The sequence below is a fragment of the Lontra canadensis genome, unplaced genomic scaffold, assembly GCF_010015895.1.
Source record: "Lontra canadensis isolate GAN:19392208 unplaced genomic scaffold, GSC_riverotter_1.0 scaffold38, whole genome shotgun sequence".
NCBI classification, from domain to species: Eukaryota; Metazoa; Chordata; class Mammalia; order Carnivora; family Mustelidae; genus Lontra; species Lontra canadensis.
In genome coordinates this window covers 1,296,692-1,368,780 of record NW_022631032.1, presented here as the reverse complement: position 1 = coordinate 1,368,780, position 72,089 = coordinate 1,296,692, and the positions used below count along the sequence as shown (strand labels likewise).

Below are 72,089 nucleotides of genomic sequence, written 5' to 3'. Positions count from 1 at the left end.
AGCAGATACATTAAAGCTGAATGCTAAGTCAGTAGTGGGGAAACTTAAGAAACAAAACAGTCTGGGGATTTTGTGTGGCACTTAGGAGAAGGGGCACCTAATTCTGAAAGTTAGAGCAAGGTAACACTGAAGAGAGGAAGACTGGTTACAAATTGACTTAAAAAGTAAATAGATGTCAAGATCCCTCCCTCACTCCATGCAGCCTGACACCTGTCTATTCTCACCCCTCCTGAAGACTGGAGTTTATCTCTGGAAAGGGTAACACAGAGGATCTGGGCTGGAGATCCCCAGGCCCAGCTGCAGGCAAGGGTGCTGTACTGAAAACAACAGGAGGATGGGAAAGTTTAGGTGGAAGATATAAGTCACTGTAGCCTCTTTCCCTTGCTTGGCTCCCCAAAAATGGCAGCCAGTTGTATACCCTCCAGGCAGAAGGCTAGTGAATCTTCTTCAGGATCTGACCAAGAGAAAAATCCCTAAATATAAAGATAGCAGGAATTTTCCATGAAATGGCTTAGCCAGATCATCTTATAATGAAGCTGACAGCCAGCAAGCCACACACACACCAGTACTTTCGGTCAACATATTCTTGCTTCACCGTTAGCCCTCCAGGATCAAAAGTCAAGGACTCTTTAACCTTCCCACTAAGAAACATGGTCTATTTCACAAGTCATTGAGGGCTCTTTGTAAGGTTTATTTATTTATACTTTATTGATACCTCACACATTAATTATTAAGTTAATTTCTACATTTTGGTCTTATTTTTGTTGTCATATACAAAAAGAAACATCCCTCCATGTATTTCCCAACTGGTTATTGGGTATGTATGTGTGAAAGGTATTGTTTTTTTGTATTTATTTTGTATTCCACTGTTTTATTGAGCTCTTTATGTGTGCTAAAATATTTCAGATGAATCTTTGATTCTGTGTGTTGACAATCACACCATCTGCATGTTATGGTAACTGTGTCTCCTCTTCCTTTTCTATGGCTATACTCCTTATTTCTGAATCATATGCGCTGGCCCCCAATTTTAAAAGAGTCTTAACTAATAGCAATGATAACCAACATTGCTGTCTGTCCTTCACTTTAGAAAGATTGCTTCTAAGTGTCTTGCCATGAGGGATTATGCTTGAAGTTGGTTTAAGAAAGATATTTTTTATCATATAAAGGGAATATTTGTTTTTCAGAAATTGATGTGAATTTTTTGAACGTCTTAACACTTACTGATACATGCATGTAGTTTTTCCTTTGATTTACTATCAATGCTGCATACTTACTATGCTATGCTGAATAAATTAAATTAATAACATTCCTTCAGTAACCGTCTTCTGGAGGGATCAGTTAGATACAGTGGCAGAATCATGAGAGGACACAGGCCTTTTGGATGTCCATCTTCAACAGACACACCCCTTCAGGCTCTCTGTCGCTGACTAATTCTGCCTCCCCCAGTAGTCCCTGGAGACCTCCGCAGGATGGAAAGGTCATTCTAATCTCTTCTATTCAAAATGTGGCCTAGGGACCAGCAGCTTGAGCCTGCTAAATAATTGGAGTTTATTCAAAATGCAGAATCTCAGACCCCATCCCAGACCTACTGAACCAGGATCTGACATTTAACAAGAACCCCCAGAAGATTCATGTTACCATGAAAGTCTTGGAAACATGGTATGCAGTGGTACAATGACTTCTCCCAGTTTTTCTCATTGGCAGTCTTCTAGTCCCATCCAAGAGCTGTTGAAAGAAGTCCTATGGTGTTTGTGTGTGTGTAAGAGAGAGAGACAGATGGGAAGAGAGGCAGAGATATAGAACAGGCCTGGGAATTGCACCCATGAACATAAGCCTTTTCAGCATCCCTGGGCAATTCTTATATGAAATCTGGCACCTGCATGTAAGTCAAGCTCTCAGTGTCCGTGGGCTGGGGAGGGGAGTGCCCTGAGGTAGTATGGGGAGAGCAGAGCAGAGTAAAAGAGAGAGTTTCCTAGGAAGGCCACCTGGTGGTTTGCTTCAACTGACTGCAGATGGTGGCCCCCAGAGGGCCTGAATTGTAAGGGAGGGGATGTTGGCTGGTTAATTATCTCCAGACCTGATGGTTAGCTGCTGCTGGAGGCTGGATTCCCTCTAGTTTTCTTGGGATGCTGAATCTGGTTAAGAAGACTTAGGCATCATGACTGTGTGTGCACACATGGGTCTTCTGTGAAAAGTGTCCCAGCTTTGGGGGGTGGGGGGTAGCAAGGACAAATCAGGAAGCCCTGGAGGAATCTCACTGTGAGCTCTAGAAGAGGAGTTAGTGATGAACCAAAGATGTCCTTAACATGAATCCCAGCTGCAGGACGGTGTCATCATCTTCCCACACACAATTGATTTCCCGTGCTTCTCCAGGGAACTCCAAATGGAACCAGGGAAAATGAAACCAGCAGAGCGGAGTGCACAGCTGTCTTTCCTACTGACACTTAAGGTTTGTCTGAGTAAGAATGATGATGCAGAACATCTTTTTATCTCTGGAATATAGATGGGGTCAACTTCAAAGAAGCTTGCATAGCAAAAGCATTTTGCTATTAAATTTTACAAGCTAGACCAGAACCCATCACTTAAGACAGTGCTAGAGAGAGTGACTTAATGGTATAGCTCTGAAAATACCAGAGGGGGAAAGACCAAAGAGTGTGATTGATCAGTGACATTTTTAGACAGGAGAGGAATGGAGGTACAGGAGAAGCAGTCCTGCTGACAGGTCATGGACCTGGGAAAGAATCTTTGAAGAAGTAAATGAGAATGAGAATAACATTTATTAAACCTCTACCACCGGCCAGCCCCTGTGCCAAGCACTCTATAGCCACATTTCTCTGTCTTTAGTATGCTGGTGAATTAGTTAAGAGACAAGAGTTGTCCTTCAAGTGCAGATCAGCTGGACTCTGGAGGTCACACCCAAATACACCACACTGTCTTGTGATCCCCCATAAAGTAAAGCAAACTTTAATGTGCTTACAATCACTGAGGATCTAATTTAAATGAAGATTCTGATTCAGAACGTCTGGGGTGAGTCCTAAGAAGCCGCATGTCTAACCAGTTCCCAGGTGGTGCTGATACTGCTAGTCCGTGGGCCCCCGTTGCAAAAGCAAGACCTTAGAGATAGTCTGTTCTAGTGATTTGCAACCTCAAAGGCACACAACCTAATCACACAGGTTCCCAGGCCTGTGTGATTTTTAGAAGCTCTCTAGTTTGTTCTGATATTCCAGGATTGAGAATTGCTAACCTGGCTCCTGGGTCTCATTCACAGTGTGGGCATGAAGATGGTGTGTAGGTGGGGAGAGGATATGACTCATAACGGAACCATCTTTGGAGTTGTTTCAAATTGTGGGGTATGTGGATCTGTGGATGTGTACAGTTCCTAAACTATACATGCCCCTCTGTTGTGAGATTCAGTGTGTTTTCTAAACACACACCCTTCTATCTACTTTCTCTTGACATAGAGGGACACCAAAGTCATTAGTAAGGGCCAGTTAGTCTTGGGAGAATCAGACATAATTCAAGAGATCAGTAAAAGTATTTTTTTTGAATTATAATTAGTATCTTCAGAGAGATCAAGAGGACAGCAAGAGTAGATGTGTTTCCCAGATGTGAAAAGTTATCAGAAAATAAGAACAAAGATATTTTAGAAATTCAAAGCAAGACTGATGAAATAACAAAAATCTAGTGGGATAGCTGAATAATGTAACGGACAAGACTGAGGAGCAAATTGGTGATTTGGAACGGAAGTCTCCAGAATATAGAGCAGACATACAAAGAGATAAAATATCAGAGAAAAGTCAAGAGACAGGGGAAACAGATAGGGGTTTTAACAGAAAATGGACTTTAAAAAAAATTAAGGAAGCATTTTCTCAGCTGAAGAAAGCAGGAGTCTTCAGACTACAATAGTCCACAGAATGTCAAGAAGGATTTATAAAGACCAACATTCAGACACATTCTTATGAAATAACAGAACTTTAAGGGTACAGAAAAAAATGTGCAAAACCTTATAGAGCAAGGAATAATTGGTACCTTGAAAAATAACAAGATGCAGACTGACATGAGATTTCTTTCTCATCAGCTATCCTGGATGCTAGAAGCCCATAGTGTAGTGTCCTCAAAGTTCTGAGGGAAAATGGTTTTTAGTATAGAATGTAGAATTTTATACCTTGCCAAACTGTCAACAAGAGGGAGTACACAAAATAATCATTTTCAGGGAGAGAAGCAATTACAAGCTTACTCTACTAGCTTCTTGCAGCAAATTACCACAAACTTGGTGGCTTAAAACCAGAAAAATTTACTCTCACTGTTCTGAATGACAGAATTTTGAAATCAGTTATCATTGTGCTGAACAAGGTGTTGGCAGGGCAGCACCCCATCTGGAAGCTCTAGGGGAGAAGCCATTCTTGCCTCTTCAAGTTTTGGTGGTAATTGGCATCTATTGGTATGTGACTGGAAACTATCTTTGTCTCTCCCGCTCAGTGTCTGTATGCGAACTCTCCATCTACTCTTCTCTTATAAAGACACCTATGATTGCATTTAGGACCCATTTGGATAATCCAGGATAGTCGCCCCATTTCAAAATCCTTAATTACAACCACAAAGACCCCTTTTTGGCCATATAAGGTCACATTCACAGGTTCTAGGGATGGAGATGTGGATCTCTTTTACTAGTTACCAATCATACACAGGAAATGAAAACGACTCTAGCAGAACTAAAAAAGAATCTAAAAAGAGGATGAGGGGCACCTGGGTGGCTCAGTGGGTTAAAGCCTCTGCCTTCAGCTCAGGTCATGGTCTCAGGGTCCTGGGATTGAGCCCCACATCGGGCTCTCTGCTTAACAGGGAACCTGCTTCCCCTTCTCTCTCTGCCTGCCTCTCTGCCTGCTTGTGATCTCTCTCTCTCAAAATAAATAAGTAAAATCTTAAAAAAAAAATAAAAAGAGATGACATGAGAGACCAAAAGCAATTATAAAAAGGAGAAAATAAAGTACATTGGAAATGACCCAGAAGAAGCGAGGAGAGCTGAAACAGAACTCTGAGCCTCTGTTAGATTCTATTCCATGGAAAAGCCTCCTTCAAATGTCAAGGATATCATGGCGAGAATTACTTTTCCTCTTCCGTGTGGATCCAGTCATATTATTTGGATCTGCAGGGAATAGTGTTCATAGTCACAATGCTGTTCATTGGTTTTCAACCTTTAGGATTACATTATGGACAAAATGTGGAACGCTTACAAGTGCAAATGTTATAAACCTTGAAATTGTAAATATGTATATAAGAAAATTGAGAGTTCATGAGAGAGAGGTAGAAAGAAGAGGTTCACTGGTTTCTTCAATGTTCATGGTGGGGAGTTCATGAATGAGACAGCTTTTTAAGGTATATTATTTATAATAATGTAACAGGAACTGCTAAAAGAACTTTAAAAAGTAATATAAGTAACCAGAGTGGGAGGTCAAAGTGTGTGGAGAGGCGAGAGGCAGAGGCAAGGTGCTGTATCCCTAACCCACTGCTCAGGGCCGTAGCCAAATCAAGGTCTAGTGGTGCTTTCAAATTTTGCAGTGGAAACTGCCACAGAAAATAAAATAGGAACTTCTAACAGAAGTGTCCTCTGGGGAGCGACACTGGGTTTGGAAGAAGATAGGTGGGGAGAGATTTTACTTTTTGCTTTAGATGCTCTTTTGCTATTTTGAATATTTTAAACTAGGTTCATGGCTGAAATTTACAGTTTTTTAAAAAAACAAGTTCAATAACACAACTAAATATAACACTTTAAAACAAAGCGGGTGGCCTGAGAGATCCCAAGTCTTTGGCCATGTGGTGTGTTCCAGTCCTTCCAAAGGGCACAGGACAGTAACGTCCAGAGGCAGGAAAGGAGAAGAGTGTGGTATGAATTCACGTCCCTTGGGGGATGGGAGAGGCACGGGAGGCAGGTATGTGCAGAGAAAAGAAGCCCTATGGGGACTGAGAGCCTTCAGCAAAAATATGGAGGCTGCCATGAAGCCAGAGGGCACAGATTTATTTTCTGAGGCCTCAAAGGTTGGAATGAGGACCATGTGGGATCTTTAGGAAGACATCAGCTCTCTGTAAGGAGCATAGAGACCAAATGAATGCCCTCAGGAGGTAGTGAGTTCCCCGTCACTGGAGGTGTTCTAGATCACTATTTGGAAGGTGTGCCTAGAGGGGCAGCACAAAAGACAGAAAGAGCATGAATTTGGCAAGAGAAGGCTGGAAGGCTAGTGCTTGTCATTGTTCTGCAGTGCCGTTGTGACACTGAGCAAGGCAAACACCTTCGCCTCTGAGTCCCGCTTCCCATCTGCAGACAGGATTAATAACCGTGAGCTCGTCGTGTTGTTATAAAGGCTTACGTGAAATAAACACTACATGGGAAAACCACCCGGTGGCGTGCCTGACATTTAGTAAGTGTTGGCTAAATGGCAGATGGCATTACGGAGGGCATGGGATGGCACGTGAGAGAGAATGAGCCAGACCACCTGTATATGATTCCCAGCCTCTGGTAGCCAAGACTGGGCCTGCACACTGAGCTCAGAAGGCACAGTGTGAAATCCAGAGCTCCGAGCCCTGAGCCCCCCATTCCTCCTCTACTGTGGGGACCACCAAGCCAGGTCTGAGATGGCCTCTTTCCCACCTGGCCAACAGGAGTCTGAGGAAATTCTGGATACTCCTGCGAGTAAGGGATTATCTAAAAGAAGGGGCTCCTTTGCCAGGAGGATGACAACATGATCTGGGGTACCCCTTCAAAGAAGGGGTGGGAGAAAGCTCAGAAAGGTACTCTGACTTAAGACCTTGGAAACTCTTGGGCAAGAGCACCCCTGCAGGTGGTGAGCTAGCATGTGGCAGCTGGCCCCTTGTCTGCGTCCCTGGAAGAGGCAGACTTCCATTCCAGCCTGCGTCCCCCTTGCCCTCTACCCCAGCAGGCAGCGTGGAGGGTCCCCAGGGTCATGATGGCACATTCTCAGCCATGGGCATCATGGCACAGCCCTGATGGATTCTCTAGCCCAGACATTCAGGCAGACGCCTTGTTCTCCCAGGGCCATGACCGTGAGCCATTTATAAAGGCAGCTTCCACATAATCATGCCATCATCCCTGCAGGGGCGCGACCTGCCACACAGCCAGAAACCTACCCTGCACACCCTCTGCCCTGCAGCCGACCTCCCACTGGAAGAGGAGATGAGATGTTTTATTTTTCTTCTAAAGGATTTAACTGTGAGTGGTCCTGTTCTGAAGAGCCCCTTTCCTCACACAGGAAGACAATGCTGTCTTTGTCAAGGCAAGGTTCCTGGTTCTAGGACCTGAGGTGTTCAGCCAGGATCCAGCCCATTTGCAGAAGCCTTGGGTTTGGCCATGCCTGCCAAGAGCAGGCCTTGGGCATGTCACCACAAGAGGTTCTGGGGGACCCAAGGAGCATCAGTGTCCTCTAACCCAATCAACTCATGAGCAAAATCTTCTTTAAAAAACATCAGTAGAACCCTGGTGACAGAGAATGTCCCCTCACTTGCTGTCACTCCCTGGGAGCCGGAGGTGGTTCAGCAGATGTTGGATGACCCTGACTGCCTTGAGGGAAGGGAGAGAACGTGCATGCCAAAATTGAAGGAAGCTGGGAGGCTTTCCGTTTGTCCCCTTCTTGTCATTTTCACATATTCATGTGTGTGTTTGAGCTACAAGAACTTGGGGGATTTACATGTAGGGATTTTCCCCGAGGGGCTCCTTCTCATGAAGGACAGGGTGGACAGGGAATTCGCTTTCCGCATCCTGCTGTTTGCCAACACCCTCCCCGCCGGAGTTCAAGTCCGATGGCTCTCCCTAAGGGTTAGTGTGACATATGTGGGTCTCGTGGCTGCTACCAGATGGTGGGGGTGGTGTTCTGGAGGGCAGAGATCTTATCAGTGGGTGCCCTCCCTCCACCCCCGCCAAAAACAATGCAGCAGCTGACATGCAGTTTACCGAATAAGGATTAATAAGTAACAAATGAACATACATCCCATTTTCACCGTCTTGAGACACAGGGACAGGGAATCCCAGAGGCGGCTGTGGGGGCAGGTGAATGGCTGGTGCTCTGAGGCCAAGCCTAAGAGTAGTGGTGAACAGTGCAGGCTCCGGACTAGGCAAGCCTGGGCTTAACTCCTGGTCTACACTCCATAGCCATGTGACTTTGGCCATGATACTGAACCACCCTGAGCCTCCGTGGCCTCATCTGCAAGGTAGGTCGCGTAACAGCCGAGAGATAAAGCAGGAAGTGCAGGTGAAATGCTGAGCATGGCGTGCGACTCCCAGGGAGCGGGGACCAGTGCCGCTGGGGGGTGTGGTGGGATTTGGGCATGCATGGGCATGCACACACCCGCACACACTCGTGGTTTCCAAAATGCTTCAGTAAAGGAGTTAGGAAAAACAATTATTACTAAAAGACTTTTAACTAATTACTTGTTAGTGTCATTCAGGCCACCAAGCCCCTTAAAAGAGGGGGTGAGGTGCTGAGGGGTGAGCAGCTGCACCTGAGAATCAAGTGGGGAAGCTTGAATCAGGGCTGGTGTCTCCCCTCCCCCCACGCTCCTCTCCTCACACACACACACACACACACACACACACACGTATCTGCCCACACCAGAGCTAGGATGACAGTCAGGCTGCTAGTAAGAGAACCGAGGGGCGAGTCCACAGCTACACTGTGCCATGTAGAGCTGACCACAGGAATGAACCGTGCCCCCATAGACCCACTTGAACTTGAGTTGGTGTGGTCTTTGGGGACTACAGAAAGAGGCCTGGGAGTGGCTGATCAGAGCAGGAGTGGCTAACGACAGGGGTGGGTAACGACCGACCAACGGTCTGAGCTAGCCCAGCCTGGGAATCAGCACACGGAGTGTGGTGAAGGGAAAAACTGGGAAAAGTAAGCAACAGATTCTAGTGCTGAGGCTGAAAATCATGGCATGTGGCTATTTTTCCCATGGTGCCTTGCTGACTGCACTGACCACTCTGCCATAGCCTGATTTTAGGCCCTCACCTCCTCCTCCCCCGGATGGACAACACCCTCCTAACTGGTCTCCTTGCCTCCAGACAGGGCCCTCAGCCCACGTGGCAGCACCCCCAGCTAGGAATCCTGTTCTCACAGACCTGGCCTAAGCACTCCCAGATCTTTGGGCCTCAATGGGCCCCATCTCCTTGAAGGGGACTCAGGAAATGGTTTTCCAGTGAATGCGTGAATCGGTTCGTGAACAGGCGATGGGTACCAGTCCAGTGATGCACGCAAAGGTGGGGGTTTGGCCCTCAGATGTCAGGGAGCCAGGAGAGCCTGTAGGCAGGGAAGAATAGAGCCACAGCTGTTTACAACCAGAAGCTGAAGGGAAAGGAGGAGGGCCTGGAGTCAGGAGATCTGGGTTCTGATCCCTTGCCCTGAGATGGGTGTCAGAGGACAGCCTCTGCCTCCTTCTCTGTCCGGCGTGATCTGTTTTATGAGCTCCTTCCCTGTGTAGCTTCTCGGCCCGCACCGAGAATCCCTGGGGACTTTGCTTGTGAGTCTTGTGAGTCATGTGACAATCCAAGACAAATAATCTAAGAAACAGAGGCTGAAGAAACCCCAACCAACCTCTCCCACATACACATATTCCCGCGGAGGTGCAGCAAGCCCACGTGCCCCAGGGTGGCCCCTTTCCTGGCACAGGTCAGGCAGGCCTTTCTCACACGCCTGAGCTCAGCTGAGCCGGGGCCACAAATAACAAGGTTAAAAGGGGAAGAAGCTTCTTCCTCCTTTTCAGCGAATACTACAGGAAAACTTGCTTAGAATCCTCTTCTTTCCCAGGGCTGGGCTGGAGCATGGCAGCCAGACTGTTGCCCAAGCCCAGGGCCGGCCATTTTGCTGGAAGAGGATGAGCAAGAGCAGGAGGTGGGGAACGACTGGGCTTCTCCATCCGGGGCCTCTCGGGCCTCCCCCAGATCTCCCTGTATGGAGACCTGCCGGGGTAATGGGCTTATTTGAGTGCTTACGAAGGACAGAAGCTGGGCTGAGAGCCCCCTGACCCAGACAGACCTCTACTTAGGGTTGCCAGGGATCTATTCCCATATCGTTATATTATGTAAGCATGCTGGTTTGTTCTTCAAGATTTCCAAAGCCCGACACATTCAGAGCATATCAAACACTAGTCTTTCACAGCTCGGTTAATTACATATACAGTTTATATAAAATCAGCACACATGACGTACTGACGTTAAAGTGGTGTGTTTGGAATCATAATTAGGCCAGAAATACAAAACAGCATCACACACATACTAAGCATTTGTTCAATAAATACAAGAACTCGCAAATATTTTTGAAAGGAAAGTGCATAAAGAGGACGCTCCCAGAAGGGAGGCTGCATGGCGTCCAGAGAGATGCCACAGCGACATTAGGCCCTGGGGTAGCAGGACTGTCTGTGATGGGGTCTGAGCAGAGGGAGAGGGACACAGGCAGGAGGGGCCCAAAAGCAGGTGACAGCAGGGCAGCCAACAAGCCCTCCAACAGAAGGCAAGTTAGAGGAAGTGGAGGAAGGAACGTCGAATTCAGCAGGTGAGACTGGTTATCTGAGTGTTCGCTGTACACCAGGCCCTCTGCTGAGTGTTTCCAGGCATTTCCCACTTTCATGCTCAACCACCTCTGAGAGGGGTGATGTCGCTGTCACCGCCCCTTCTATGTGCCAGTGAAGAAACTGGTGCTCAGGGAGCTGAAGTAGCTTCTGAGCTCACAGGAGGCTGGACTGACTCCAAAGTCGCCATGACTGACGGCCGGACGCACGGTCTCCTCCAGGTACGAGGCGTCAGAGCCCTTTCTTTCCTTCTGTCTTGCTCCAAAGCACGTCCTCCATGAAGCGGTTTTTTGGAGAAGAAAGCAAACATTCGTAATGTGTGTTTATTTATATATTTGTGCCAAAATAATAAAGATTTCCATCTATAGAAAGCATACCTGACTGGAATTGATTGAGGAAACTGCCTTTGACCTCTGTAGCTAGAGCCCTGGGGCCACGTCTCAACTCCTGGCCAAGTGCCTAGGAAGGATGGTTCTCCTTTATAGCATCAGCCTTGGAAGCCAAACCAAAAAGTGATAGCAAGCTTCCCTGGCTGTTACAACTCATAATTACCCAGGCATTTTAAAATTTTTAAATTATACTTTGGAGCTTAACCCCTTATCGGATATATCATTTCCAAAAACTTCTCGCATTCGGTAGCTTGCCTTTCTTCTTTTCTTATCTTTTTTTTTTTTTTTTTTTGTCTTGTTGATGGCTTTCTTCACTTTTTATTTTGGTGTAGCCCAGATAGCTTATTTTTGCTTTTGTTTCCCTTGCCTCGGGAGACGTATCTAGAAAAATGTTCCCATGGCTGATGTTGAGGAACTTATTGCCTATGCTTTCTTCTATGAGTTTTATGGTTTCTAGTCTCACATTTAGGTCTTTAATCCATTTTGAGTTTATTTTTCTGTATGGTGTAAGAAAGGTCCACCTTTCCCAGCACCATTCTCAACATCAAAAAAACACAAATAATCTGATTAAAAATGTGTGGAGGCACTCTGGAAAATAGTAGACAAGTCCCTCAAAAAGTTAAGAATAGAACTACCCTATGACCTAGCAATTGCACTACTGGGTATTTATCTAAAGGATACAAAAATAGTGATCTGAAGGGGCACGTGCACCCCAGTGTTTATAGCAGCAATGTCCACAATAGCTAAACTATGCAAAGAGCCCAGATATCCATAGACAGATGAATGGGTCGAGCAGGTGTGGTATATATATACAACTGAATATTACTCAGTCATCAAAAAAAAAAATGAAATCTTGCCATTTGCAACCACATGGGTGGAACTAGAGGGTGTTACGCTGAGCAAAGTAAGTCAGTCAGAGAAAAATACCATATGGTTTCACTCATATGTGGAATTATTTTAAAAGGTTGTATTTATTTATTTGAGAGAGAGATTGAGAATGAGAGAGTTCATGAGAGGGGAGAAGGTCAGAGGGAGAAGCAGACTCTCCATGGAGCTGGGAGCCCGATGTGGAACTTGATCCCAGGATTCCAGGATCATGACCTGAGCTGAAGGCAGTCGCTCAACCAACTAAACCACCCAGGCGCCCCTCATATGTGGAATTTAAGAAACAAAACAGGCATATAGGGGAAGGAAAATAAAACAAGATGAAATCAGAGAGGGAGACAAACCTTGAGGATATTATGCTAAGCAAAATAAGTCAAAGACAAATACTGTATGATCTCAGTTATATGATACATGGACTCTGAACACAGAAACAAACAAGCAAATAAGAAACAAAACAAAACAAAAACCCCAGGTTCATAGATACAGAGAGCACATTGGTGGTTGCCTGAGTCAGGGAGTGGGGGGTGGGCAAAATGTGTGAAGGGAGTCAAAAGGTACAAACTTCCATTTATAAAGTAAACAAACCTGGGGATGTCAGGTACAGCAGGGTGACTATAGTTAATAATACTGTATTTCACATTTGAACGTTGCCAAGAGAGTAAATCTCAAAAGTTCTCATCACAAGAAAAAAAAAGCTCTGTAATCATACATGACAACAGATGTTAACTAGATTTACTATGGTGACCACTTTGCAATGTATACAAATATTAAATCATACTGTATACCTGAAACTAATATAATACTATATGTCAATTATTTAAAAAAATAAGAAGAAAGAAAGAAAGTTAAAATGAAGCTATAGGATGGATCCTAATCCAGCCGGACCAGAGTCCTTATAAGAAGAGGACATTTGGACACAGGGACATGAGGAAAGCACCGTGCACAGAGGAAGTCCATGTGAAGACCCAGCAGAAGGTACCAACTACGAGCCAAGGAGAGAGGCCTCAGACGAAAGCAGGAACCTGCTGACACCTTGATCTTGGACTTCTAGTCTCCAGAACTGTGAGAAAATACATTTCTGTTGCTAAGTCACCCAGTCCATGGTATTTTGTTATGGCATCCCAAACAAGTAAATACAATTTCCAATACTGAGAACCAGTATGGAGAACATGGTATTTTCTGCCCTGGACCATCCACTTCCTCCTCCTACCCGTTCATTCATCCCTTCTCCCAGAGAACATACAGAGTCCCATCCAGTTTGCTTCTAGCTCAAAACTGAGGATCTTCACATGCACTGGAGTAAGCCAAGGTCTTTTATGACCAGGATCCCGGCTTCTTTGACAATATGATCCTCTCAAACACTTAGGAGGCTTCTATTCTGTCAGCTTCTAGTCAATTCTGTGGGCCAGTGATTGTACCCCAATTTCTTTTTCAGGTCACAAGTCTCAGGTACTTTATTTTTATTTGTCTCCTCATCCCGTTATTTCTCTTAATGGTGGCTACCTTGAGGCTGTCAGGCTTTGGTGGGAAGGTCCAGCCTATTTATTGATTTTTGCTGAACCCCTTTGTTTAGCTGAGAAGATTCACTGGGTCTACACTGCTGAAATCTTTTTTAAAATCCTGACATTGGACAGTGTCTGACAATGAAACCTTTAATGGACTAAACCCTGGAGGTTGGTGGACTGTTTGTTATAGCAGCTAACAGACACCCACTAATAGAATGATTAATTTTATCTGAGGAGGTAGAAGGACAGATGCCAAAGGGAAATACGGTTTCCTAGAGGAGAGATTTTTTTATAGCTTTATTGAGGTTCCATTGACAAACAAAACTGTAATATATTTGAAATATACAATGTAATGGCTTGATAGATGTACATGCACATTGAGAAAGGACTTCCCCATCAAGTTAATGCACACATCCATCGTGAAGAGGTGCTTTCCCCCCACTGCTGCAGGGACCTGAATTTCTGACTCTATTTCCTTTCATCTTGCAAACTGACCGCTTCTTTCCTGAGCTCATCTTTTTCTTGTGATATCTTGTGTTATTCAACTAATAACAATGAAGACCCAACATTGATATTCTCATTTCCATCCTCTTTTTCCAAAGCATGTGTTTTTGACTCCCAAGTTATCACAGGTAACAGTTTTTATTAGATTGTGTTGTTTCAACATCACACGGGTCCCCGGTTCCCTAAACTAACATCTCTTTCTTCCTCAGCCACCGTCTCCTATTTTAGTTTTTGGTAAGGGAGTGCCCCACTTCAAGAAACTCGTATTAGTCAAGGTAAGCTAATTGTTGTATAAACAGCTTCCAGATCTGAGTGAACATAATAACAATCGTTACAAAATCAAAGTTCGTTCTTTCTCATGTCCCAATGCAATGTTGAAAGACAGAGGGGTGGAGTGGGAGAAGAGAGAGCTCTGCTCCCTGCTGGCACGTAGGGACCATGTGTGTGGTCAGGTGTGTGGCTCAGGTATGTGTTAGGACACTAGACCACTTCGCTGGATTATGGTATCTTGTTGGCAGGCAAGGGAAGAAAGACCACGAAGAAGTGTGTGGGAAGTTTTTAAGGCAGGCCTGCAGGTGCTTGTCCACTGATGAGAACTAGTCACATGGCCCCACTAGATGGGAGTGCTTTGGAAGTTCAGCCTTCTGGTAGACCAGGAAGAAATGCAAACACAGAAATTGGTACATAGGGGGATTCTCTATCCCCTCTCTCCTTCCCCCATGCTCCAGGTGTGATGGACACAGAGGTACACACACAATTCTCCCTTCGAGGAAGCACGCGTTGTCCTAGCTGCAGGGAGGGCTATCAGCCTCCAACTTTCAGCCTCTGTAGGAATTGCCTCAGCTGGAAAGAACCACCATATCCAAGGTCACGATCTTCCTGAGGTGGCCTGCATTCAGAGACTGACCAAGGCGGGGGGGTATTATGGCCCAGTCATTTTGACGCCAGATGGCACAGCTCTGACATGGGGGACACTAGCTCCAGCGTCCTTGGGTTGGCCAATGCTCTTGGTGGGTCTATTTTGTAGCTGGGCTTCTCCCTTTCTCTAACTGGGCTTTCCCCCACTTTCTGCAGGTAATCGTCCCAAGAGTACTAAACTCCATCTCAGGGTCAGCTTCCTCGGAGAACCCAAGCTGTGACAATGGGTGTACATCGTCAGTACTGCTCGCAGGCTTCCTGCCTATTACTGTACTGTTTTGTTGTTTTCTGCCATGGCCCCAGCATCTGTAACAGTCACTGACACACAGAATGTGCTCCCTAAAATATATTTTTACGTGAACGTCTATCTAAACTATTTGCATATCTGTCACTCTCCTTTGCCAGGCTACTTCCTCTTTGAGGACAAGGCCTAAGTGGTCACTCTTTCTGTGTCACTAACCTTTAGCTAAGTGTCCGACACTTAACCGTTCTTCCAAAATACATTTTATTTTTTTGGTGAATACATAAATATCATGAATAATTGGAGAATGGAGAGAAAGATCCTCCTAGTCCAGGAGCCAATCTGGAATTCCTCTGTGGAAAGCTGCTGACGAGGGGTGTGAATGTCTAGTGATTTGTCTGGAGCTCATACTTGCTAAATGGGTGTTCTTTTTAGTTGGTGTATTTTAGTTGGTATATTTTTATCTAAGGTGAACAGTAGAGATTTTTAGAGGGTCAAGCCTGCTCAGGCCACATTAGGCTGTGCCATCCCTGATGCTGAAGGCATTCCCCTAGGCAGCGAAGTCTGGAAGCCTACAGGGAGGTGAGAGGGGACATGGATCTCTCTATACCTGTTTACTGAGCACCTGCGCCTGGGGCCTGGCAGGAGGGGTCGTGAGGGGAGTGAGCCCCACAGGTGTGGGCCTGCTCCTTAGGACACTTATAGGGAAACTGAGGAACAGACAAATTCATCATGAAAAATTAAACACCCCTGTGTGGGGGAAACCAGGCAATACAATCACATAGGCCACAGGTCACCTTGGAGGCCTAGAAGACACTACAGAAGGCCTCTGCTTTGAATTGAGGCCATGGGTTTCCTGTTCAGTTTTCAGCAAAGACACACAGAGATGAAAGCCTAGAGGAAAAAGGGATAAAGAAAGATTTTAGTTGGAGTTGAAATAAACAGAATAGGTGACTGATGAGAGAAAAACTAGGAAACCAGAAGGCATATGAGAAAATAGAAGAGTGAGGATTTGTGGAAAGGCAGGAAGAGGGGGAGGAGGGAGTGAGAGAGGCGTTCCAGCTGGAGCTCAGGTTGGGACCTCTCCAGCCTTTCGGACAGCACGATTCCTCACACATACTCCCCAGCCTTGTCTGGGGTTCCACAGGGGAACACATGGACCCTGCACCAGTCCTGAGAGCTCCCCTCACCCCTCGGAGCAACAGGCTTGCCCACAGGATTCAGTCCTCCGGAGAGCACAAACCTCCTGCTCTCTGGTCTGAGAGGCTGACAGACGTCTCCCCTTCTGTGTCCCACTTGAGTCTTCATTTCTGCCTTCCTCCGGGCTCTCCTATCCCACCAACACTGCCATCTCGAAACGCTCACAGGGGAATCCAGGAGCCAACTCGTTCCCTGCCTCTATTGTAAATGGTGAGCGATGTCATGTCCAAGATGGAAAACAGGATCTGACAGGCCCAGGTCGTCTTGGGTGAAAATTTAATGGTGGGATGATAGGCAAAAGTGAATAGGAAAGTTAAAGAGGCTCTATAAAGACAATGTAATACTAATTAATGGAGTTGGAATTTTGTCCCTCAATTGCTCTCAAAATAGTAACATACTCCAATGAGAATGACGTTATATAGGTCTGTATTTATTTTTTCAGATAGAATCCAGCACAAAGGCCTATTACAAGCCAACCAGAGGCCGGGTAATGTGAAAATTTTAATTTAATGAGGGTTTGGGTAAGTGCCTTTTCTGGTGGGATGGAAAGAGAACTGGAGCAGATTCAGGAAGCCCCCATCCCACCGATTTACAGTCACCTGAACAGCACGTTCCCTGCTGGTTGTAATTTTGCCACCTTCCGGAAGAAGGCATTGGCCACTACACAGTGTTCAACGTCCTCCTTGGTTGACTGTGCTGGCCCACAACAAAGAAAGGCAGCAGAAAAGGGATTCCGGCCTGATGAGCATCCAAGGATGATCCCCTCAGGTGGGAATCAACAAGGGCGCCCTATGCCAATTCATGAGCCTGATGCTGCTAATCCGTTGGGTGGAGCGAGGCTGTCCCCCAAGCTGAAAGCGGGGGACTTACTGGGCTGTGCAAGCACAAGTGAGCTAGAGATGGAAATGCAGATAGACCAGAGGAAATGTGCAGTTAGGCAGAGAATGTGTGGTTTTCCGCCAAACCCTTTTCTCTGGACTGGAACACAGTTAGGCACATAGGGCAGCCTGTCCTAGTGCTAGGGTTCCCCACAGTCTCCCCCTTGTGATTGTCGGTCTTTTTCATATCAATTTATTGAGACTATCCATACTTACAAAAAGCTACATGGACCTCTAATGCTTTTAAATACATTTGTACTACAGGGCGCCTGGGTGGCTCAGTCATTAAGTGTCTGCCTTCAGCTCACTTCATGATCCCAGGGTCCTGGGATGGAGCCCTGCATTGGGCTCCCTGCTCTGTGGTAAGCCTGCTTCTCCCTCTCCCACTCCCCAGCTTGTGTTCCTCTCTCGCTCGCTCTCTCTGTCAAATAAATAAAACTTAAAAAAAATGAATAAATACATTTGTACTACAATAGCATCTATATTAATTTGAGGAAAAAAACTTAATGCATTTATATCTAAGAAATATTTATTCATGGGGGGCCTGGGGCGCTCAGTCATTAAGTGTCTGTCCTCGGCTCAGGTTATGATCCCAGGGTCCTGGGATCAAACCCCACATCAGACTCCCTGCTCAGCGGAGAGTCTGCTTCTCCCTCTCCCACTCCCCTGCCTGTGTTCCCTCTCTCGCTGTGTGTCTCTCTGTCCAATAAATAAATAAATACTTTTAAAAAAAAAGAAATATTTATTCAGACTTCAAATAAGGTATGTGGATTTAGGAATCCCAAGTTCCCATGATTTCCCTGGTCCCCCAGGACTTGTACGCTAGGGAATGGCAACCAAAGTTCCAGGAAGGGGGTTCTCAGAGCTGGATCCTGGGCCAGCAACATGTTAGAAAAGCACATTAGCAGACCCCACCCTAGTCTACCAAGCACTGCAGCTTCTGGGGTGAGCAGATCCTCTGACTTCTGACAGGCATGTGCCCCCATGCGGGTCAGAGACAGAGCACCGAAGTCCCAGAGATGCTGGAGAAGCTCCAGAATCCATCCAGTCCTGCTTCAGACAAGAGTCCTCCCACTACTAGGCATTTGGATCTGGCAGCTGAGGACATAAGGCCTCCCTACCTACACTTCCCTTCTCTGTGGAAGGAAGGAGCAAGATGGTGCCGGTTCTTCCTACTCTGGGCCCTCTGGGAATGGCCCCCGGCCCAGCTGTCCCTAATGCATACAGGGATCTCGGGCCAGATCTGGGTTCAGCAAGATCCTCTTCATGCTGGAAGGGTGAGGAAAGGTGTTGTGACAGGTTTGGGGAAGGAGTACACCACCGGGGGCTCACGGGAGAATGCCAGGGTCCCACAGGCCTGTTGTCCCCACACCGATATCAGGTGATCTGCCAGGGTCACCTGACCAGGATCCCGCAACCCACTAATAGAGACAAGGGGATAGTACTTGAATTTACTGAGATCCAACAAATGGCCTGCACTCTTGCAGTCCAGGGCAGCCCACCCTTCCAGTCTCCTGCTATTACCTACAGGGGAGCCCGGGGTTTAGACTGGCATCTGGCCTCGGCCACGGACTGAGCACCGTCTATCACAAACTTCCTTCAGGCCCCTACGTCCCAGCCGAGCTGGACCACATCCCTCTTCCTCACACATTCCTGCCCCTTTGCTCATGCAATCTGGAGGTCCTTTCCAGTCTCTCCCAGCACATCCCAATTCTGCCCAGGCCAAATTCCGCTTTCTCCCCAGAACCCTTCTGGGCTCTCTGCAGTTAGAAAGGATGTGTACCTCCGCTCAGTGTCTGCTGGTCTGATCAGCCCAGAGTGGCTGACCTCTGAAAACAGAAAGCCTGTCCCATACCTGTCTCACCTGTCCCTTCCACTTCTCCACCCTATATTGGTGAGCGTCTAGGCCATGCTGAACACCAGTTAACTGGGGATGAGCACTGGGGGTTAATACTGGGAGCCCAGACCGTCCAGGAAGCCAGCCCATCAGCAGTCAGGAAGGCTGCAGATAACAATGACCGAAGTGGCATCCTGTGGTCTTGAAGTCCTTCCAGAGAAGGCAGAGACCTTATTTTCAGGAGAGCAGAGCTGGGATGACACACCATCTCTCCTGGCTGTCGGCTGTCCTCGGTGGTCATTCTTAATCCCCAGAAAAGCTGTGCTTAAGTCATGTTTCAGAGGAAAATGTATAACCCAGACCAAGGCAGGCTCTCGGCAGAATCGGCGGTGGGAGAGGCCAAAGGCATTTGTTGGGAGGGGAAGCGACACAGGAAGTCTGTTCCCTCCTGCTTCTCCCATGGGATGAGCAGCTCTATGCTCCCACCTTCAGCTTCTCTTCCTTTCCTGTTTGCCTGGAAACATCCCCATTCTGGGCCAGCGCTGGACCTCAATCACCCTGCCATAGTCTGTTGTGCACATGGAACAGAATTGGGGGTCGGGGAGCAGACAGGCTGGATGATGGGCAGCCCACGGGATCATGAAGCAGGAGACTGGTCTTGAGCCGCACCTCCCTGGGAGCAGAGCTCTTTGTCCTTTCCACTTATGAGACTACTCTTTTCCCTACTGATCCCCAGGGCATCTGAGTGACACAGGTGCCCGTGACAGTAAGAGCTATTATTCCCCAACACCTACCATGCCCAGGCACTGTTCTAAGATCTGCACATCATCAGCTCCCTTCAGTCCTCCCAGCAGTATGTGAGTTGGTCTCTATTTCCATCCCCATGTCATAATTAGAGAAGCTGAGGCACAGTTTAAGTAATTGGTCTAAGATCGCGCAGTTAATAAGTGGGATTTGAACCCAGGACTATCAATTCCAAAGGCAGCATTGGTTCTGCTATTTCTGCCCAGTATTCAAAATGTCAGCTGGGAAAACGCTTGTGATGTCCTGAACAAGTCACCTCACCCTCCCGGCCTCTTTCTTCATCAGTAGGAGGGAGGTGATATTGGCAAGCAATTGCCCTGAGAATTCATTTAGGGCACTTTGCAAAGTGCTTTGAGGAGGAGTGAGAGCCAGAAAACATCTGTGTAGAAGCGGCCCAGGCAGGGACAGGTACAAAACCCCCTGGGTGCTGAGATGTTCCCCAGTGGAAAGAGGACTTGGCTTCTTTCCACAGATGATGTCCATGGGTCTTCTTCCTTGTCTCCCAGGACTCGGTGCCCAATTTTGTAGGAGAAACTTAATTAAGGAATAAAATAAGGAAGTCCAAATTGCATGAACATTTCCGAGGAAAAGGAGTCATTCTGGTAAATGAAACCCCCAGACCCCCTGTAGCTTGTACCCAGCATCTCACTGTTTCATGCGACATACCAAACTCGGCTGCCAGCTCTTTCCCCATGTCCCAGTCCTAGCCCTGAATTCCATTCTGAATTCCTGAACGAAGTAGTTGGATGCACCAGCGACAGGCAGTGGGTCCTTTGGGAAAACATCTGACCTGGTCGCCATCTTCCTGCCTGTAAGATTCAGATTTGGTTTTGGTTGGTAGAAATGTTTCCTTAGCCTGGATGGATAAATACATACATGCTGACTCATGGCTTTTCCAGGTGACCACGTTTCTAACAGCAAAGCCTGATCCCAGAAGAGTTTAGAGCATGTGACTTTCTATTTTTTGGAATGACAAGAGCTTTGAGTTGGAAGTGACCCCAAACGTCATGTAGTTTGACCCCTGTTGACATTTGAGTCTTGCCTATTCCCAGCAACTGGCTGTCCAGCTTCTCCTTGGGCCATCACTGATGGGGAACTCACTGTATCTCCAGGTCAGCTCAGATGGAGAGGGCAAGCCTTCAGTGTTCTCACAGCCAGACTCTATCTGCTCCAGCAGAAACTCACTACAGTGAAAATCAGAACCAGGGAACTACCACCATCTGCTTAACTAATCCTGCGAGAGGCTCAGCAGTGAACCCTCAAATGTCAGGTCTGAGGGGCTCTTGCTGTTCATCTGGTATGGCTGCTTTACTATATAGAGGCAGAAGCAACTCCCCTAGGAGTGATCACCGGTGGCAGTGTCTTCCTTTAATGACAGCTAACACCGACTGAGCCCTCATGACATTCTAGGAGCTTTGGCGATTGCTTGAAGCTGCATGATTTGATTTAAGTCAAGCCGTTATTATGAGACACTTGCAAGATGGGTATTACTCATTTAACAAAGGAAGGGGCCAAGATTCAAAGAGGTGAAATAATTTGTCCAAAGCCACAGAAGCTAATTCATGGCAGAGGCAGGACTTGAACCCATGCCTGTCTGGTTTCACAACCCATGTTCTCAGCTGTTCTGCTAGACCCTTGGTATTACATCCAGCTTCCTGGAAGTTAAGAGTGTTGGATTTTCTTCTGTGGAAGAAATCGATTGGAACTTATGATAGGGATATAAAGATTCATGTCAGGCTCTGAGTTCATGTACAATGTTGAGCTTGGGTCTATGTAAGTCAGAAAATGAAGGGAAAATGTATCTTTGAATGATAGAAATCTGGTCCAGTTGATAATTTGCTGCTTGTCTACACATCTAGCCAGTTTCTCCCTAGCTGGTGTGTGTATAGTTACAGTTTGAAGACCAGAAACGTACCTGTTATTCTCATCAGGAGACTAATTTCTTTCATTTCCTGACTCATTTGATCTCTAGGTGAGATCATGAGTTGCTGGAGATGCCTAATATTGAGTTTACAAGCATTGAGCTCCCAAAAGATTTTTTGTTTTTTTTTAATTTGGAATGAGAAATGACTGTTTAGCTGGAAAAGAAGTTAACATGATCTTATTTAAAACAATGGAAAGAACTTTTTAGCAATTATTTAAAATTAATTTTCCCTAAGGCTAAAACTTCTGTTAAATCAAAGCTACAGCTTGAGAATTTAGCTGTGGGAATTGATCTATTACAGAGAGACCGCCTTTGTGTACTTGAGTTTTTCAGTGCTGACTTAATTAAGTTTTAAAGCATCCCAAGGCACTTGTCAAAGCTCTCATGTCCTCTCCCATCCCTTCCCAAAAAAGGCAGGAGAGGAAGTTGGCAAAACTTCTGCATTTCCATTTGGTTTCTCAAACAAAATCTGCTGGGTTGGAAGGTGGGATTTCTTATCAGCTGGAGACCATTTGGTTTAATAATTTTTCACTTTGCCCTGAAGTCCTGTCAACCTTTGCTGTGACACGCTGATGAACCGCCTTTCAGAAAAGAGAATCTCCAGCAGGAAGGAGGCAGAATCTCTCTTTGGCCTCCCCCTGCCATCTTGGAGAGAGCTTTTCACCAAAGCTCCATGTCATTTTTCACACTGGGCTGGCACTGCTGGCCTGGGGGCACAGTGGTTCTGACCAAGGGCTGGGGCCTCCTTTTGCGATCTGGAACAGATTGAACAGATTTGTATGTGCGATGAATACCCACAGCATACACATTCATGGAATGTATTTACAGCTATTTCCATGAATCTTTAGACTCCACAGATGTGTATTCATTGGATAACTACATAAGAGTGAAATTGATAAGTCAAATGGCAATTTGTTTTATTAATTGTGATAGACATCAAATTGCTCTCTCCAAAGACTGCATCAGTTCAGACTCCTACTAAGCGTTTTTTACTCTATGGCTTATTTCCCCTGTACCTTTGTCAGCACTGCGTAATATCAGACTTTCTCATCTTTGCCAGTCAGAAAAGTGAGAAGTGGTGTTGGGTTATTTAAGTTTGTATTCCCTTTAGGAGTGAGGTTGAAAATTTTTTCATTTATTTATTTGTCATTTGTTTTGATTTTTCTGTGGACTTCTGCTCGTGTCCTTTGCCCATTTTTGGGTGTGTTTTTATTAACCTGTAGGAATCACTGACCTATGAAGTTGATGTGTTAATATCTAATGTATTGGTATTAATGCTCTCCTCCTGCCTCCTCTCTCCATGACACATGTGATGTCCACCGACCTGAAATTAAAACAGATAGAGAAGTCTTTAGTGTCCCTTAACTGCACACAGCCTTTGAGACTTGACTGTCCACAACCACGAGAATTCAGTGTTCTTGATGATCTCTGGTTCCAAAGGAAATAGACTAACAAGAGATGGAAAGATTTAAAACAAGACTCTGAGGTGCTCTGAAACCAAGCCATCCTGGATCCAATCTGTTACGACAAGAATGCGATCCATATAAAAAAAAAAGACCCTTCCTTTTATCAGTCTGATCCAGCTGGAAGAAATCCATCCTGTTCTTAGCTTCTTGAGATGGCTAGAAAGTGTAGCCTCAGAAGCAACCTTGCTTTATACTGCCTTAACCGTTCCTGGTGTTTAATAGTTAATATCACATATTCTCTTGTATTCTGAACAAATCAGACCATAAATGAGATGTGTGACCTGCAGCTAGCTGAAGATCTTTGTGCTGCTTACTTCAATTTGGATGGCCATCCCATGTGCCCAGTGATACCAGCAGGAGGATTCTTTATTGATTTCTCAACTGAGTATGTTTTCAATGCATTGGGATTGTCTTATCACCCTCTTCACCCTATTTGATCATTTGTGTGTTCAGGAGATTTGAATACCTAATTGCAAACTGAGATATCTGGATTTCCTGCACACACACACACACACATACACCTGATTCTTGCTGTGTGCTATGCTTGTGAATGCATTATTGACTCTATTCTTGTCTTGTCTGTCAACTTCTCTATTGTATGGAAGAGAATATTTAATGAATTTATGATGTGTGTAACGTAAGGAACTGACTGGAAAAAATTCACTGTATTCTTCATCTCTAATCCCTGCTACTGGAAACCAAAGATGAAGAGGAGGTATTGAAGGGAGCAAGAAAAAAAAAAGAGAGAGAGATATTAAATACAGAGGAACAAACGTAAGAATTACAGTTGATCACTCATAGGGAACTGTGTAAGCCAGAAGACAATGGGGTGTTGTGGGGGGAGCATGTTTAAAGTGTTGAAACAAAACAGCACATTTGGCATTCTACACCTAGTGGGGAAAAAAATCTTCCCAAAAATGGAGAAAAAAAAAAAAGATTTTTAAGACAACAAAAGCTGGGAGAATTCATTACCAGTGGACCTGCATTATAAAACCAGATAAAGTTCAGTGTTGGAAGGCTCATATTAGTTCAGCTTGTAGTTCTTGAAGATTTTTGGATGTGTGATTTGATGTATTTCATTATTTTTGGATTTTTTTTTTGGCTCTCTTTTCAAATATTTCTCCTGCTTTATTATTTTTCCCTTCTCCTTCTGAGATTCTAATTACTCATGTAAGAGATCATTTGATATTGGCACCCAGATCTTAGATGCATTTTTCCTTTTTTGTCTTTTTTTTTTTTTTTTTTTTTTTTCTGTTTCAGTCTGGGTAATTTCTATTGACCTATGTTCAGTTCAAGCTCACTGATTCTTCCTTGGCTTTGTCTACTCTGTCGATGAGTAGTCAAAGGCATTCTTCTTCTCCATTACAATGTTGTTTGTTTATAGCATTTCCAATTGATTCTTCCCTAGGTTCCCATCTCTCTGTTGAAATTCCCCATTTTTTCATGCATATGGTACACTTTTTCCATCAGACTCTCTAACTTATCCATCGTAGCTATTTTAAATCCCTTGTCCATTAGGTCCAACCTCTGAGTAATCTTGGAATCTGGTTCTGTTGATTGCTTTGTTTCTTGACAGTTGTTTATTGTTGCTTTTTCTTTTTTTTTTTTTTTTTCCAAGGATTTCATAATCTTTGATTAAATGCTGGACATCCTGTGCAGGACAGTAAATATGAAGGTAGGTAGTATTTATTCCTGGAAATGGGCACGCCTTTTTTTCTGCTAGGCTTTATGTGTAGGGTTTAGAGTTAATCTAGTTAGCCAAACTGGTTTTTGGTCTTATTGTTGCCATGGTTACCTTTAGTGCACTAGTGCCTTCAGTTTCCTCTAGCTTTACTTTTGTGTTTCGGGTAAGGGTTTTTCTCAAAGTTCCCACTTCATCCTCAGGTTTGGGCCTTCCCTGTGCAGCTCCGAGAGTGTCTGTCTTCATGCTCTTATTCCCACTCGCCAGTAGACTGCTGTTGCTAGTGGTTCAGTGCCTCTCAGACTGAATAGCTGGCTGGTGGTAGGGGAAGGGTTTTTTTTTTTGTTGTTGTTGTCCTGATTCAGCCTCAGTCTTAGGTAGGTTCTACACGTCCCTTGATTTGGGCATTGGAGTTTTCTCGGTTGTCTTGCCCCTCCTCCCTGTGGCAGCCAAACTCTGCCATGTATTTCAGGCTGTTCCTGTGCTAAAGAGAGTTTCCTGTTCTCCTCCCATGGGGACAGAACACTTCTAATCATCTGGACCCTAGATGGTTTCCTGTCCCTCCTCAGAAGTATAAGTTTTCATCTTGCGCTTTTTCCTCGGTTACAATGGATTCCCTGGGGTGACAGGATTTGCCCTTCCCCTAGTGTCTTAAGGCTACAGGCAAAAGGTTCTGGACAGGGCTTTGTGTTTTTTTTCCTGTAGCATCAGCTGCTCCTACCTTCATGACTGTACCACAGTGAGGGAACTTTCTCCTGTTGTCCCACCTGCCCCCACCCACCCGCCCCATCTTTCTTGAGAGCACCTGGTGGAGGTTCTTGGAGAAGAGTCTATGAATATGTGTGAACTCCTCTTGTGCCTATGGTTTCGATTACGTCTGCTGTTCCAACGCTAACCCACACTCAAGCTCCTGTGAGTTACTTAAAATACTGTAGCTGAATTTTTCTTACACCTGGTATGTCTTCCTCCCACACTCTGTCACAGAAGGGCAAGTGCCCATATTGTCTCTTCTCTGAAGATCCTGTGTTTTCTTAGATTTCAGGCCACTTTGTTGCCTCAAAACCTCAGCTCTTTGATGGGTTTAGGAAAAGTTATAATTTGGGAGTTTGGTTGGCTTCTTGCTGTTCTTGGGGTAGGAGAAATATTATTTCCAGTTCCTCAGTACGACTCAGTGGTACTCAGCCTCTTTAGAGATTTATGCTTATGCACCCCTCTCATCTGCATGTTCCTTGGGGAGCCATGTCTTCCTTCTTGATGTATCCTCCGTACTTGGCATGAAGAGGGTATCACTAAATGTGGAATGGAATGGGATTTGCAGCTGGTAGTCATGAGGTCAGTGAGGCAGCTAGAATGGCTGGCAAAGGGAGGGTGTTCCAGGAAGGACCAAAAACCATTGCAAAATTGTCGTTGGAAACTTTTGTGCCTCAGATTCTTGTATCTGTGCCCATTTACACTTGCCCTCCCTCAGAGGCCCTTCTCTAAAGTTAGTATATAATTTGAGGCCATATCTGTCAGAGGGGAATGGATGACTCTCCCTTAGAGACTCTATCAAAGTTTGAGGACCCAGAGAATTTTGATTTACCACCAAGTAAAGAATTTTATATCCACCAAGTTTTTATTAAGCTCTATCTTTGTGCCAGGCACTTACAGGTTCTCCTTGATCCTAAGTCCAGTTTGGGGTTCTAGATGAGTCCAGCTGGGTCTCTATGAGTTGGGATAATCTAACTCAATAAACCACCTCAAATTTTCAGTGGCTTAACCCAATCAACATTTATTTCCCATTCATGGCAGAGTCCAATGCAGGCATCTGTGACAGTCTCCCAGACTCTTTTGACGTTGAGCTCTTCCCTCTGCTAGGGCCTCTCCATGCAGCTGGTTGATGATTAAAGAGACCATGGAGAAGACACACCTGCTTCTTAACCATAACAACAAGGAAATGAGACATATTGGTTTTATTATCTTACTGGTGAAAATTAATCACCTAAATCCCCTCCTAGATGAAAGAGAAACTAGGAAACACAGTCCCTTATGGAGATATTGCTTTGTGGCAGCAGCTTTATGCTCTGGAAGGGGAACATCAATCTTTGCTGATGTTTGCTGTCTGTGCCACAGTCTTGGAGAGATTGTATGGGCTGATAAGTGCTGTCGATTGGTTGGTTCTAGCAAAGATTAGGCCTTGAAAAGACTCCATAGTGATGCTCACAACTATCTTGAGCTAGGTGGTATTTGGAGTGTGACCTTGGGAAGCTTCAAGGGTGAGATGGGTGAGATTCAGAGTGTGAGCAGAAGTATAGGTGATGTGTGAGTTGGGGAGATTTGGGAATATGAGTTAACCATTTCCCATGCTTTGGCTAGGCTGTGTGCTAGTTGGCCATACCAAGTGCAAATTCTTCTGTCTGGCACTTAAGATCCTTCTTAATCTGGCCCCAACATACTTCCCTAGGCTTTTCCCCACTACTCTGCTTGTTCCCTCTGCTTGTTACACACCCCACCATCTTCCTTACAGAGCAGATCAATATTCCTTCATTCCATCCATTCATTGATTAAACATGGTGCCACTCCTCAGAGAAGAGCATAAAAACAAATAAGTGAAGTCCCCATCCTCAGGAAGTTACCTTGCTTCTGTGCTCTGACCTTTTCAGAATGAGCCCTTGCTGGGAACTCAAAATGCTGATACCAGAAAACCTTCTATGGGGAAATATCCTTTCATTGCCCTGCCTTTCCCTGAGTCAATACTTACTGTAGATTCTCTGATCTGGTTCTAGCATCAACATAGAGCTCCTTCTACAGCTTTCCAGCAGTAGCCATCTAGTGTTTGTTAGTGATAAGCAAGGTCAGGGGTTTCATTACTTCCTGAGGCACCTGGTAGCTAGAACTAAATCCTGCTTCCTTTTCGGTCCTACCTTTGTCCTTCAGGGCCACACAATATAAATCTGCCCCTTGGTCCACAGGGGAGATCTTCAGAGGTTGACTGGGTCTTCTCTTCAAAAAGGCCTCTCACCGGACAACCCCTTCTTGATCTGAGACCCCACTCATCTCCAGTTGTATTAAGTACACCGTAGGTGTTCTCCAGTTTCCCTGCCCCAAAATAACATGCCCATTGTTATTCTCAGATGCATCTTTTCACAGAGCCCTGTCCCTGAGTGGTAACAAATCACTGTGTTAAAATACAGCCTGACTTGATCTGATAAAGTCAAAATTGAGGAGGAGAGGACTATGAAAGACTTCCTGCAGAAACTTTGCCCTCTTGCTTTTGATAACTTTAAGAAAGCTGGTGCCTACATTTGAGCATATTAAGAAACAGGCTTGCAAAATGTTAAACTGAGTTTTCTAGAAGTTTCATTTGTTTTTCTCCCTCTGCTTTGTCATGGTGAACATTCTCCAAATAACATTCTTGTAGGGAAAAAAAAGTTGGAAACTTCATAAAAGATACTTCTACGCTGTAGTGGGCAACAAAAATATGGCATCTGCTTAATTGATTATAGTTCCCATGGGAAATGTGTGTGAGCAGCATTTTTAAAAGCTCTTTCTTTGCCTTTGGTTTCTCTTTGTGTCCTAATTGAGTAATTTCCTCTCACATCCTTCTGTCCCTGGCCTAGAAGCCTGGTAAATAAGCAAGCCTCAGAGAGATCTAGAGAGCCAGCAACATCCTGGAAATCTGAGGCCACAAGGTTAAGCACAAAAAATGCTCTCTTTCCAGGAAGGAATGACTGAATCAGAGCAATGACCTTGGCTTTCAGTTAGTTTTTGTCCAAACTTTTCCCACTCTTTTCCTCTCTGTCCCCCACCCTCACGTGACCTAGGCTGAGGAGGGGCTGGGACTATTCTTCCCCCCACCCCCCCCACCCCGCTGTCCTGCTTAAGTCCATCCTGCCTTTGGCATGTGCCTCGGGACTTCATGTGTCCACAAAACTGAGTTGAGCCAAGCTTCCCGTCCAGCTCCGAGAAGAATGCCCATCAGGAAGCACAATTATTTCAAGAATGTGAAATACAGTATTTTAATGGAGCCATTTTTCACGTTGCTCTAGAAAAAGGATATAGACTTAGTTGTTGGTCTATCTGCAAATGAGACTTGTTCACACCAGAGCACCTTCCTGATTTCAACACAACAACCTCTTGGTGGTTTTCTCTGCCATAGAGCAATATTGGCTGTGGCCTTCTTCTCCACAGGTGCAGTCCAGTGAGACAGGCTGTTGAAATGGAGGCAGGGTTGTTAGCAAAGGGCCCTGACTTTGGACTTCATCCTGCAGTGACAGTGCCAAGCCAAGCTACAGCGAAACATCAGGCAGGGTGTTAAAATTTATTTCTAGAACCGTGCCTGGTCTTAAAATGAAACCATGATGTTAGCAGCAGGGCAGGAGAATCTCGTGCTCTTGTGCTATTTGGCTTCCACACAAGTGGATAAAGTATTTGATAACATTTTACTTTTGGTTGATATTCTTTCTATGATAAACACCGAGCCCTCCCCAGTCAGTGGCAACAGAGAGCTCCTGGCCATAGAGACAGTTGCCAGGAGTCAAACTCGGTGATTTTCTCTGTGCAGGATGGACCGCTGGATCCGATTCTTTGTTGAAATAGGTTTATATTTATCATGATAATGATAAAGTAAACAATTAAAAAGATAAAATGGAGGGCATAATCCACATCTCCAGGGTACTGAGCTTGGGATACTTCACTACTTTGGAATAAAAAAAAAGAAAAGAAAAAGAAAGAAAGAAAGAAAGAAAGAAAGAAAGAAAGAAAGAAAGAAATACCTCATGCAATAGTCACTGACTTTTCCAGATGAAACTGGACTATACAAACACTCTTTGAGTATGTGCGATTTCACTTAAAACATGTCTCCTGGGTCAGAGACCTAGTGCAAAACCCAGTCGATTCAGTGAAATGAATAATCCTTACTCTTCAATCACTTTGGGAAAGAGAGTTCGGTCTTCTTTGAAGCCAGAAAAGAAATGCTTTTTAGAATCACAGTTTCCTATACTACTTCACTGGGAAGTAAAGGCAGGGGATGGGAATGTGGTAGGGAAAAGCCAAGTGACTGGACCAAAGTTTAAGTTTGCTTGAGACTCACCTTCCTGTCTCTTGCACTGGCTTGATGCCAACACTTCCAGCTGCCTGTCCACATGCAGGGAGGGGAGTGTGGAGGACCACATAGATGGGGAGAAGAGAAAGGGAGAATGTTAGTAATGTTCAAACTAATCACTTCCCCTCACCCCTCCCCCTGCCCCAGGCAAATTCACAGGAAGTCCCATCCCCCTCAGGGCTTCCCTTTTGGTATGGTCTAGGAATTCTCGGGCAATCAGCCTGGAGGGCCCTGGTATGGCTTGAAGAGGGGAGGGAAGAATTACCCTCCAGGGTTCTGCCTGAGGAGCAGGGTTCTACTCCTCAAACTTACAAGCCAGTGGCCATTTGAGGGGATAGATCTACTTGGAGTCCTTTCCTGATCTCAGACTGATCTACTTCAGTGGATCTTCAAAGGAAAGCGTCAAGAGTTGCTTTGGGGACTTTCTCCCCAGGAGGCTCTTTGACTTCTACAAATCCCTTCCGAGAGGAGGGCAGTGGGGTAGAAGAGGGACATGCTCATGCTTGGTTTGGAAAATCTCCAAGTCTGTGACTAATTCTAGGTTTGATCCTTCTCCATTCCCAAGTAGAACTCCATGTCCATGGTAGGAAGGTCTCATAAGACCCAAGGAGAAATGCAATATTTCCCTGTGTCACTTACCAGAGAATTTGAGGCTTGTGGCAAGTGCCGTAATGCTCAAAATATATTCCTAAGAAATTCACCTCCATCTCAGTTATCTGCTCCAATGGGAGGGGACAATTGGTAGTGATAACATTAGTGTTAGGTCTGCTTACCCAGGCTTGTTCTACTAACTCAGAGTGTATATAAGTGTATCTAACCTACTTTTTAATAGTATATATGACTACTTCTGGTTTTAGTGTATATAACCTACTCTGATTGCTACTTTTTCCCCAAAACATTTTATTTTAAAAATTTCAATCCAGGGGCTCCTGGGTGGCTCAGTGGGTTAAAGCCTCTGCCTTCAGCTCAGGTCATGATCTCAGGGTCCTGGGATCAAGCCCCGCATCGGGCTCTCTGCTCAGCAGGGAGCCTGCTTCCTCCTCTCTCTCTGCCTGCCCCTCTGCTTACTTGTGATCTCCGTCTGATAAATAAATAAATAAATAAATAAATAAAATCTTAAAAAAATGTTTTGGGGGGGTTGGGGTTATGGACATTGGGGAGGGTATGTGCTATGGTGAGTGCTGTGAAGTGTGTAAACCTGGCGATTCACAGACTGTACCCCTGGGGATAAAAATATATTATATGTTTATAAAAAATTAAATTAAAAAAAATTTTTTTCAATCCTATAGAAAAGTTTCAAGAGAAGCACAATGCTGTATACTTATACTTTTCCGTAACACTTTAAAAAAAAAGACTAGTACAATGAACATTTATAAATCCTCCAACTAGATTCACCAATTTCATGTTTTACCATATTTTTTGTCTCTTTCTCTGCACACGCACATACCCATTTACCTATATTAAAATGTGTATATATGTGTATATATATATGTACACACACATGCACACACACATATATGCACACACATGTAATTTTGTTTAACTATTTGAGAGTATGTTGCAGACATCATGATTCTTCCACCTTTGCACTGTATGTCTACAAAGAGGACATACTCCTACATGACCATGATCACTTCGAAGAAATTTAACATTGACACAAAACTATTGTTAGATTTGTAATCCATATCCAAGTTTTCCCAGTGGCCATTACAGCTGGATTTTTAAAAAATTAATTAATTTATTTATTTGGCAGAGAGAGAGAGATCACAAGTAGGCAGAGAGGCAGAGAGAGAGAGAGGGAAGCAGGCTCCCCGCTGAGCAGAGAGCCCGATGCGGGGCTCGATCCCAGCACCCTGAGATCATGACCTGCGCCGAAGGCAGCGGCTTAACCCACTGAGCCACCCAGGCGCCCCTACGGCTGGGTTTTTAAAATACCTAGGATCCAGCCAAGGATCATACACTGTATTTCACTATCATGCTCTTCAGTCCCTTCTTATTTGGAACAGTCCCCTTGACATGGTTTTCCATCTGTCGTGACACTGACATTTTTGAGGTGTTCTAGGCAAGTTGTTTTGCAGAGTTTGAATGTGTCTGATTATTTCCACATCATCTGTTGTATGTTGGACACTTCCAACTGGAACAGTGCATGGTTGGTACTGTTCACTTGGCCGGCATCTCATGAGAGGAGCAGCACAAAATGTCTGTCTGTCCCATGATAGGGGACAATGACATGTGACCATTCAGTGTGGTGTTGTCAGCCAGATTTCTCCTCTGTGACTACCATATATTTACTGGAAAGAGTGTATTGAGAGAACATTCTAAGGACTAATAATTTAAAAAATATATATTGTTAGTTACTGGCTCACATAATGGTCCCCTTTATCTCCTCTGTTCCCTTTTGTTTCCTGACAGGATTCCATAGCCATCAAAGCACCGCTCTGGCAGGAATGCACGAGGCATTTTATACAGCTGCCCAGCATTGATAACTGGCCGGTTGCTTGTCCACACTGACTCACATTGGATCGAAAGGTCCTCATTACCCTCACTGGTTTAATGATATTCTCTGATTAAACTTGGCCAGGCTGCCAGCCTAGAGGGAGCCTCTGTGGACTTTTCCTGTCTCTCTCTGGACGGGAACTGACCTGCTGCTCCAGTGATTTCGAAAGAGCCCTGCATATATTTGCTTTCCTCTCTCTTTGGGGCAACAAACAAGTGGATCAAAAGTATAACTCATCTTCCAAACTAATTTCATAAACATGACACAACATTAAACACACACACACACACACACAAGAAGTTTACAATGAGGGAGCTTATGATGTAGAAGACTGGACTGGGGTCAGAAGACCCAGGTTCAAGACTCAGCTCTTGGATTCATAAACCGTATGATTTTGGGCAGCTTCATTTACCTCCCTGAATTTCAGAATTATTATCTCCAGAAATAAAATCCTTTTTATGTCAGTTAGCACATCAAACAAAAGAAACTGGATGAAGTTCCATTAGAATTGGAGGATCACTGCAGTGCATATCAGAACATTTGCTTTGGGGAGTTCTGAAGAGCACCTCAAAAGGATAAATAATTGCATCTGTCTGGTAGTCCGGGTGATTATTTGGTAACAAGTTATTCCCAAACCTCAGAGACTTAATACCACCCAAAATTCTTTCTTATGTTGTATGTTCATGGAAGGATTGGTATGGCTGTGCTTCACCTTGTCTTTACTCCATGACATAGGCTGATAATAAAGCCCCTGTGTGGGACATTACTTATGGAAGAAGGAACAGAGACATGGCAAACCCCATCTTGAACATAAGAGCACTTCATTGGCCAAAAGTAGTCATGTGACCATGACTGCCATTACTGGAGAAGGGAAGTACCATCTCCTGCAGGAGGAGCATTACAGGGAAGGACAGTGATGTGTTTGGCCACCAGCAGCATGACCTATTGCAGAATGCATCCTTGAAAGCAGCTGGAAAAAAAAAGTTCAGGGATAGGTCTTTGGGACCATCTATGTGGAAATATTTTCTCTATATGTTAAGTCATCATAAAACCATAAAAAGTTTAATCAATCAAATATGAGCTCTGACTGATAATCTGTAGTTCACTTATTTCTCAGATGGGCTAAATCTATGCAGTATGTTCCAGACCAGCCGCGAGAGAGAAACACTGACTTAATGATGATTAAAGATTCTCCAGACAATTCTGGGGAGGCCAGCTAGCCTGGTATGTGAGAAGTGAAATCCCAGATCTGCGGATTTCATGGGCTTTCTGTGGGGCTTGGGCATGATGTCATGTGTGATAAGACTGTGGGATATGATGGTGTCATTGTCAACAGGAACTCCTCAGGAGCAGGGAATAGAGTTTACTCATATTTGAATCCCCACCACCTAACCCAAGTAGCACATAGTAGAATCTAAATAAATACTGATAGAATGAGTGATTAAGTGAGGATACACACAAGGAAATTTAGTTAAGGTAAGAAAAAAAATGTCCACATCCATATTAGAAAATGATGGTTAAACTCTTTCTATGAAGTCAGCATAACTTGACCTGACAAAGATGATCAAGGCAGAAAAATTACAAACCAATACTTCTTATAAAAATAAATCTAATAGCCTTAAACAAAGAGTTTTACTTATGGCAGTGGAGTAGCTTGTATTGGAACAACCCTCCTGAGTCAACAATTATACACTCTGAAGAAAACATGTAAAAAAGACACCAGTTGGAGTCACCTAAAAGCAGACAGAAACTGGAGGAGAGGATTCATACTTAGAAGAAAGGTATGGCACAAGGTGAGCTATCGTTTGTTTTTTTTTTAAGTTTTTTATTACCTGAAGAAAAGAAGAGTAATAGAGAAAAAAACCCAATGAGGGTAAAATGAAATTTAAAGTTTTTCTTGTTCTTAAGTGATATAGAAGGTAACCATTTGTTTAAGTAGTAATAATAATGATGCATTGGGTGGATTTAGCTCTGGAGAAGAGAAACAAAACACAGCAGTGTCAGGAGGGGTGGGAGACAAAAATCAGGAACCTCCTGTTATAAGAGACCCATACACACACAGATGTAAAGTGGTATAATGTTATTTAAAGATATACTCAGATTAATTTTTTAAAAAGATTTTATTTATTTGTTTGACAGAGAGAATGAGAGAGAGAGAGAGCGAGAGCGCGAGCATGAGCAGGGGGAGTGGCAGGTAGAGGGCAAAGGAGAAGCAGGCTCCCCACCAAGCAGGGAGCCAGATGTGGGACTCAATCCCAGGACCGTGGGATCATGACCTGAGCCGAAGACAGACGCTTAACCGACTGAGCTGCCCAGATGCCCTACTCAGATAAATTTAAAAATGTATGTTGCAGGGGCGCCTTCTGCTCTGCGCCTTCTGCTCTGCCTTCTGCTCTGGTCATGATCCCAGGGTCCTGGGATCGAACCCCGCATCGGGGCTCTCTGCTCAGCAGGGAGCCTGCTTCCCTTCCTCTCTCTCTGCCTGCCTCTCTGCCTACTTGTGATCTCTGTCTGCCAAATAAATAAATAAAATCTTAAAAAAAATGTATATTGCAAACTCTAGGGCAATCATTATAAAAATGTTATAAAGAAGTGTATTTGATATGTTAAGAGAAGAGATAAAATGAAGTCATATGAAATGTTTATTTACAACCAGAAAAGCCAGACAGAGGGAGGGGGAAAAAATGAAACAAAAAACAAATGTAATAACAGAAAAGAGTTACAAATATGGCAGATATATTCATCTGACTATATCAATAATTGCTTTAAATGTGAAAGGTCTAAATATATTAGTTAAAGGATTGTTTGGCTGAATAAAAAAAAGACTGAAGCATGTTACCTACAAGAAACCCACTTTAAATATAAAGACTCAGATATATTAAGCACAAACAGGTGGGAAAAACATACCATGCTAATGTTAAATGAAAGCAAGCTGGAATGACTATATTAATTTCAGACAAAGCACACTTCAGAATATAGAAAACTATCAAGGATAAAAAGGGTCATTACATAACAATAAAGGGATCAATTCTCCAAGACATAACAATTGAAGTGTGTAGGCATCTAACAACAGAACATCAAAATATGTAAGTCAAAAGCTGACATAATTCAAAGAGAAATAGACAAAATCCACTATTACCATTGGAGACTTCAACACACCTTTTTCAGGAATTGATAAATCAGGCAGACAGAAAATCAGTAAGGATGTAGTTGACCTGAATGACATTATCAATCAACTTGATCTTATTGACATTTCTAAAATACTCCATCCCAAACCAGCAGAATTTACATTCTTCTCAAGCTTACATGGACCATTTGTGACAATAGATCCTGGGCCACAAAACACACCTTAACAAATGTAAGGGAATAGAAATCATATCAAGTGTGTGCTCAAATCACAATGAAATTGAATTAAAAATCAATAATGGAAAGATAGTTAGAAAAGTTTCCAAATATCTATAGCTTAAATAATACACTTCTGAATAACACATGGGTCAATGATGGAGCCTCAAGGGAAATATTTTTAACCAAATGAAAATAAGAATACAACTTATCAAAATGTGTGGGCTGCAGAGGAAGCAGTGCCTACAGAGACATTTATAGCCTTGAATGTATATATTAGAAAAAAAGATTTAAAATCAATAATCTAAGCTTCTACAGTAGGACACTAGAGAAAGAAGACCAATTTAATCCTAGATCAAGCAGAAGAAAAGAAATAAAAATTAAAGCATAAAATAAACAAAATTGAAAACAGGAAATCAATCTAGAAAATCAATGAAATCAAAAGCTAGTGTTTTGAAAAAAATCAATAAACTTGATAAATCTCTAGGGAGACTAACCAGGATAAAACCTCAGTATTAGAAATAAATGAGGACTCATCTACTGATCCCATGGACACTAAAATTTAATAAAGGAGTACTATGAGTATCTCTATGCTCACAGATTTAATAACTTAGAATAAATGAACTAATTCCTTGAAAGTCAGCAACACCAAAACTCACACAGGAGAAACAGATAATCTGAATAGGTCTGCTATTAAGGAAACACAATAAAAAACTAATAACCTTCAAAAAGAACAGCACACAGGGTCCCTGGGTGGCTCAGTTGGTTAAGCATCTGTCTTCAGCTCAGGTCATGATCCCGGAGTCCTGGGATTGAGTCTGGCATTGGATTTTTGGCTTTGCAGGGAGGCTGCTTCTCCCTTTGCTTCTCCCTCTGCCTCTCTCTCTCTCTGTCATTCTCTGTCTCTCATGAATAAATAAAATCTTGAAGAAGAAGGAGGAAGAGGAGGAGGAGAGGAGGAGGAGGAGGAGGAAGAAGAAAAGACATCAGGGCCACATAATTTTACTGGTGAATTCTACCAAACATTTAAGGATGAAATTATACCAATTTTTCCACCATCTCTCCCAGAAAAGACTGATTCATTAATTTAAACAAATATATACTACCAATGAAAGGGCAACTTGGATGTGGGAGATTTTGATAGTGCCTCCCCAAACATAAATCACTTAGATATTTATCTAACAAAATATGTCCAAGACCTTATACACTGAAAATTAAAAATTGATAAGGAAAATTAAAGACTACATAAATGGAAAGCTGTACCACAATTAAGAGTTGGAAGACTTGATATCATTAAGATAGCCGTTCTCCCCAAAATGACCTATACACTGATTTCTCACAATCTCAATCAAAATTCAAGTGGACTTTTAAAAAACACAAATTGGTAAGCTGATTCTAGAATTTATTTGAAAATACAAAAGACCTAGAAAATCCAATTTTTTATTATATTCAGTTAGCCAACATATAGCGCATCATATAGTTTTTGTTGATGTAGTGTTCAATGATTCCTTAGTATATAACACCCAGTGCTCATCACTACGGGTGCCCTCCTTTAATACCCACAAAAAATCCAATTTTTTAAAATTTAAAACAAAATTTTTATTTATTTATTTGACAGAGAGAGAGAGAGATCACAAGGAGGCAGAAAGACAGGCAGAGAGAGGAGGAAGCAGGCTCTCTGCTGAGCAGAGAGCTCGATCCCAGGACCCTGAGATCATGACCTGAGCCTAAGGCAGAGGCTTTAACCCACTGAGCCACCCAGGCGCCCCCAAATTCCAATTTTTTTAAAGACCAAAATTGGAGGACTCTCCAATTTTATTTTATTTTTAAAAGATGCATTTATTTATTTGAGAGAGAGAGAGAGAGCGCACACTTGCATGTGCGCATGTGTATGGGGGAGGGCAGAGGCAAGGGAATCTTAAGCTGACATGTGCAGCCAGATCCAGGGTTCTATGAGCAGCATGATGGGGGGGCTGGATCTCACGACCCTGAGATCAGAACCTGAGCTGAAACCAAGACTCAGACGCCTAACCAACGGTGCCACCCAGGTGCCCCTACACTCTCCAATTTAAAAATTAACTATAAAATCATAGTGATAAAGATGGTACCATTTCAGTGAAAAGACAGACATGGAAACCAATGGAAAAAAAAAAAAACAGAATTCAGAAAGAGCACCACATGTATATGACCATTCTGGATATTCTGCAAAGGAGCCAAGGCAGTTCCTCAGGGGAAAGAAAAGACCTTTCAGCAGTGTTCAGTCAAATGACTATCTCTATGGGGAAAAGTGGCATTCCCCCTTGTATCACACAATACAGAATAATTGACAGGACAGGGATCATAGACCTAAATATATGACTTAACAATGTGAGAGTTCTAGAAGAAAACAGAGGAGAAAATATTTTCAACCTTGGGAGTAGGCAAAGATTTCTTAGAACCAAGAAAGCATATTTTGTAAGAGAAAAAAAAATAATTTGAAGAACTGGACTTTCTCAAAGTTATAAACTTTTGCTCTTTGAAGGGCACATTAAGAATATAACAAGGTAAGCCACAGGCTGGGAGAACTTTCTTTGTGCAAGATTATTCCCTATATCCATAGAAAGTTGTGGTGGGGTGGAGAAGATCTAAGAAGGCAGGGCAGACTAAAAACATAAGAATGTGGCGAAAAGAACTCTCAAAAGTATACAGAGACCAAATATGAAAGGCACAAACGCAGATGTGTTGGCCAAATCCCAGAATAGGCAATGAGGGAAGTCTACTGAAGCAGACACCTAGAGCCAATCATAAGAGCTGCTACTTCCTATAGGGAGGAGGAAATTTCTCGTTTGATACTCTGAGTGGTGGTGGCACTTAAGTCAAGAAAGCTTATATCTATAATATATTAAGGAAATCTGCGAATGCTTGAGTGAACCCTCGCCATTCTAAGGTTGATAGCAATCATGTCTGGTCATCTGTGTGCTGGCGCCTTCTACCTCCTCTCAGCCTTTTACCCTCCCTTTCCCTTCCCACGTGCCTGACCTGTGGTCTAAGCAGAGGTAGCGGAAAGGTTGGCGACGGAATGTTGCTAGCAGGGTCTGAGTTTGATCTGTGTGCCCATCCTTCTACCATGTGACTAGCTCCAGACCACATTCTCTTTGCCAGTGACTAGCCAATGGGCACAGGGACTTTTCCTGACCAGTTCTGGGGGAAAGTGCCTGAATATCATCTCACATCTCTTCCTAGACAGAACAGCTTTGCTATCACTTCATTAACAATTAAGACTTCAAACTGTAGTTGACTCTCGAACAACATGGCGGTCAGGGACATCAACGCCCCCCTCCCACCAGTGGAAAATCTGTGTATAACTTTGACTCCCCAGAGAGCTTAACTACCAATACTCTGGTATGGGTTGGAAGCCTTACCAATAACATAAACAATTGGTCAATATATATTTTTTGTATGTTATATAGATTATATACTGCATTCTTTCAATAAAGTAAGCTAGAGGAAAAAAGTGTTATTAAGAAAATCATCAGAGGAAACACATTTATAGGACCATACTCTATTTCCTGAAAAATATCCACATATAAGTGGACACAGTTCAAATCTGTGTCATTCAAGGATCAAGTGTAACGCTAACTCTTAGTTGGCTTGGAAAAGTCCAGCTAAGAGCCATGTTCCATCCTCAAGCTGCTGCCATCAGGTGGCAACCAGCAGGGGGGCTTCCGTGATTTTGATGGAGTAGGGCAGACTACATGCTCTGCCTTCTGAACACATTGAAAGACAACAGATCAAACTTCTGAACACTTCAGTGAATCCTGTGTCAAGGGACATTTATCTCCCCTGACCGTCTTGCATACCTTTTATGGAATAAGATAAACTCCATTACTGTCTTCTTCCACACACTATTGAGGTTTTCAGTTAGGATTACCTAGTCCCCTACCATTTGTAATTGTTCTGCCCTTACTTCAATATTTTTCTTTTTATCATCATGTCTGAGCTGGAACCGTGCTGTCATTGAGACAGTGATGCGGAGGGCTGTTTGGGGATGGAGCTATGTGAGGAGGAATTAGGGTCACTGTAACTGACCAAGTGGGGTGCAGAACAGGAAATGGGATGGCATGAGGGTGACCATAGCCTGTCTTGAATCTGGGTGTCACGGCAGACTGTCCCCAGATCCTGCCTCTCTAATAGATGCTCTGTTCATGTAACCCAGGAGATGGGGGCGAGGTGGTAGTAAGGGTCTTTAAGGATAAGGGATCGATTTAGAATCAGACCAAAGGATCAGGGGCACTTCCTCCGAAATAATGAGCATTCAGGTCCGAGTAGAAATGTCCCCAAGACCCCATAGCAGAAATGGTAGCACGTCCTTTTGTTTAGGGATCAGTATAATGTGCTGGGTTTGGGACTCATCAACCTTTTTAACCGCTGCTAAATAATCGGTTAATATGGAAATGTGCATACCTGCCCTCCCAGAAAAGCCATCTGTGTACTTCCCTGGTGGCTCTGGGTGGGTCTGATGGGGGTGTGTGTGGAGAGCCCTCCAGGCCTGTCTGACCCCAGGAGAGCAACTGGGCTCCCCAGGGCCTCTGGGGAAGGCCCCTCTCTGGCTTCCAGACAGGAGAGAGGACTGCTCCTTCGAATTGCCAATTCAGGCACAGATGGAAAAGGCAAGCACAAAAATGTAAAGTCCATGCTCTGAAATTATATGCAAGCAGAAAACGCGGCAGCTGGGCAGATGTTCTGACAGCCAGAGACTCAATAGTGGCCACTTGGAGAGAGAAAAAAAAAACAAAAACGAGGAAAGCTACAGAAATTATTACCCTTTTTCATGTAGTCAGCAACTCTTCTCAATCTCCTGTTGCCTCTGGAACCTCATCTGACCCTGACATCTGGACGTGGCATTGATCTGGAAGCCAGCAGATGAGGCTTCACCAAGAGCAGGCTGTGGGGCTCGGACTGGGTTCCCATCTGTAAAGTCTGGGTCACGAGGACACCGCCTTACAAGGCTTATGCAATGACAGATGGCTATCCAGCCAGCAAATTCATGTTCAAGGCCCACTATGTTCCAGCCGGGGCATCTGAAGAAGATCAAGACAGGATTCCTGCCCTCAAGAAATGCAGGCTCTGGAGAAAGCACCTTCCCATTCTTAGTCATTAGCACCTTTTCTCTCTCCACCTCCTTTAGGATCCTCCTTTGTCTTAAGGGTCACTACCTCCAGGAAGCCTTCTCTAACCCACCCCTCTTCAGCAACGAGCTGGCTTAGATCCCCTATTAAATACTCCTGTTGCCCCCTCTAGTCCTCTGTCATAAATATTAGCATACTTATTCCTTGTTCAGTGTATTATTCACTGGACCTTAAGCATCAGGAATGTAAGGACCGTCTTGAGCATTGCTGCCTCCTTTTCACTAAACACAGGCCTGGCCCAGAAGAGGCACCAGAGGAAGAGTTCTTGAACCAAATTAATGAATGTAAAATCCAAATTCTTACCTTTATAGACCAGGAAACTGATGTCCAAAGAGACAAGCTTTACCAAGGCCACCAGCATGCCAAAGAGCTAGACGAGGACGTGGTATCACCCCGACCCAGCCCAGTGCTCTCCTAGGAGAGGTAACTACTTCTGTGTGTCTCCGACAGTCCCTGAGTGGGAACACCTGGTCTGGAAGGCCAGGGAACATGAGAGGATGCTATCTGATGGCCAGGAAGTTTGGGGGGTGTCTCCTTCGTACTCTGGTCCCCTTTAGTCTCCTTTGTACTCTGCCATCGCTTCCTGAGGGTGTCCTCCCTGAAACTACCAGTCTCTTAGCAAACATCAGAAATGTTGAAAAGCTGACACTCTCCCATGCCACCAACCCCAGGCCCTACCCTTGTTGCCTGCGAGGCCTGGGTGTTTGTCAGTGGGCTGCATGAACCATGGACCGTCAAGGTCTTTGGAGAAGGCACAGAACTCAGTGCCCAGGAAACCAGCCACCAAAGGATGAATGGGACTCATCACAGCTGCACGCTAATAAGCCCAGCTGCCACTTTTCATCCGGACCCATTGTTGTTTGCCTTTAAATTTCCCCGACTCTCCCTCTTTGGACAGGCCATGTGAGGGTTGCCCTCCTGTCCTCTTGTCTGGCTTCCTCTCAAATAAGTCCTTTCCTTGCTGCTCACTGGACTGCTCACTGGATGTCTCGACAATGGTCTTTGCTGCAGGCAAACTGAGGCTCCGTGACACACTTGGCGAGCCAGCCGGGAGCTCTCTGCCTGTGGTTCGCCAGCCCCAATGGGAATAGGAGTCCAGTGACAAGTCCGAGCATCTGCCTAGGCTCTTTGTCCCAGGGATTGTCCCCAGGGCCCCATTCTGACTGGGCGCCGCCAACCTTCAGGGCTTAATTTAACATTTGTACAAGGAAGTGGGTTTTGGTTTTAGTTTGGACAGACATCTCTTAGGGCGTACTTCTTGTGCCAAGGCACATGAGCTGATTTCTTCTTCCCATTTGGTTTGGCTCTCTTAGATTTCTTCCATTCAGTAGCCTCCAAATAGAGGGGTTTGGTTCTCTTCGCTTCCTTTTCTTATGTGACTGACAAATTCTGCCTGGGAAGCCATTTGGCTTGGTCATTAAAGCCCCAACTTTTAGGGAGGAACTAGAAACTAGGAAACTGGTTCAGTCTGTGAAGCCCCAACTTTTGAAAAGGAACCAGTGCTCACGGAGGTCCTCTGGCCTTCATTTGGTTCGTTTGTTGTGGAAGCTTTTGGTGTCTTTGAATAAAACCAGCTCTGTTCTAATTGGAAAGTAGGAAATGACCACTGGATCTGTGCACGCAGCTCTCTGGGCTGTCTTCTCCAAAATTAGGTTTGTTTTGTTTTGTTTTGTTTTGCCACCCTGCTTGGCCACAATATTCATTAGACTTTAGAGAACAATGACTGCTTAACAGAGCCATAAATTGTAATATCATCTTGCACTTAGATTTGTTCTGTAAAAGGGAGAGATTTGGAAAGTGGGCCCTTAAATTTTGTTTGTGTCTTGTTTGTGTATTTGTATGTGTGTCCATTTATGTTGTAAATGTGAAATATTTGCTCTGTCTCTGGATGGCATTGCTTCAATTGATGTGTGAGAACGCTCTAGTTGGTTTAAGGGCAACCACTTGTAAGAATGGGGCATTCTAGAACTCAAAGGTACAAACTAACCCAAATGTTTTTCAACTCATAGGATCTTGAAAAATATTCAGTAACTAAAGCTAACTTCAGGTTGTTGGTCATCTCCTTCGAATTATCAGCATTAAATGTAAAACTTATTCTGCCTGTGTTTACCGAAAGTCAGGTAAGTTCATGTTATCTCTGTTGCAAACTTTTCAGAAAAGACAAAAACCCCTTAGAACTTTGTCTAATGTCTAATGAAGTTTTGTGTATAATCTGAGAACAAACAGATGTGAATAATTTTAATAAACATAATTAAGACTACTGGAAATAATAAGGGAAAGAACTCTGCATGCAAGGAGAGTGAGATTGGTTATTTAAAGAAGACAACCTAGGACAAAATCTGAATGTAAAATTGTTTCTGAAACCATCATCAGAAAGATGAAAGGTGGTTCCCAGAGAAACAGTAGATCCAACTCCCCACCAGCTATTGAGAAAACACATTTGTTTTTCTCAACAGTATGTCTATCCAAGGCTATCCACAGAAATGCTCAAACTCTTCAAGATTTTTACCTTGAGCTCCAGAAACAGAGCCAATGGTTAAGGAGCTCACCCATCACTATTACACACCTGGAATCTCTGATTTGTCTAACAGAGGCACAAACAAGGTTGGAACGGAGAGAGAAAGCAACCGAAGAAGATGCTGAGGGTTTCAATTCTATCAACTTGGGCAGACTACCAGAGAGGTAAACATTCAGTTTGCTGATGTAAACGTTGGGAAGAGGGGAACGAGAGGAGTGGAGAAAGGTTTTAACCAATGAAAATAACTCTTCCTTAATTAACTCTATTAAATGCATTGTAGGTGGAAGCATCTTCGAAGCATTTTAAATCTCCTACAATATTACACCAACGACCACTCAACACATCACTATGTCTTATTATCTGAAATTAACAGCCCTTACTGTGACAATTATAGGTTTCATCCTGGCATTAGAACTCAACCACACAGCATAAAACTTAAATTTATCTGGAAGCCTATTTAAATTCTCAGATCTCTTGGGATATTTTCCCACTCTTATATACCACCTACCATCATTTCTGAATCTGTCAGCAAGCCAAAAATCAGCATCACTACTACTAGACCTAATTTGACTAGAAAATGTGCCACAAAAAATCATCTCTTATTTTCAAATAAGAACCTCCACCCTAATTTCTAACCAAAAATGCCTAACTAAATGACTTCTACTCCTTTCCAAATATATTAACCCTAAACTTATTTCTATTTAATTTCCATGCGTCATCTCCATAATAACGAAGACACCAGCCAGTGACAATCACTAACCAGGTCCCATAACTATATAATGCAGTGATTCCCACAGCTTCTTCACTAAAAAATCCCAAATCCCCTATGTCATAAACCACTCAATCCCTTATATCACTGAATTTAAACACAGTCTCTACGTCATCTCCCTTTAAAACATAAAAAGTTACCATTAAGTCTGTTACCATCCCTGAAAGAAATATTCCTAAAATGGTCTTGTTAGATATTCAAATCCCAGGGTACTGTTCAGCAGCTATAGCCATTGTATAACCAAAACCACAAACATTCCCCCTAAATAAATTTCAGAAACTGTTAGATCTAAAAAGGAAGCTTTCAAACACAATATAATACCATAACCAATACCACCACTCAATCCTAATCCACCATAAATCGGAGAAAGATTTGGAGAAAAACTTACAAAACTGAATATAAAATAGTACTTAAAATAAGTACAATAAATATGATTATTCCCACATGAATTTAACCATCACTGATGACATGAAAAATCATTGTATTTCAACTACAAGAAAATGGGGGATGACTGGGTGTCTCGGTCAGCTGGGCATCTGCCTTCAGCTCAGGTCATGATTCCAGCGTCCTGGGGTCGAGCTCCACATCCAGCTTCCACTTGGCGAGGAACCTGCTTCTCCCTTTCCCTCTGCCTGCTGCTCCCCCTGCTATGCTCTCTCTCTGTCAAACAAATAAATTAAAATCTTAAAAAATTTTCAACTATAAGAATATTAACAACCAACATCAGTAAATCCCACCCATTGATCAAAATCATTAACAATTCAGTCATTGACCTTCCAGGCCCATCAGACATAGCGTGATGAACCTTTGGGTTCTCTTTTAGGAGTCTGTTCTGTTCTACAAATTTTAATAGTCTCTTCCTAGCCTTACATCATAGATCAGATACAATAACTGCCTTTTCATCAGTAACTCCTATCTACCCAGATGTAAACTATGGATGAATCATTTGATGTACATGCTAATGGAGCCTCCATATTTATCGGCCTTTTTTTTTTTTTAAAGATTTTTAAAGATACTCTGGGTCCTATACATTCTCAGAAACATGAGACATCAAGAGTTATCCTTATTATTCACAGTAAAAGCCATAGCAGTTATAGGCTACATTCTATCATGGGGACAAATATCTCTCTGAGGAGCAACTGTCATTACAAACCTTTTATCAGTTCTTCCCTAGTAGAATGGACAGAAACAGGATTCTCAGCGGAGAAAGTGATCTAGCCTGATTCTTTGCCTGCACGTTATCCTCCCATTCATTATTTCAGCAGTTACAGTACTCTATTTACAATTTCTCCATGAATCAGAATCTAATGGCTTATTAGGAATATCATCTGAGTCAGACAAATTCCACTCATACTATATAAGTGAAAATATTCTAGGACTCTTCTTCCTTATTCTAATACCACCTGCTCTAGTGCTATTTCCACCTGACTGCATTGGAGACCCAGACAGTAACAACCCAGCCAACCCCCTAAACACTCCACCACATATTAAACCTGAATAATACTTCTTATTTACCTATGCAATCCTTCACTCGAGCCCTAATAAATGAGAAAAATAGCTCTAACCTTCTCTTTCTTAATTCTAGCCATTATTCCTATGCTTCCTATATCAAAACAGCTAAATATCTCAATGCTTCTTCTGATTATCAGTAACAGACCTAGTAACACTAACATGAATCAGAGGACAACTAGCTGAACATCCATTTATCGTGATCGGTCAACTAGCATCAATCTTATATGCTTTTTCATTACCCTGATTCTCACGCCTATTACAAGTATCATTGAAAACAATCTCAGGAAATAAAGAGTCTTGTAAACCAGGAAGGGAGGACAATAATTCTCCCTGAGAGTAAAGGAAGAAGCAACAGCTCCAGCATCACCCAAAGCTGAAATTCTATTTAAACTATTGCCTGATAACTGTCCTTAAATAGATAAGCATGACTTTACTATGCCATGCCAGTATTAAAACCAATAATAAAAAAAAACACACTTAGGTAATTCATGCGTTAGTGCCCTACCACATTACAAATACATATGTCTACACTCATACATACTACATGCCATGTATGATCATATATTAATGATCTGCCCCATGCATATCACATGTACAACAAACCCTCACCCATGATGGGAGTGGCCACAAGAGCCTCCAGTTCACAGCCAAAGTTCACTGGGTGCCAAGTTCACTCATTTCGGGAGTCCAGCCAGCCTCTTCCTGAGGATGTGCTATAGTGACTCATGACCAGCCCTCGCAGGAGAATAACCCAGAATCTACTCGCCAAAATTTAACAATAGCAGCAATTTCATAATCTCCTAGGAGTGACAGACGTCACTGCCTCCAGGGGAAGGGGAGGAGTTCCACACAGCTGTATCCTCCACAAGGCCTCCCTTCCTCTCAGGTGGGTGGCAGGGTTGGCAGGATGGGGCAGAGGTGTGGGTGAAAGGTTGTGTCACTGTTTCATGACCAGAGAGCTTGAAAGGATGTTGTAGTTTGTGGTATCCTCCGAGACTTGGGCCCTTGTGTATAAAATAAGAGTAGGACTGAAGGATCCATAAATGTCCTTGAGGTTCACAAGCTCCACAGCTCTGAACATTCCAGAGTCCCAGTGCTAAACTTGAGGTTTTTCTGCTTCTGAAGCATGAGTTGAACCTAGAAATGAAAGCAATGGAATCTTAAGGAGGGCTGATTCTTCTAGCTTATTTCCCATCAGCTGTAGGGAAAGCTGTCTTTATGTCCTGGTCCCAGCCAGCATGATTTATTTTATTTGCTAATCATTTTTCATGATTAGAAACCCAAACCAGGAATTGGGACTTCTGGGAAAAGGGACACAGCCAAACCTTCATTTCCTGCAGGGGCCGTTACCTCCAGTCTCAGGCTTCTCAGAAGTCAGTTATTGAAGAATTGGAATGCAAGGATGGCTAGAGAAGCCACAGAGACTCAAGGGAGATGCTATACCAATGGCCTGTCCCCTCTTTGAAGACAGCTCCCGGAGCAACATTTCTGATGTCAACCACTGTCCACAGCCCCACCTGGATACTGATGGGTATCTTACACTCAGGAAGCTCAAATCTCACCATACAGACCAGCTCTTCCTCCTGTATCCCCCTCACTTTAATGTGTTCATTGCTGTCTCTCTTTTTTTGGTGAGGGTGGGGCGTTTCCTATCATCTGATCCTTTATCCTATTTTGAGGAAATTTCAATAAATGTGAGTTCAAAGAGAGCCAGACATTCCCACACTTGCTCCCTAGTGACTGGGGCATGGGCACACGACTTAGGCATGGCCATTCAGACCACGCAAAAAAGGATTTTGCTTCCTGAGAGTGACACAAGGCTAGAGATTATTCACAGCAGCAGTAGAAGAGAACAGGTGCAGCAAGTGTCCAAGGACAGGGATATTTTGGCCATGACCTGACCAGGCTGCTCTTGGGGTATGACCTGGGTCCTAGCTTTTCTTGGTTTCTGCCTGTCTTCTGAGTTTGGTTCTCCAACCTTTATACCGATTCAGTGAGCCCTAAAACATGTATATCCAAATACATTCCATTTCTTCTTAGAGAGTCAGAAATAGTTTCTGTTGTTTGCAACTAAGTCCTGGATGATACCTTCATCATTCCCTCAGTCACCAACTGGGAAAGCTGGAAATCCTTTCTAATTGTCCCTAGTCCACTGAGGTCTACTGATCCCACCCCACGATGTCACATCTGTGGCCCCACAGTCACCCAAAGCCAGGCCCACATTACCTTTGCCTATTTCTGTTGTCCTCTGCTTGATGGTTCCTCTGGCTTCCAGGATCTTCGTAACCACGAACACCTGCTTCTGATCAGAACCCAGGATCCTCAGTCTGCCTGTGGTCCTGAGGGAACAGGAGTTTCTCCCTTTCACAGCACTGTTCCTTGTTTTCTAAATTCACATCAATGGAAAGTATTAATTACCCTTAAATGGAAATAAATTAACTTAAGAAGATGTAGTTTTATCTTGCTTTCCTAGTAGCCACGTCCCTTGAGGAAGCATTAATTGATTTTAAATCCAAATCAGACTAATGCACTTGGACACTTTCCTGGGTAATGGAAATGAGTGATGACCCCTATAAAAGGAAGGCTTACTGCCAACTCCTGTTCTTGCACATTTTTATCACTGTGGATGAGGTAAGCCCAGCCATGGGTGGAGAAGGCCCAGTAGTACCAAGCTCTTTATTTATTTAGTAAATATTTATTGAGTACCTGCTTTATGCCAGGGTCTGTGCAAGGCAATGGGGACCCAATGATGAATGAGATAGTCTTGGTCCTGACCTAATTAAGCTTACAGCTGAAGGCATTAAAACGCCTTTCAAGGGTTTCCTACCGTTTCTATGCTCAGCTTCCCCCTACTCCTCTCACTAAAGCTGGCCTTCAGAGGAAGCCAGGCCTGTGAGGAACCTGGTGGAGGAACATCAGAGCCTCATCTGGAAGCACCGGGACACTTGAGAGTGTGAGCCACCTCAGAAGGGAGTCAGCTTGGCTGGACTCATGCCCTCTGTCTGTCTGAGCTGTTCCTCCAGGAAGACATAGTTTTGGGGACAGACTTGGTCCTAGGAAGTCTGTGGAGACTGTCTCCAGTACCTTCTTCTCCCGACACCACCACCTAAGGTTAAATTTTGGAATTAGAAATACAGGGCACTCAGTTCAATTTGAACCTCAGATAAACAATGAATGGTTTTTTAGCATAAGTACATCCCATGCAATATTTAGGATGTCTTTATACATATACGGCACTTAATTGGGTGCCTGTATTTTATCTGCCAATCCTACTAGCCCCACTCCTACCCCAGCAAGTTGCCCTGTGCCTCCATTACCTGTTTTGGAGCAGTGCCTTTCCCAGTACAGGAGCACAGAATCAACCAGCCCCCTTTCAAAATCCACTCATCATGAAGAATATTCAAGATGAATCTGCTCTTAGCTGGCCATCCCCATCAAAGAACTTCAATCCAGACACCTTGACTGCACTGACTCTGAGCAAGGAATGATCCATTCTAAGGAGATGGTAGAGGTGAGTAAGAAAGCACAGTCACTACCCTAAGGAAACTGGAGACTAGCAGGGAAGTGGAATAAGCTATTCAAATGATTGTTATACAAGGTGGAAAATGAAAAATGACTTGGGTGCTGAAGGAATGCTGGTAGGAAGAGTTCACATGTACTTTAGAGGATGGGAATCTTGAGGGTGTATGGAGGAAGTGGCATTTATATTTGAATAGACCGATGACAACTCCATGAAATCATATCACAGCATGCATGGGGTCATTACAAAGCTTCCATCTGTGCCCACAAGTCAATCATTTATGGCTGATGCTGCCAAGAAGAGCCTTCTGGAAAGGACATGCCAGGTGGAGTGATGCTTATAGACCCAAATCATGAGAAAGGACATGTGTGTTTGGAGAAATCTCATGTGGCCAGAGTACAGGGTTCCATGTGTGGTGTGTAACTGGAGAGGTCATCAGAAAGATACATCAAAGACAGCATGATGAAAAGTCAAAAACTGCAGGGAGCTGGCATTTCTATTGGAGGGGGGGGGGCTGCTATCTCTGGAAGTGGGCCTCCATGCCCAAAGGCCTGCATCGGCACCATTCCTAGTCCCAATTCCCAGTGGACACTGGCTGTGCTGAACAAGGGGATACTGATACATTCTTGGCAAATGTTTGGACATCTGAGGTTTTTGAACAGAGAATATTTCAGAGCCTGCATGTCCAGCATCTCATAAGGGAGCAAAAACACTTCTCATTCATTGCTTCCTGGTTCATACGACTGAGCATTGTCCAGACAGGCCAACATTTACAGCAGTGATGGCAGAGTCCAGCCCTGATGCTGCCCTGAAGATGGCCAGAGAAGAAAGCCACACACTCAGAACTGCCTGTTTGTAGAGGAAGTAGCAAAGACAGTGTCCCACAGGGGCTGTGGGCTCTTGGCACTGGAGGGACTCGGTCCATGATCTACCACGGGGAATATTCTGCACGCTCCACACGTTGTGCCCAGGGATCCCAGCACTGAGGTCTCTGGTGACTGAAGAGCTGATGTCTGGTTAATGAATTGTCCCCGAGAAGGCAGACAGACAGACCCCAGCTGTCCCCTAGCTGGTCTGTTAACAGGACTGAGTTCCCTGAGCAGTGCAGAGGGGCTCTGCTGGGGAATGTTATTGAGAGATCAGGGTGACATCACTAAGTGGGTACACATAACAAGAGGGAGCCAATCTCCTTCTCTCACCTCCTTCTGCCCGGCAGCCCCCGCTCTGAGGAAATAATGCATGAGAGCATGTTCGTGTCCCTCCAGAAATTTATTTGTTTGTCTATTTTAAGATTTTATTTATTTATTTGGAAGAGAGAGAGAGAGAGAGAGAGGGAAAGCACAGAGGGAGAATGAGAGGAAGAAGCAGATCCCCAATGAGCAGGGAGCCTGATGTAGGGCTCAATCCTGGGACCCTGTGATTATGACCTGAGCGGAAGGCAGGTGCCTGACTGAGCTATTCAGGTGCCCCCAGAAACTTATTTAAAGCAGGTTGCAAGCTGGAGGCAGATTCAAGCTTGCGGGGGACAGCGTCCTGGGCCCCTCCTGGATCTACCCGCTTCGTGGACTCTTCCCCTCAGACTCCTGGGGACCTGGAAAGAAAGCGGTAGAGACACCACTGGGGGGTGCCAAGGCCAGAGATAAAGGACTCTATCCCAAAGCCTACAGCGGTGCCTTGCCTCCTATTCCTCTCGCCAAACGATCCAGACCTCACTTCCCTCCTTGCAGCCTGCCTGCCCTCAGATCCTGATCTCTTTGTGCTTATTCAACTTCCCTGGGCCTTCGTCATTGGGTTTTGGAGGCTCGGACTCTGACCTGACTCTGTTTCCCTCAAGCATGAGGTCCCTGCTAGAGGGGGCAATGTCTGGCTTCCCCTGGATGGGGCCCAGTGCAGGTATCTTCCCCTCTCCCTTCTCCTCATTCTTCCCTCCTCCTCCCCTCTCCTCCTCTTCCCTTCTCCTTTCTCCCTCCCCTTGCTCCCTTCTCCCTCCCATGGGGCAGCCTGAGCTGGAAACCACAGGAAGGGGTTGGGTTGGCTTGGCTGCTGAGGCTGAGAGCCGGAGGTAAGGAAATCAGGAAACCCAGGCTGGATTCCAGCATGAATTGGAAAGATCTCCATCAGCCAGGACATTAGGTAAATAAGGCATCAAAACCTATGAATGACAAAGGATTTTAAAATTCCATTAAACTTAAAAAATTTTTTGGAGACATAGTCTTACCAAGGAGAAGCAATTATCTTTTTATTAATTCTATAAACATAATACATGCTCATGGAGAAAAATGGAAGTAAGGCAAAACAGGGTAAAGTGAAAAGTAAAGTTCCCCTCATACACCCTGATCCCATATTCCCACTCCCCAGAGACAAACTGCTGGCAGTTTATTGGGGCATATTTATTTATTTATTTATTTAAATTCAATTAGCCAACATATGTCACATCATTAGTTTTTGATATAGTGTTGAACGATTCATTAGTTGCGTACAACACACAGCTCAATTCAGTTTTAAAGAAACAAAATTCAGGATGGAAACTGCTGGAAGCGACTAGACCCTGGGGGGCATCTGGGTTGGGAAGGGGCATGTGTGTGTGTGTGCGCGCGCTTGCACGCTTTTGTGTGTAACCATGAGCCATGCTTTACTAGCACAGGCTCTGCTATCAAGTGTCCGGGAGCAGAGTCTGGCTCCTAGCTGTGTGGTCGGTTGGGCAATTTGCTTACCCTTTTGGTGAGTCAGTCTTATCATTTGTAAGTTGAGAATAATCATAGTCTCTACCTATACAGTGGTGGACATTTGCGTATTTTTCAGCTCATGAAATGATTGTGAACCTGCAAAAGGTGGTGGGACTTCTACTCATACATACCTCTCAGTCCTGCCTTCTTTCAGAACCAACACTACTTACAGGAAGCCCTCCTGTGTGTGTACCTCTGTCTGGTTTACAATCCACATCGTAGACCTCCCTGGAGACAGCCGTGCGAGCCCCTGAAGAGATGAAGAAACCAAGGAGTAGCCCCTTATCTAAGGTCCAGAGCTGCTCTAGAACCCAAACGGCATGCTTTTCCGGTGCCCCCCACAAGGCTTTCTCCAGCCTGTCTGAGCAATGGGCACAGAAGTAGATATCATCTGGGCAGAGGAAGGGCTCTTGTATTTCCCAGGATGTCCCCCTGCCCCCATCCCGGGAGTTCTGGCCTTCTGATTTTGGTGTGACCCCTGGGACAGCAATCCTCTTGCAAAGGGGCTCAACCCGCAGGTCAAGGTTGGGGACAGAAATGTCTTTGATCAACAGTCTTCCTTCTTCCCTCCCTTCCTCCTCATTGAGTTCTTATATATAGTTTTAATCAGACTAATTGCTTATCATTTTGTACTTACATATTTTTTTTCTTAATACAAAAGCGATACCTGTAAAGTATAGAAATACAGACAAGCAAAAAGAAAGTAAAAACAAGTATCATGGTAGAGGTGTTCTCTGTCTTCCTGGAGTGTCTTCTCTGGCCCCACAACTTGACCTGGGGCACTCACCAGTTGCGCAGAATCTTTACCTGGGGACCCCAGTCACGGCTCTCCCAACTTCAGCCAGGGAGCTGATATTCCGTGAAACTTTCCAAGATTCATAGGATTTTATTGATGACAATGATTTGGAGCCGCAAAGGCTACTGTAAGTGGATAACAGCATGACTTGGCAGTTTTTAAAGCCGCTTCTTAATTTAATAATTAAGTTCATGTGAAATTTGATAAAGTCCTTAGAAAAATCAATTTGGTTTATGGACTTGAAAATGCCTCACTGCCTCCATTCTAGCTCTCTCTGATGTGCTATCAGTGGATGGTTTGATCAGGAAAATAAACTTGTAGAGCTTCAACAAGCTATTACCGTGAGTCACAGAACTGGAGACCAGTTGGAAGAGAGAGGCACAGAATGATCAGTTACAATGGTGGCCATTGTGTGTCCCCATAAAGGTGTGTATCCAGGGTTGTGGGGACACCCAGAACCTCGCCTGCAGAGGAAAGAAAGTCTGGTAAAGCTTTCCTGAGGAACTGGGCATCCAGCTGGATCTTGAATGAACATTGAATGGACACCTTGAGCTGGTTAGGCAGAGAAACGATGGCAGGGGAAGAGGGTTGGTAAGAAGACAGGCCTATCCAGCGCATAAGGAGTGGGAAAGGAGGGGAGGGGAGACTTTGAGACAGAGTGGGGAGGGGTCCACACACCACCAAGAGAGGAGGCTGAAGACTGGGTTGGAACCCTGTTATGCAGAGCCTTGTGTGCCATGCTAGAGGGTTTGGTCTGCGTGGGTCTGTGCCTCTGTGCCCTTACCTTAGTTCTATTGAACAATTTCTATGACTGTCACAGGTGGGATGGAGGTAGAAGGGCTCAGCCTTGGAAAAACCCCCAGCGGAATGGAACAGGTTCGGTGGCATTGGGAGGAGAGGGACACTGGGCCCCTCTGGCTGGCACCTTTACCAACCCCTTAGGAGTTTCTCTGGAAAGATCTTGCGTTTCTCTTACCCGTATCTGTTTTCAGCCACGTTGCTTTTTTTTTTTTTTTTTTGAAGATTTTATTTATTTATTTCACAGAGAGAGATCACAAGTAGATAGAGAGGCAGGCAGAGAGAGGGAGGGAAGCAGGCTCCCTGCTGAGCAGAGAGCCCAATGTGGGACTTGATCCCAGGATCCTGAGATCATGACCTGAGCCGAATGCAGCAGCTTAAACCACTGAGCCACCCAGGCACCCTCAGCCACGTTGCTTAAGAGCCCTGAAACACACACACACATACACACACACACACACACACACACACACACACAACAAAGGGGAGCAATTCCTTTACTGGTTTTTCCAAGAATTTTAATCTGGGGACTTGGGATTGTAGGAAAACACTACTAGGGAGAGAGGAGCAGGTAGTAAACAGGCAAAACAAGTAAGTAAAATTGAATCTCCTCAAAGTATTAACTTTGGCTTTTTAGAAGCTTTTCTGCTGCATTCTGACTTGGGTCAACAGAAACCAAGAGGCCCTGTCACTAGTGACTTGGTTTTCCTTGGGTGGATTTTGGCTGTTTGGGTTCTGTGAAGGTGAGGCATTGTTTCAGCTGCTGTGAAAGACCTGCACTTCCACGGGAATAGGGGAGCTGGAAAGAGAAAGTGGAGTTAGGCCTCTTTCTACTCAGCACCTCTCCCTGCCTGTGTCCTCCCCCAACCACCACCACCTCTCACAGCCCTCCAGTCAGGAAGGAACCAGGAAGTCATGGAAACAGGTGGTCCTGGTGGTTGCTACCACCTACTCCACCCCACCCCCACCATCCAGATCTGGGGACCAGCTGATCCAGCTCCCTTGTCCTGGCCCTTAGCATCCACGGATGGACACAGAGCTCCAAGAGTGGCTCAGCTAAGCCTGGCTTCCCTGGGGACATGGTGTGGTGAGGGGTGACAGAAGGGGCAATGGAAGGGCACTGGGATGCCACCTTTCATTGGGGCCAGTGGGATGATTGGTCAAGGACCAGGGCAGGCCCACGTGCCTCTGCTTACTGCTGAGGTGACTGCCAAAATTGGCTTTGTTCTAAAATGTTCAAAAAGAGATACAGATTGGGGGGAGAAAACAGGTCTGATGTGTGACTGCATACCTCCTCGGTCCCAGGCCCTGGGGATTCAACGAAGGACAAGCCCCATGTCTGTAATTGCTCTGTGAACTTCATGAGCCCTTCACGGACCCCCGGGAGGCAGAGGGGAGGCGGCTCAGCACCCCAACATCCGGGCACATCCCATCTCTGCTCTCCCCTAGACAACCTAAACCTGAGAATTTCCCATCTCACTAGAGCCCGGGAATAGGACTGAATTAGGAGCTCCGGACAATGGTCAGATTTTCACACCTTGCTTTCCTACCAAAAATACAGCAACTTTACAGAAAGGTGTAAGATGCAAAACAGTATATTCATGTGTGATCTTTCCATGCCTTCCATAGGCCTTCCTAGGCACCACCTGGATGGTGAGTAGATTTGTCATTTCTATGCTGGTGGGAGCATTTTTCTCTGAATAAGAACCACATGGAGGGGTGCCTGGGTGGCTCAGTGGGTTAAGCCTCTGCCTTCTGCTTGGGTCATGATCTCGGTGTCCTGGGATCGAGTCCTGCATCAGAAGCCCTGCTTCTCCCCGAGCCCCACCCCCGCTGCCTGCCTCTCTGCCTACTAGTGATCTCTGTTGTCAAATAAATGAATAAAATCTTTAAAAAAAAAAAAAAAAGAACCACGTGGAGTTCAGCTCTGGACCGTGGTGCCTATGTACTTTGGTGGAAGGGAATAAATCCTGAGCTTAACATTCTTGGGCCAAGCCTGTTTTTTTACCGCATTTCTGAGGCTAAACCTTGGAAGAACTGTCAGTGTGTTCTGTGTTGTTCCAGGCATTAAAACTCAGGTCTAGGAGGAAGTGATAAGGGTATGGATTTTAGCCTCTGGGGTTTGAATAGATCACTCCTGTGTTCTTTCTCCCTCAAGCCCTGTGATTCTCAGGCTTCACAGCAGCGGGTTGAGGATCCTCTGGTGTTTTCTTGGCTGGAGTGGGGGCTGCCAGGCCGTCTTGACCAATGGTACTTTCTCCCCATGGACCTCCACATTCACCACCTGTGCCTGTGGTTCCCACAGCACTGTGTCCATGGGGGACACCAGTGCCTGGGGCCCTGCATCCAGGTGGAGGAGTTTCAGGGGGTCCAAGAGCATGTTTTGTGTCTGCACCCCGGGTTCCCTGACACAGCCTCAGGGGTAAGATGTAAGTCAGAGGGGAAAGGACACCGGAGGAGAAAGTAAGAGGAGTTGTGGATCCTGGGCCTGGGGCCACCACGACCCATGTTGGGCCCATTGACCCAGCTCATATTCCCCACATGTAACATAGATCTAATGACTCCTGCTCTGCTGCACAGTGACCTGTGACCCCCTAGGGATGGTCAGCCTCTGGAGGAGGAAGTGCTTTATGAAGCACGCTATAGAACCGGGTAGCAATCTCCTCTCGACCACTCCCACTATCATACCAACTGGTCTTCACCCAGAAATATGAGATTCTAGGGAGAGGCGACAACGTGGATGTTCTCAATTTTTTTTTTTAATTTTTTGAGAGAGAAATAGAGAACAAACAAGTGGGGAGGAGAGTCAGAGAGAGGCGGGGAGAAACAGACTCTCTGCTGAGCAGGGAGCCCAATGCGGAGCTTGATCCCAGGACCCTGAGATCACGACCTGAGTCGAAGGCAGATGCTTAACTCACTGAGCCACCCAGGCACCCCAGCCACTGTGGATGTTCAACCAGAGCTAAACCTTCACTTAGTTCCTTCACCTCAAGCTGCTGGGTCTGTAATGACAACGATAGACACTGCCCCGGGGAATTCACAGTGGTCCTTGTGGGTCCAGGGCCCAGAGCTCCCCTTTGGAAGAGAAGTCTGGGGCCTTCCTCTGAAAAGGACAGTGGGACCCTCAAGACAAGATGAACCTGTCCCTAGGGACACTTCTTCTCAGCTGTCCTGTGCACCTGCCGCTTTTAAGGGAAGACCATCCAGATGGTCTTTTGAAACTCGATTGTAGAACAGGGTCTAGTTCTTTCCAGTGCTAAGAATCCAGTGCTTCAGAATCCAGAATCCAGTGATCTTTCCAAGCTAGAGCCCGGCCCAGCTGAGAACCAGGAGGAGAGCTGATCTGCCTGAGACAGGCACCCAGTGAGAGCTTAAGGAGGTTTTCTTCTTGAAACACAGTGCAGGAGCACACCATTCTAGTGTTTCCCTTTGTTGCACGCCCTGGACACTGTGGTTTTGACAGGCTGAAGGCGGCGGCAGCCCTTCGAGGAGCGAGTCTGTTGGCGCCATTTCCCCAACAACATTTGCTCCCTTCATGTCTAGTGTCACATTTTAGTAATTCTCACAATATTTTAGATTTCTTTTTTTAACCATTATTCTATATGTTATGGTGATCTATGAGCAGTGATCACAACTCGCTGAAAGCTCAGATGATGGTTAGTGACTTTTTAACACTAAAATATTTTTAGCAATAAAATAAAATATTTTTAGCAATAAATAAAAATTATTGCTAAAATACTTTAGCAATAAAAAGTTTTTAGCAATAAAAAAATTTCAGCAATAAAATAAAATAGAAATAAAATAAAATAAAATTTTTTAGCAATAAAGTATTTAGCAATAAAAAATATTTAGCAATTAAGGTCTCTACTTTGTTTTTCCAACTTTCATGCTATTACACACTTAACAGACCAGAGTATCACGTAGACAGCTTTTATACACACTGGGAAACTGAAACATTCATTTGACTTGCTTTATTGCGGTGGTCTGGAACCCAACTTGCAGAATCCCTGAGGTCTGCCTATAAAACTGGGCCCCAAATTTTGTTAAATTGAGGGGCTTATTTTCCATAAAGATCTGTCCTCACATACCATATCATTAGAAGTCATTATCCCCAGAATAGTCCCGTCCACGTGACTACTTTTATCCACACCTGTTGAACCAAAGGATGTATCTTAAAGCCCAATGTCTGTAGACATTCTATAATATGGGCTAGGGTTCTTAAGAAATAACAAATAGATACAGAGTTTTTAAAGTCTAAATTTGCTTTCCAGAGGTGCCTGAGCAGCTCAGTCGTTAAAACGTCTGCCTTCGGCTCAGGTCATGATCCCAGGGTCCTAGGATCAAACCCCATATTGGGCTCCCTGCTCAGAGAGGAGCCTGCTTCTCCTTCTCCCCCTGCCTGCTACGCCCCCTGCTTGTGCTCTCTCTCTCTCTCTCTGCCAAATAAATACAATCTTTAAAAAAAATAGATTTGCTTTCTCAACTTGTGACTTTCATTTATCCTGCACACTGTCCAAAAAATAGCCTTCCGGGTTCTCCTCTATACTTCCTGCTCCCACCTTCCTCCCCACTAATAGATTACATCACCTCAAGATCCCTCTTTTTGTTTCCCAGACAGCCATTATTGGGCATAGGCTAATCCTAGACAAAAGTATCAGGTGGCCTCGGACAAGGTAATTCATGTCTCAGAGTCTCAGTTTCACCATCTGTAAACTAGAAATCATAATGGCACCTGCCTTCTAGAGGAGTAAGGAATAAACATGACAATCGGAGGAAAAGATAGTGTCTTGCACATAGTATGTGCTCAGTAAAACACCGACCGAGCTGCTACTGAGATTTATTTCTCTGATTCCAGTTATTTCCCCTACCAGTTCATCAGCAAAACCCATTGGAGGTTCTATCCATGGGGTTACTAAGGAATGAACTCCTTATTAAATTAGAACACACGAATAGTCCCTCTTTGTTTGGTTTATCAATGCTGAACAGAAAACTAAACCATATGAGAAGAGAGCTCAGAGGGACCATTTTCTCATCTGTAAAATGGAGCCTCGCAGGCTGTTTCAAGGAGCCTCGCAGGCTGTTTCAAGGATCAAATGAGATATCAGATGTGGATGGTCAAGGTACCAGGTGGGGCAGACTTGCTGCTTGTTGCCGGGTCCCTTTCTCTGGGAGGGGGGCTGCCTCCCCTGCCTTCTAGCCTAGCTTCCCCTTCATTCTGTACAGCCTCCAGCAGAAGATGTGGGGAGGACTGAAGTTCAGAGTTCATGCCAAGGGCCTGTGGGGCCAGGATTATTGGGGAAAACATTCCCAATTATCTGTTTTTCCTTCACCCAAGAGCAGGCCCAGGCCAGCCACAATTCCCCAAAATGAAAAGGGGACCCCACTTTGGAGTCCTGGTTCTCTCAGGCTTGCCCTGCCCTTTCCCTCCCTTCCTGAAACATCTGCTCAAGCCTTGTCACCTTCCTCTTGGGATCCTGGTTCTTCATATACCCTCTCTATTTCCACTCTCTCCCTACTGCTTATTGTTTGTCAAGCACAGAATGGGGGTGCAGATCGGGGAGCACTGACCTGGATGACAAAAGGCCTGGGTTCTCGCCCCAATGCCCACCCCTTCTTCCCTGACTGACTTCCCGCACTCAGCCAGCCACCTCACAGACACCCACTCTGATAGGTCCTGGGGACAAATGGTATCACAACCAGTCATGGTTCCTACCCCCACACATTTCAGTCATCCCGTGCAAGCTGGGAGACCTTGGGTGAGTCCATAGCCCTGGCTCTATTTCCTTCCTTCCATGCCTTTCTCTGACACCCAGGCATTCTCTGTCCTGCAATGTCCTGTGGTTGAGCTGTTGGCCGAGGCTGGATGCCACAGAGGTGAGAATGAGCAATTTTTGCTGCAGCTAAAATTAACATGGAGGGATCACTCAATGCTAATTCCTCCTAGAACTATAAAATATCACTTCCCCAAGACTCATTTACCCATTTTCTCTGTTTAAAGCCATAACCAAAAGCAAGCCGCAAATATTTGCCTAAGCGCCATGCAACTCACCAGTGAAAGCCCCAAACCACCCACCAGCCAACAATCAAACCAGCTCCTCCCACCATGGAAACCAGCCTTGCAGCGGAGTCTAACCTACTTCCTGTCTCACCCAAGGCTGGGACAGTGGAATGGGATGGCCCATTTTCGCTTGGGGCAGTGTCCTCTGCAGGACCCGTGCTGAAGCTCATCTTGGCAGAGCAAGGCTGTTTTTCCAAAATCATGTTCTCCAGCAGGATAAGGATTTTCCTCTCATCCTGTGCCTCCTGGGGGTCAGGACAACCCAGGGGCCACTCTGGGAGTTGTATCTGGAGTAGCTTAGGGGGGGAGAAGGGGGTCATTCAGGCTTGTCTTGAAGCTACATTTGCATGGCAAGCATTCTGCTTTTATTTATGTTTTACGTCATAAATAAATAAAACATAAAAATGTTTTGTAAGTAAGTGCTCACACTCCCTCCAAAAATGAAGAAACAAACTGTCCTCATGAAAGGTCATTACCTTAACGTTTTGTTGGGTGACCAAGGCCTTGGAGACTTGGTTGGCGGTTCTGAAGACCACCATCCTGGCGGGGCCACCAAGGAAGCAGTGCTGGGAGGGGCCCCCATGTGTGGCAGGGCCCCGGGGATTAATGCCACCTGGGACAAGGCCATTACCACTCTGGGTTTCAATTTCCCTCCTGTTCCCACCCAGTCATGACTCTTAAGAATAAAATCACAAGGGGGCACCTGGGTGGCTCAGTGGGTTAAGCCTCTGCCTTCACCTTTGGCTCAGATCATGATCTCAGGGTCCTGGGATCAAGTCCCACGTCAGACTCTCGCTCAGCGGGGCACCTGCTTCCCTTCCTCTCTCTCCGCCTGCCTCTCTGCCTACGTGTGATCTCTGTCTGTCAAATAAATAAATAAAAATCTTAAAAAAAAGAAAAAGAATAAAATCACAAAAGGTGACAGGTGTAAAAGTCTTTTGTGGGGAAAGAAGATCTGTGTCAATGGAGGGGACTGTCATTGCTTTTTCTGCAACGTGGTCACCGGTCACAGACGGGAATTTGCTTCAGCCACCCGACATGCTGTGGAACAGGTTTCCCACAAATTCCCATTTGATACTCCTTCCCCTGCTCTCCCATCCCTGCTTTCCTGTCGGCCCCTGTGACTGGACTCAGCAGCATGCTTTTACTTCGGTCCTGACCTCAGGTATCCCTTGGAACATGCCATGCCAAATCCAGTTCATTTTGATTCCTCTTCTGACCAGAAAGTGAGTTTGAGTGTGTCCTGTGAGTTAGGTGACCAAAGCAGGCTGGGCAGGACCAGGTTTGCTTGTTCTGATTCTGAGCTGGAACTTGCCCAGAGTTCAAGCCTCACTAAGGGCCAAGTCTGGACCCCCATCATGGGCCCTAACTTCAGAAGTCTTTCCCAATGGTTTGGTGTTCTGGGGGCATCTGCAGTGACAGTCACAGACACCCTCTTACTTGAAGCAACAAGGAAAACACAAGTGTTGGCCTCTTCAGTCCTGTTCCTGCTGCCTGACGTGCACACTTGAGAAGGTTCCAGGAGCATCTAAGGAAACCCAGCGTGTCAGGGCTGGAGGGGTTCCAGAGGGCCTCCAGTGCCCTCCTTTCAGATGAGAATTTGTGATGCCCCAGGAGAAAAGTCACTGCACGTGGATCAGAGATAAGTATGTGGTTGTGAGGATCTGACCTGCCAGGCTATACCAGGTGGAATGGTATCCCCCCAAATTCATGTACAATCAGTATCTGGGAATATGACCTTCTTTGAAAACAGGATCTTTGCAGATGTAGTTAGTTAAGGTGAGGTCGCACTGGATGAGGGCGGGATTTGGATCCAATGGCTGCTGTCCTTACAAGAAGGCCATGTGAAGGACACACAGAGAGGAGGAGATGGCACATGATGTCGGGGGGTGGGGTGTGCAGCTGGGAGCCAGGGAGCAGGGATGCAGCAACCTCGGAAGCTTTGGGAGGCAAGGGTTCTCCCCTAGAGCCTTCGGGGAGGCATGGCCCTGCTGACACCTTGTGTTCAGACTCCTGGTCTCCACGACTGGGAGAGAATATATCTCTGTTGCTTTAAGTAACCTGTTGGGGTGCTTTGTTCGGGCCACGCTGGTACCCCCAACACACAGACCAAGGCTCCTTATACCCTTTTGCTACAGAATAGCAGCGGGGCTCAACCCACTGTCCCTGAGCTCAGGGCCAGGAGTCCAGCTAGATGGTTTGTGGGCCTTTAACCCTCATTGCAAACGCATCAAGAATGCATGTGGAGGCTGGGTGGCTCAGTTGTTGAGTGTCTGCCTTCAGCTCAGGTCATGATCCCTGGGTCCTAGGATGGAACCCCACATCAGGCTTCCTGCTCAGCAGGAAGCCTGTTTCTCCCTCTCTCACTCCCCCAGCTTGTGTTCCCTCTCTTGTTATGTGTTTTTCTCTGTCAAATAAATAAATAAAATCCTAAAAAAAAAAAAAGGTAGAAAGAGTATATGTGGAGTTTAAGAAACAAAACAGAGGAGCATAAGGGAAGGGAGGGAAAAATAAAACAAGATGAAATCACAGAGGGAGGCAAACCGTAAGAGACCCTTAATTGTTGGAAAACAACTGAGGGTTGCTGGAGGGGAGGGAGATGGAAAGAAGGGCTAACTGGGTGATGGACATGAAGGAGCGCACAAAAAGTAATGAGCACTGGGTGTTAAAACGCAACTGATGAACCACTGACCTCTACCTCTGAAACTGATAATATATTAGATGTTCATTAATTGAATTTAAATTAAAAAAAAAGAATGTGATTCTCATAGCAGCTCTAGAAAGTAGAGCGCTTCTCTTTCTTCATCATTGTAATTTTGATAAGTAATGGAGTCCCATGACACAAAGAGCTGCTAAAAGGTTTGATACTCTGTGAAAAGTGTCCTTCCCAGCCCACCCAGTGCTCCACTCTGGGGTGACTGCTGTTCCTACATTCTTGCAGAACCTTCCAGAGCTACTCTGCAGGCAAGCCTGCAAGTCAGCTAAAATACTCTCCTCCACCAGGACATAAACATACCCACCTTTTGAAAACACAAATTGCAGTATTCTACGCAGTTGGCTCTGTGTCTTACTTGTCACGTATCAATGTGTCCTAGGTCCACACAGCACTTCCGTCCTGTCTCAGCAACACTGGATCCAGACGAGCCTCCCAACTCCCTGAAATGTTCCCGCTCTGGGACCCCTCCTTCTTCTGGCTTTCCTTTGGCCTAATTGGCCATCTTTGGTAGGGCCCTTTGCCTGCCCCTCCTTTGTCTTTCCTCATCTGGGTGTTGGTGACTCTCCCGCCATTGCTGAGCCCTCTCCTCACACATCCTCTCACTCTCTTCCAAAGCCACCCCCCCCCGCTAAAGCCCTATAGACATAGATTCATATGTTGAAATCCTAATGTCCCATGGAATGGTATCAGGAAGTGAGGCCTTTGGGAGGTGATGAGGTCATGAGGGTGGAGCCCTCATGAATGAGATTAGTGCCCTTATAACAAGGACAGGAGAGAGCTCCTGCCCTTCCACCTTGTGGGCATACAGTGAGGAGAGGACCATCTCTGAATTAGGAAGCAGGTCCTCACCAGACACCAAATCTACTAGTACCTCTATCTTGGACTCTGAGCCTCCAGAACCATGAGATGTAAGTGTTGTGTAAGTACCCAGTCTAAGGCATTTTAATTACAACATTCCCAACAACCTAAAACAGAAAGTAAGCTCCCCCTTACTTGTCACTGGCTCTCACATACCCATCTCCAGATTAGACCTCTTATGGGTCCAGTCTGCAGAGTCATTTTACCCTCCTTTGGCTATCTCACCAATATCTCAGTACTTACACAATTAATCAGAAATCTTGATCCCCAAACCCATCCTCTCTACTTGTCCTTCTCCATAACAGTAAGTGGCATCATTGGTGTTGACTTGCTCAGGTGAACACCCCCACTAACACACTGTACATACCTACACCATCCTTAATCCATCAACAAGTCCTGGGGATTCTATCCCCCACGAGAATGCTTGACTCTAGCTACTTCTCCCTACCTCCACTGCATCACTGTGTCTCTTGGGGCTCACAGCAGCCTCCTGACTAGTCTTCTCACTTCCCTTCTTAACCACCACACAACCCCCACCCAACTCCATACTGTAGCCGGGGTGATCATCTTAACACTCCAATGGCTGCCTAGTGCTTTAGAACACAATCTGAATTCCTTCTCTGACTAGCAAGCCCTATGGGATAGGACTCCTGCCTATCTTGCCAGCCTTGCCTGGCCTCACTTCAGTTTCTTTTTTTTTTTTTTTTAAGATTTTTAAAAATTTATTTATTTGACAGAGATAGATCACAAGTAGGCAGAGAGGCAGGCAGAGAGAGAGGAAGGGAAGCAGGCTCCCTGATGAGCAGAGAGCCCAATGTGGGACTCGATCCCAGGACCCTGAGATCATGACCTGAGCTGAAGGCAGCCGCCTAACCCACTGAGCCACCCAGGCGCCCTTCCTTCAGTTTTTTGACAGCACCAAGCTTTTCCTGGCCCCAAGGCATATATGCTCTTCACCTGGCAGGTCTTTGCCCTGGTAAGCTCCTCTTCCTCTGAGGCTCAGTTGAATTGAGCCTCACTTCTCAGTGAGGATCTCCTTCACTCCCTTGTTATTCTCCAAGCCAGCTCATGATTTGTTTTCTTACAACACTCATGGCCGTGATTGTGATTATGTTGACATAAATTTGATTTTCTACCCTACCTCCTCACATGTAAACTCCATGATGGCAAGGGCTGTGTCTCTCTCATTCGCTACTGTATCCCTAGAGCCTAGCACCCTGTTGGACACATACTAGTTTCTTTTTTTTTTCTTTTTTAAGTTGGCTCCATGCTGTGTATGGACTTGAACTCACAACCCCGAGATCAAGACCCCGGCTGAGATCAAGAGTTGGATGCTTAACTGATTAAGCCACCCAGGTACCCAAACATATATAGGTTTTTTGTTGTTGTTTTTTAAAGATTTTATTTATTTATTTGACAGAGAGATAGAGAGAGCACAAGTAGGCATAGTGGCAGGCAGAGGGAGAAGGAGAAGCTGAGCAGGGAGCCCGACGTGGGGCTCAATCCCAGGACCCTGGGATCAGGACATGACCGAAAGCAGCCTCTTAACTGACTGAGCCACCCAGGCGCCCCCATATATAGGTTTTTTAAGAAAGGGCCATTGAAGAAATAAATGAATCCCATTTCTTTCACCACAGATGGAGAAACTGAGGGTTATAATTGTTGGACAGTCTTCCCAATGCCACATAGCAAATAAATATCAGAAGCCAGAATTTGGCACCAAGCAGTCTGAATCTGGAGATGATATTTATAGGCAAGAATTTGTAATGGGGGTGAATTTTCACTGGGTACCTTCAGGCATTACCTACCAACAGAAAAGGAATAGAATCCCACACTCTTTTTCTCCTCTTGGGGGCACCATGAAAAGCTCCAGATTTTAGTACTGAATGGGGCTAAGGAAATGGGAGGGGGTTGATGGTGAGGCTTAAGGGCCTGAGGTTTTGTCAGGACTGCAGACAGGGCAGGCAAAACACCTGTCCTCAAGCGTTCCACGGTGTCCTTGCAGTGGGAACCAGACCTCTCCAAAGACTCAGGTCTCCCTGAAAGTGCATCTGTTAGGGAAGGAAGGTTGGGGAGCTGGGGATGTGGTTCTTAATTTACAGTCTGCTTTTAGAACTGCTGCCTCTGCTGTGAGTAAGAGAGACTGTTTCAGGATCGGTCTTGCGGAAGTCTTGAGCCTTCGACATACTCGGCTCTTTCTTTCTCCTTGAAAGAAGTTCAACCTCTGTTAAGCAACTTCGTTGTCACAGGGAACTACCGAAGGCAAGGAGCAGAGGCCAGGAAAACCCTGGCCGTACTAGAGAGTGATCCCTCCAACTGCGCCGACCGGAAGTGTTGGATTGCCGCCGCCATTTCTCTGGCAGGAGAGGCAGACCAGGGAGACGTTTCTCCAGAGGCCCAGCAGACAGGAAGTGCACTGTGTGCTAGGAAGCGCATTTCTTCCTTCCTGTCTTCCCTGCTCTTGTACAGAAAAATTTCATAAGCATATCCCTTCTCCATTAAGGGCTGGGAGGGGTGAAGACAGGGAAACAGAGGTGTTCCTACATCTTTTTTGTTTGTTTCCTTTAAATTATTTTTGAAATATGAAATACCAGAAAACGGCACCTATCATAAGTATCTGGGATTAGACTACTGTTCACCAACTATTTACTTCTCTCCCTGGCCTCCATGGGAGGAGCATATTTCCCCATTCCACTGATGTCGGGCTTAGCTGTGCGACTTGCTTTAACCAAGGGAATGTAGGCAACAGAAGATACTAATTCCTAGCCTGGAGCTTAAGAGACATGTGTATTTCCTTCTGCTTGTCTTGGACTCCTTTCACCAAACGAGAACATGCCTTGAGTACCTGCCAGTTAAAGGATGATGAAGGCATGAGGAACAGCCCTACAATTATCCCACAGCTTACAGCCAAGGCCAGGTCAGCCCCAACTGGAACCCTACCCGTAAATCAGTGAATAGGAAATGAATGCTGTCTACCACTGGGGTTGAGGGTGCAGCCACCTAATGTCTTAAGTGTACAGCTCAATGAGTTTTCACAAACTAAACATACCATTGCAACAAGTACATAGATCAATAAGCAGAACATCACCACCCCTGAGAAGTCCAACCTGCCTGGGACCCCATTCCAATTACTGTGCCCCTCTCTAGGTAACTACTAACCTGACTTCTAATCGCAGAGAGGAACTGTGTCTGTTTTCTTACTTTAAATAAAGAAAACATGCAGAATATACTCATTTGGGTGTAACTTCTTTCACTCACCACCACATGTGTATGGTTGATCCATATATTGTTGTATGTGGTTGTAGTTCATGTATTCTCATTGTTATTTTATGATTTTCCCATTCTCTTGTCATGTGCATTTGGGTTGTTTTTTGTTTTTAGGTGTCATGAACGGTGTTGTTATGAATGATCCTGTACATGTCTTTTGGTGAATATATCTATATTTTTTTCTGTTGGATCTATATTAGAAGTGAAATTATATAATAATTCAATATTATACTTAATTATACAATGAATTATACAATCATACAATATTCGGCTTTAGTAGATACCACCAACAGTTTCCCAAAGTAATTGTATCAATTTAACTACTCACGGTTTCGGAGAATTCTGGTTGCTCCACATCCTTACCAGTACTTGGTATTCCCCATTTTTTTAAAATTTGGTCATTCTTTTGGGTATGGAGTCAGATTGCATATTGGTTTTAATTTACATTTGCCTGATGACTAATAACTCCTTTTTCATATGTTTATCAATCATATGAATATTCTCTTTTGGGAAGTATCTATTCAAATCTTTTATCCATTTTCTACTGGGATTTCTGCCTCTTGCAAAAGCCCTTTACATATTCTGGATATCAGTCCTATATGTATTATAAATCTCTTCTTCCACTTCATAGGTTCCCTTTTTACTTTCCCAGTAGTGTCCTTTCATGTGCAGAAGTTCTTAATTTTAATATGCTCCAATTTCTCAATTTTATTATTTACGGTTAGTGACTTTTTTTGCCCTGTGTAAGGGATTGTTACCTACTCAAAGATAATGAAGATGTTCTTCTATGTTTTGTTCTAAATGCTTTACTGATCCAAAACTCAAGTGGGATTGATTTATGTTTGCGGTGATAGGTAAGGATTAAAATACTTTCTTTTCCCTATATGAGTATCCAGTCGGCCCAGAACCATTCAATTGAAAAGGCCATCCTTTCCCCCACTGCACCACAGTGTCACTATTTGCTTTTTATGTGGGAATTGAGGTTTTTATTTGGTTTAGAGAACATGCTTTCAAGCTAGACAAACTAGATTCACATCCCAGCTTTCATATCTCAGCTGTGGATTTGAGGTACGTTACTTCCTATCTCTGAGTCTCAGTTTCCTTACATGTATTTGAAAATAATGAAGTTTTTCATTTCAGGGTCTTACAGAAATCAAAAAAGAAAACTCATGGAAAGTACTTAGTGCACTGCCTGGGAGGAAGTCTTCAGTACATATCTGCTGTTACTATTTCCATGACTACCGCCATATTCCTGACGCTAGCAGATCCAAGTCAAATGGGATTTTTCTGATCTGGGAAACAAGTCTGTTGCCTGTGCTCAGTTCTGTTTCCAAGTGTCTGTGAGACCTGATACAGACCAGCCGACCACTCCAAGTTCATTTTGTGTTCCCCTCTGTGCTCCCTAACCAGATTCTGGCACTCTCCATTCAAGGACCCTTCCTATTTCCAGTCTTGGCTTTCCTGGACTCTCTCTGAAATTAACAAAGTCCCTGCAATATTTACTCCCTTCCATTCTACTTCACTGCTGCTCTGTCTTTGAAGTCACAGACCCAGCTTCCCTAGTGAGCTAACATCACTGAACATACTTTTCTGATTTGTTTGTGACACCCAGCCAGCTGTTGGCCTATCCAGCAGAGAACCAAAAGACATTCTTTTAGAACAACATCCTGTCTTTGTGAAATTGCTTTGTAGAGAAACAGCTGTGAAAGAAGGCTGCTTGGCCCATGTCTGTGGCAGTGAAATTTTAACCTAATGCAAAGCATAGATGAAATAAACATCAGATATTTCATATCAACCTGGTTAGAGTTATATGATCTGGCTTATTAAAAATGTCTTTTTAGCCCTTCACATTAGCACGTGGACTTACTGCTCCTGCTGAAGCTGGAATGATTAGATTGGAAATGAATTCCCTGGGATTTGGCTTCTGTCTTTGGAAATGTCAACCATTTATTCACATTTTAAGAAGGCAGCAAATGTCACCGTTTGAGATTTTCAAAGTTCAGGTTAAGTGTTTTTCTGGGGAGGTGTAACCAAAATGGTCTTCTCTTCTATAATCTGCATGGAAGACATTGTTCAAGCCAGGGTATGCGTCTCCTTGACATAATGTTTGCGTATTGGGCCCATCCACACATGTGAAGTACTGAATTGTGCCGGGTCCTCTGCTAGGGGCACGGGGTGAAAGGATTAATGTTCTACCTTTTAAAATCCTTTTGCTTAATCAGGAACACTTAATTCACAATATTTTATGAGATGGGCAGGTATTTCCAGAACCAAAGTTAGTATTGTTTTTAAACTTCTTAATGTCATGCCCGTTCTTATACTCCCAATTTTGAAGACATTTGTCCCAGCCTGCCACCTTTGGGACTAGTCTCCCTTGGTGACAACTGTATACCAGCTCCCTGCTGAGCAAGGGTTCTCAATTTAGCTTGATACTTGACATTTTCTAGTCTGATTATCACTAGGATCCATCTATTTAGTCCCTGCCTTTATTTCAAGTATATATAAGTTGGTGTCCAAGGTCTGTTTGGTAGAGTTACCTGAAATCTGCAGCAGGGTGTGAACCTTGACCTTGGAGATATTTAGAAATGGTATCTCTTTCAATGGAATGAGCACTTATTGGGATATTGAAGACAGCTCATTTTACTTTCTTCACTGGAAAAAAATTGTGTATATGTATCAAATTGTAAAGATTTTCCTGCTATATATGGGTTACATATCTGTGACATTGAATCATCAATGAATTCATGAAACAGAATTTTGTGTTTTCCAAAATACTTCTGCCATATCTGGTTCTTCACACAAAATATTTTTGTGTGTGCTCTCAAGACCAGGACTTTTGTGTGTTTGTGTGTGTGTGTGAGAGAGAGAGAGAGAGAGAGAGAGACAGTGCAAGAGAGAGCGAGCACAGAGGGTGATGCGTGCTCCCTACTTACTGAGTGAGGAGCCAGATGCAGGACTCAGTCCTGGGACCCCGCGATCATAACCGGAGCTGAAGGCAGATGTTTAACTGACTGAGCCACCCAAGTGTCCCATAAGCTTTCTAAGTGAGCACCTATTAGTAAAACCAATTTGAATATCCCCTTTCAAGAACTTTCATTTGTTTGCTTGTTTATCAGTTATAGCCACAAAGAGACGTGGAGTAAGGAACGCCACATTCTAAAGAAATCTGTTAAACATGTTCAAGGGGGACCTAACGACAGCAAGACTTGTCCAGAGTTCCCCAGACTCCTGGCCTAGATAAGTGGGGCCTACACACTTCCAAGAAGTTATTGAGGTCAGGGAATTCATCAAAGTGGAAAGGTCTTCTGCTTTGTTTTCCCCTCTGCTCTCTGGAGGCATCTACTATACTCTAAGCCAAGGGAGGGAACTTTGGGAGAACCACTCAAAAAGATGAGAAGTATCAGCAAGAAAGGGAGATATGGAACCCACTCTCTGACCTAAGGCTTGCTGAGCTCCTGCGGGGAGCCCTCTCACAGGGGAACATTGTGACATGAGTTTCTTGAGAGAAACTAAAGCACATCTCGAGGTGAGCATAAGGACTGGAGCTTATTGAGCACCCAGACAAGCATGAAGGTGGGAGGTCAGCTGGGGCTGCCTGTGATGGGCAAGGAGAGAGGCAGAGGTGGGTGCAGCCTCAGCCGACACAAACTGGCTGGGCACAAGACCCCAGAGGACCCTCAGCTATGGGGTATCTGGAGGAACACCTCCCAAGAGAGTGGTCTAGGAGCTAATGAAATCCCAGTGGTAAAAATGAGATCTGTAGGAGCTAAGAAAGGGGTTTTGCAAGAGGTCATTCAGAGAGCACACTGCTAGTGACAGAGAGAGTGAGTGCAGTGTGTGGGTCTCCCTGTGGGGGGAGGGTAGGGGTGGGAGAGTCATCTCCAAATAATGCACACAGGTATCCCATGAAACAGACAGGGTTTTGTGGATGGCTAGCGCAGCACAAGTCACCAGCAGTCAGATTAAAACAGCAGAAGCAGTCACCTGCTGCAGGTCCTCAAGCCACGAATCAGGCCTGAAACAGGGGAAAGAAAGATTAGTTAACTGGATATGAGTTTAAAGTTTTGATTTAGGCTGGGCTGAAGTTGAGGCCGAGCGCTGAAAATGATGGAAAAGCTGAGGGATTGTTCTAAAATGTGATCGAGAATGGAAAAAGGAGATCCAACAAAGGCAGGTGAAGGCAGCAGCGGGAGGACAATAAAGCTCTTTCCTGCTGGTAGTTCATTGAGATCAGCCACTCAGTAAAGTGGTTATTACATCTTCGAACCTGGAATTCCCCCCTCTCTCTTTCTTCCTCCCTTCTTTCCTCCTTCCCCCCTCCCTCCTTCCCTTTCTCCCTTCCTCCTTCCTTCCTTCCTTCTTTCCTTCCTTCCTTCCTTCCTTCCTTCCTCTCCTTCCTTCTTTCCTTCTCTCCCCTTCTTTCTTTCCTTCCTTCTTTCCTTCCTTCCTTCCTCTCCTTCTTCCCTCCTCCTTCCTTCTCTCCCCCTTCCTTCCTTCCACCTCTCTTCCTCCCTTCTTTCCTTCCTTCCTTCTTTCTTTCCTCCCTCCCTCCTTCCTCTCCTTTTTTATCTTGGCAAAAATATATGCAGATAGAAGTCCTAATATTTCCTCTTATGCCCTAATAGCTTGTCTCACAGAGCCCCAGGATGAGAAGTCACTTGGAAGCCAGTGCCACACACCTGGTATGTTCAACAGGAACCCAACCTGACCCTCAAGGAGATGAAGGCCTCTGGAGACCAAGTGGCCTACCCCTCTCAAAGCCAATGTTCAGGAAATGCACCATCGTCCACTTCCAAGCCGCCTAGACTGATTGCCCACTCATTCATCCCACATGTGTTTCCTGTCGGCTCCCAAGTGTCAGGCTCTGTGCTTGGCTCTGGTACCTCAGCGGTAAGTAAAGCAGACAAGACAGCTGCCCTTGAGAAGCTTATAATCTAAATGCACTATAAATACATAAACATATATTTACATGTCATGGGTAGTGTTATTGTAGTGGCAGTAAAAATGACAAGAAAAAGAAGTCCTGGAGTACAGGAATAAAGGCTTGTGTGTGTGTGTCTGCGTGTGTGTGTGCGTGTACACATGCACTTTGATAGGGGGGCAATCCACTGGCAAATCCTTACTTAACTACTCTAGCAACTGAAAATTACCAAAAGGAAAACCAGCAATTATTAAGCATTAAATTGGACCTTTTTATTTTAGAGAAGAGTGTTCTTGGAACGGAAAGGTGGATGATTGAGAATGTGTGTTTGTGCATTCACTTAAAAGATCATTTTGCCTGATAAATGTTTGCTGAGAACCTGCACTGAGTAAGGAATCATGCTAGGTAGTACCGTGCAGAGAGACTGACTAGTTAAGTCTGGATCAGAAGTCTATGTGTATTTCGGATCACGAGGAAGCTCTGACCCGCCTAGAACAGCAGAGTGGTGAGTGCACATGCAGCCGCCTGACCCTGACCTGTCTGGGCTGGAACAGACACCCTTTCTGTCTAGGGCAGAAAGAAAGTGCCACAAAGGATGTCACAAGGAATCATTTAGATTTCTCTTCGAGACAAGCAACCCTAAGACACAAAGCTTCAGTGATGGACCACTTTCTTCTTGGCTCTTTTGCTTTCCGGCTCTTGGTCTAAGACATGAATAATAATACTGCATCCCCAT

General features: G+C 44.8%; 1 long non-coding RNA gene across 1 annotated transcript; it reads left to right on the top strand.

The window, feature by feature from the left end:
* Nucleotides 1-38,141: 38,141 nt before the first annotated feature.
* On the top strand, nt 38,142-43,687 carry LOC116874781. Its single transcript, XR_004384061.1, has 4 exons — nt 38,142-38,269; nt 41,206-41,317; nt 42,904-43,014; nt 43,486-43,687. It is a non-coding gene; the product is annotated as an uncharacterized LOC116874781 (long non-coding RNA).
* Nucleotides 43,688-72,089: the final 28,402 nt, after the last annotated feature.